Source organism: Tinamus guttatus, unplaced genomic scaffold (assembly GCF_059628265.1).
Source record: "Tinamus guttatus ecotype Peru unplaced genomic scaffold, ASM5962826v1 Tinamus_guttatus_pri_ptg000949l, whole genome shotgun sequence".
Lineage (NCBI taxonomy): Eukaryota > Metazoa > Chordata > Aves > Tinamiformes > Tinamidae > Tinamus > Tinamus guttatus.
In genome coordinates, this window is record NW_028289483.1 from 342,346 (window position 1) to 408,119 (window position 65,774).

General features: G+C 41.6%; 1 protein-coding gene across 1 annotated transcript; it reads right to left on the reverse strand.

The window, feature by feature from the left end:
* Positions 1 to 4,741: 4,741 nt before the first annotated feature.
* On the reverse strand, positions 4,742 to 33,311 carry LOC104566982 (serine palmitoyltransferase 1). The gene is given in 15 exon segments (XM_010213784.2): positions 4,742 to 4,868; positions 5,635 to 5,708; positions 6,493 to 6,610; positions 10,775 to 10,829; positions 12,142 to 12,238; positions 12,480 to 12,575; positions 13,864 to 13,971; positions 14,680 to 14,769; positions 16,662 to 16,791; positions 18,226 to 18,358; positions 20,390 to 20,462; positions 20,967 to 21,060; positions 22,377 to 22,471; positions 30,397 to 30,504; positions 33,249 to 33,311. Coding segments are annotated over 15 exon segments (1,428 nt in total). The 3' UTR covers positions 4,742 to 4,774.
* Between the last annotated feature and the right edge of the window lie 32,463 nt (positions 33,312 to 65,774).

Genomic DNA, 65,774 nt, shown 5'->3' on the forward strand with positions numbered 1-65,774 from the left:
CACAAGAAATGCTCTCCACATGCTTCCTTTTTGAGATACTGAAATAGCTTAGTACAGAAATGCTTTGTGGTAACTCTAAATATTTTCTCTATTTAAGCAGCATTTACAGCTCATGTACAGTTCTCAAGTTATCTTAAGATGCACAATACATTTGCAGTAGCAACTTCACAGATCAGTGAATGTCAACACTCCACAACCAACAATATTAAAATAAAGTCCAGATGGAGTGACAGAAAGGAGACAGTATATCATTCTGTGCAGTAACTGGAATCATATTTCAAAAGTGGAGAGTAGAGGGTAATATATATATATATATACATATATATAAGAGTTATTCAGCATTACCTCCACTTCATGCTTAATACTTTATTTTTGCATTTAATCTCCTACCCAAAAATAAAGATTTCTACAATAAAACAGAAATGTCATCAATATGTTTTCCTATAAAAATAATGAGTCTACACAAATAACAGTAATTCTTAAGCGTTCAAGGAGAACACATCCTCTATTTAAAAAAAACACACACACACATAAGGCAGACGTTTCTTTATGCAAAAAGATCTTTCAAGTATAAATTATTTCCAGTCTATCCAACTCCTTATATATTGCAAACAACCACATTCATCAGAACGATGTAAATAGATAGTCATTTCAGAATTAGAATGTATTGCTTCTCAAGACCTAAAACTAACCTTTAATAAATAATTAATAACATTTAATAACATAATAACATAAACTACCTATCTTGATGTTTTCACTAAGCTGCTACTTTGATCGCAATGTCAGGGATAAAATACATAGATTAGCTAAATTCAAATCAAGAATCTGGACTTTAAATAGAAATTTTGAAGTTCAGGATCAGGCCCTTATAGGTTTGATCCACCTCACTGTAAGGCTGAATAGTTTTCCAGTAATTTATCAAGATCCATGCCTGCTATCACATCAGATGAATTGTGTGAAAAATGTCTGGCTTCATATAAACCTAACTGCAAAGCAACTAAAATAGGCTTATTCATTTATTCATCAGCATAGAGCACTGAGATTTTAAGCACCCTAACAGGCTTCCAATTTGACTTCCTAATGTCAAAGGTTAACCAGAATTATCTACTGTCTCTCTAATCCCAGCCAACCTTTCTTCTCCCCCAGCCATTATTCCCTTCATCTGCCTTGTCAAATTGAGACATTTCTCAGAGTCAAAATGAAGTGGGCCAGATATGCTTGAACTAACATGGAATATCTCTCTACACCAGCTAGATCACCTGAGCTCCCTAATTTCTACCAGAGACCCTGCATATAGCCCATTAGTAAAAAAAAAAAAAAAAAAAACACATTATAAAAATATTTCAATTGCTAGTCACAACAAGGCTTTATACTTCATTACAATCTATGTTCTGATTTTCTAAACACTATAAACAACAATGGACAAAGGCAGTTTTACAAATGTTTTAGTGCTGGATATAAGTTTGCTAAAAGAACTGGAAATAATCTCTCTTAATGACATACTCAAACCATGTTTTAGTGCTGGATATAAGTTTGTTAAAAGAACTGGAGATACTCTCTCTTAATGACATACTGAAACTTTTGTCTTCCCAGAACCACTTAGCAATGGCTTTGAAACTCCCACAAGTTCCATTGTTTCCCGTCAATTTAGGTCTCATCACTTCATTTAGAAAAGGCAAAAGACCAAAATCACACACATCAAAAGTTTGCTTTAGCTCTCAATAGTGGCACCAAAATATTCTCCTGCTTTGGAGACAATTTGAAACCCCATAAGAGCACTGAATATAGATTTTGCAAACAGATTTTGCAATCTAATATTTCATTGTTAATTAGTGATTTGCTTACATTCATAGACATCTGTGGGCAGTGGTGTCCTCCAGGGGTCAGTACTGGGCCCAGGGCTGTTCAACTTCTTCATCGATGACTTGGACGAGGGCACAGAGGGCACCCTCAGCAAGTTTGCAGATGATACCAAACTGGGTGGAGTGGCCGACACTCCCGAGGGCTGTGCTGCCATTCAGAGGGCCCTGGACAGGTTGGAGAGTTGGGCAGAGAGGAACCTCATGAGGTTCAACAAGGACAAGTGCAGGGTCCTGCACCTGGGGAGGAATAACCCCAGGCACCAGGACAGATTAGGGGTTGACCTGCTGGAAAGCAGCTCCATGGAGAGGGATTTGGGAGCCCTGGTGGACAAGTTAGCCATGAAGCAGCAATGTGCCCTTGTGGCCAAGAAGGCCAATGGGATCCTGGCCTGCATCAGGAGGAGCGTTGCCAGCAGGTCGAGGGAGGTGATCCTTCCCCTCTCCTCAGCTCTGGTGAGGCCACATCTGGAGTATTGGGTGCAGTTCTGGGCTCCCCAGGACAAGAAGGACATTGAGCTTCTAGAGAGGGTCCAGCATCGAGCGACAACGATGATTAAAGGACTGGAGCATTTATTGTATGAGGAAAGACTGAGTGAGCTGGGCCTGTTTAGCCTGGAGAAGGGAAGACTGAGAGGGGATCTTATCAACACGTGCAAAGGTAGGGAGGATGGGGCCAAACTCTCCTCTGTGGTGGCCAGTGACAGGATAGGGGGTAATGGATACAAATTGAAACATAGGCAATTCCATCTCCATATGAGAAAGAGGTTCTTAACAGTGAGGGTGACAGAGCACTGGCACAGGCTGCCCAGAGAGGCTGTGGAGTCTCCTTCTCTGGAGGTCTTCTAAACCCGCCTAGATGTGACCTTGTGCCCCGTGCTCTAGGTGTCCCTGCTGGAGCAGGGGGGTTTTACTAGATGATCTCTCAAGGTCCCTTCCAACCTCAACCATTCTGTGATTTTCCTGAACTCCAAAACCATTTCCTATGCCATGTTAGGATCCAAGCATCTCATTTGTGCCTACTTATACATTAAAGGCTTGAATTTGCCTTTGACAATAAAATATTGTATTATCAAAACAAAAATGTTTCACTAACTCAAAGCAGTAAGTTTTCACTTCCTGCTCTGTCATAAACTTTGAGGGCCTTGATAAAGTTGATTGTTGTGCCCTTTAATACAAACCTGTAAAATGGAAAGATCAGCTTTCGTCCTCATGTTTTTGCTCTTAAAGTGTTGGTTTCTCACAGACTCTTACAATTAAGAGACTCATAAATGACAACATAACAGCAATACTCATTCACATTCAGGTAAAAGTTTCTTTACATTGTACAGAGAGTGATTTCAGAGTCACTATTTCCAATAGCAGCATCAGCAATCATCACACAAGTGCCAGAACTCAACTTTAGCTGGATTACTTGAATGCACACAGGTGAGAAGTTTGGAAAGCCAGTACAAACTTGGTCACTATGAAATGAAAGAAACAACACAGACTATAGGCAAGTGATGCTGAACATCCAACAAAATATAACTGGATTTTGTCACATTATTCAACCATATGATACATGAAGATTTGAATTAAACATGTTTTAAATAAAATGTTAAACAATGTTCTTTCTCAAAAATAGCACCGTAATCCTTGTAGCATCAACCAAAAAGGCACATAATTATAAAACAACCCAGAATACAGAACAGTCAGAACACAAAGTTTTTTAAACAAGTATTCAAAAACAAAAAACAAACAAACAAAAAAACCTGAATCCATAGTTATAGCTTCTATTTTATAAAAAGTTACAGTTTATTCTCATCCTCCCTTACCAGTTTTCTATGACTGGTGTAATGTTTCTGTCCATCTGTGCTTATCAAAAAACCTTACAATATAATTGGAAAATAAGTATTTGCAGGTTATGTGAGGATTTTAGGTGTATCTATTGAGTTGCATTTCAGTAGTATTTGTACCACCTAAAAATCTTAATATCTATCTGTGAGTGTTCCTCTCTAAGGTATAGCTTTTTAGAGATACAATTTAGCACACACATTTTAGGGCTCCAATGTTGTTTGCATAAGCTTATATGAAATGGCTTTTCAGAACTTTGGTTCATTCTTCATATTGTTTACACCTCCTCTTCAAGACTGGTGCAAAGGCTGAACATACTAAAATGCAACTGCACCAATTTCACAATTTACAGGTTTAAGTTTATGTATTTAAATTAGTAATAAGAAAAATCTCACCCATAATGTGTCAAATATGCATATATTTACATATGAAATGCAGTAAGCAAATAGTGCTTAATATGAATTTATCATTTATACAACAAAATTATCTGGCCAGGGATTCTGAAAAACTGGCTTCCAGAAATGGTTAACACATAAGAATTCAAGTTTCCACTGTGATTCAACAACAAACAAATTAATATAGCTGAAATAAAACTCCTAATGGGTTATTGTTTTCTTTTTAGCAGTATTAGGAACGAGCTATCTTCATTTTGAAGAAAAAAAAAAAATCATTTTAACTTATGTGAACTTCCCACATTCTGAGACTATTCAGAGAAAAATATGCATTTTAAATGTGTTTTTTTTTTTTTTTGGGGGGGGGGGGAATGAAAACATTCAAGGGTATGAGAAAATAAATTTAAGGCTTTTTAAGATGAAACTTATGAAAATGTGTGAAATGCTGATATTCCATTTTTCCATTTTAAGAAATGCTACTAAATGGCAGAGTTTAAAGTTGTAAATACACTATGTCATTTACCAGTTCCAAAATTCAGCATTCTTCCTATCACTGCATATGTGCCATTCTGGAACAATCTTGTTACTCAGTAAGGCCTGAGTGCCATCATTACTGAAGTGGAAGCCAAGACACTATAGAGCGTAAAACATGTCTCCTGATAATTTGAGGAAGGTATCCGAAATAGCAGTCTAATTTAGCACAGACCGTGCAGCTTCCTTAATGAGTGATGCAGCCTTGTCCAGTTCTTGTTCTGTTTGTTCCACCGTTATCACTACTCGAATACTAGAAAAAGAAAACCAGAAGTCACAATCACCATTACTCCTTGTTCTTATACTAACTTCAACACACATTAAATCTGTTACCTCCAGGGAAGGCATTGTGAATTGAAATTCAGTAAGAAACAAGATATATTGTGGGGAGACAGAAGAGCAGAGACAACCCAGCAGCCCCTTCTCAGTCCAGGGTTTGGATATTTTCAACAACCTTCCTAATCTTCTACAGGTGGCCTCTATTTCCTCACATCTCTATCTTCCACAGGTGACCCTTAACATCTCACCCTTTGTATTCCCATATCTTCTAAACCCAATTCAGAATACTGATGCAATTAACTCATCCTATATTTTCCCATATTGGTTGGCCTCAAAATCCTTTATCCATCAAGTAATCAGACCACTGTTTTCATCCCTGGCCACACCAATCCTACATATTCCCATAATATATGACTAAATAGAAACGGTTAGACTATTTTTTTCCCCCCCAAACACACAAGAAATGTATAATTTTATCTGGTCTCTTTCCTACCTGCAGAAATATACCCGGTAAACAGCCAAAGCCAGTATTATGTTGAATTCTAAGATTTGGGTAGTTTTGATACAGTTATTTCAGCATATTGGCACCCTATAACAATCACTGAAAATATTCTCAAAAAGCAGGGCTTTTTCCCACCAAATACACTATTCAATCTAGGCTACTTAACCTCAATGTTGTATGAAGGGAGAGAAAGAATCCTATCCAATAAAAGGCAATAATAAATCGACTTTCTACTAACCTAGGGGGAGGAAGACACTTTTCTTCTTTCTCCAGATAGCAGGCCTGAGTTAATGCAATACCATTATTCATGCACTACAGATAAAGAAAACACAGCAGTCACCAATCTGGGAACTTCAGGAAGCATATCCTTGTGATTACTGAAGACACTCAATAACATTTTAAGAATTTGGTGTCAGGATAACAATGTGCTCTTTCCCAAATGAAGGTTTTAAAGGCTGTGCAAAAAGTCTTTAATTAAATATTACATGATATTTAAAGGGGAATCAACTATATTCTTCATCTAGTGCAGTCTTGCTTACCTGCCACCTGAAATATGCATGAATCTTATCAACCTCCACCTCCTTCACATGAAAGGAGGAGAACCAGTGTGTACCAACAATGGAAAAAATACAAAGTACAAAATTTAATGAGATTCTTGACATGTCCATGGATTCAAACAAGCAAAAATACAGAAAAGTACATCTTAGATTGATCAAAGATACCAACAGAACTTTGCTCAAGGGATATCTTGTATTCCTGCAGACACCAGCAGTTTTCCAAGGAACTGGTTTAAATGCAAGTTTAACTTGAGATTTTAAGTACATAATAGGAAATATTCACTTTCTAAAGTACAAAGTTCAAATGCATATTTTTTTAGTCAAGTGTTACAAACATCTTCAGACAGAAATGGTTAGAAGATGGCATTTAATATAGCCCTACAGATAGCAAAGAAACTGGGTTTCAAAGACAGGCATTCCTGCAAGACATTCCAGCAAGTTACCCAAAGAAACAGAGTAGCTACTTTGCACATATACACTTGATCCATTATTCAAATTAAAAGACAACAATGTATTTTAAACACTATGGGGACACTTACATAGTCTACAACTCTTTTCAGTAACTTCACATCATTTTCTCGCAATCCACAGCTCTCTTCCAACTGTAAGTGTAATGCTGGAGAAAAAGATTCTCCCACTACCCTTAAGCCAGAAATCCTAAAATAAATAAGAAACGTTTAATATATTAACACTTTATTCAGGTAGGATAAAGTTCCAGACAGTAAATGCCTCCACTTTTCAGGCAAGGAGTGACAAGAGAGGGATATTCCATAAAAACTTTCCTAAGGCATTTACTAAATCTAGTTATAGTAAGCTTTTGTATTACAATAGCCAACTTTTTTTTTTTTTTTTCAAAACAGATCAAGGATTCAAAATAAAGCATTTTGAGAGAATCTTGTCAAAAATATAGGAGAATTATTAATACATTTTGCTACATTTAACTACATTTTGCTGATAAAAATGCAGCTAGCTAACTCAAGTCTTTGGAATCTGTATTAGGAAAAAAAAACAGTAATAATACATCTTTCTACCTACTTAAGTGATAAGAAGAAACAAGGTCTATAGCTGGCAATACATCTGATTAATTATTTCTGTAGAAAATCTTTAGAACATCTTCTAATACCGAGTCAAAAGCCCTTTCAAAAATCAGTTATATTAACAGAACAACTCCCATGTCCCTACATGCAGACAACAGTTAATAGGTTCTTAAGAATTCCATTGCTACAGTTCTGAAACATGGCCTGATTATACTCCACACCTTGTTTATCCCATTCACCAGGACCTGCTGAAAAAAAAAGGAGGCTCTGCAAAGAAGGATCTGGGGGGTACTGGAGAGCAACAAATAAACCATGAGGCAGCAATGTGCCCTCGGGGCCAAGAAGGCCAATGGGATCCTGGCTGCATTAGAAGGAGCATTGCTAGTAGGTGGGGGGAGGGGATCTTGCCCCTCTGCTCAGCTCTGGTGAGGCTGCACCTGGAGTATTGGGTGCAGTTCTGGGCTCCCCAGGACAAGAGGGACATGGAGCTTCTAGAGAGGGTCCAGTGTAGAGCAACAAAGATGATTAAGGGACTGGAGCATCTCTCCTATGGGGAAAGGAGGAGAGAGCTGGGCCTGTTCAGCCTAGAGAAGAGAAGACTGGGAGGGGATTTTATCAGTGTGTTTAAATATCTGACAATTTAAAGAGGTCAGGGCCAGACACTCTTCAGGGGCAGGACAAGAGGCAAAGGGAACAAACTGAAATAGGAAGTTGTCATGCTATCCCATTAAAGGAAACGGTAAAATAATCCACAGGGGCAACAACCAATGGGCTTTAGCTAGTTGATTTTATTCATCAGCACAAGATCTCTGTGATAACAACATCCACTATTAACTGGCATGACTGTTATAGGGAGAGGTTCATCAATTAGTAAACAGCAACTAGCACAACTAAATGGAGTGCACTGCTTGTCCCAGTAAAAGGTTATAGTGTTTCTTCACCTAAGTGTATAGGGGCCTCTCAGCCTTGCAAGGAGTTGACAACTGCTAGCATGTTTCTTCTCCCTGAATGTGCAGGGGACTCTCAACCTTATAAAAGGGGCTACCTTAACCCAGTGTCCCAGGTAAGGGAAGGGGAGGGATCCTTACAATCCAGCCGGAGGAGTTGGTCAGGCATCATTCCCAATCCCTGTTCAACTCGTCACTTCTAGACTCTGCCCTTTATGCCCTTAGGGAAGATGTACGTGACTGTGCTATGGTCATCCTTATGAGGGGACCTTTTCAGAACATTCAGGCCAGATCCATAAGAGCATCTGCTCTTTGCACCATCAGTGAGGTTTTTTTTTGTTTGTTTGTTTGTTTTTTTGAGTTCTTAACTTTTCTCAACCAAGGATATACAGTAAGTAATGAATTATTACTTATCAAAATATGGGGGGGCAGGGAAATAATCATGCACCCATTCTTACACACTAAATCTTAAATACAAAACCAAAGTCAAATCCTAAATACAGGTTTGTTACATTTTGGCTAAAAGAAAGATTTCTTTTATTTTTAATTTGTTCTTCTCATTTGTCCATTATGAGAAAAAAAAAAAAAAAACAAGAAAAGAGAAGTTGTGCATTTTTTCCACTTTCTTTGCACACAGTTCTCCTTTTATGTTCCCTTTTAAACTGACAGTTCCATTCTATCAAAGGGAGAGCACAACAAAAAATTGGAGTCAAACAGTAGCTGGGATTAGGTGAGGGAGAAAAGTGCGTTCAATGTAACAGCATTTAAAAATATATATATATATATACTTATTCTGAAAATTTTGCTTCCTGTTTTAATAATTGCGCCTATTTTCCAGCATGGTTGCTAATTAAAAACAAGACAAAATAAAAACCTACATCACACAGGATCATGCAAATATTAGTTCAAATCTTCTCTCCACTATTGCTTTACACACTTGCTGAAATAGTTTACCTGCTAAAAGGCTGCCCAATCATCTGGCATTATTAAATCCTACTAATCCTATTAAATCCTATTATCAAATCTCTTCCAATTTTACCAAGTAACTCCCTTTGCTATTTATGCAATTTGACCTTTCTATCATGACACTGCTCTCCATAAGGCAAAAATAGAAAAATCCTATTACAGGACAGGCATTTTGTCCACTTACTAGTTTGTAACTATATTCATCACTGAAAGAGTTTAACATGTTAGCCACATGTGATCCAGTACTGTTTATAGTGGATATTAATGAATAAAAGGTTGATCATTTCTCCTTAAATATGGTTTATTCATGTATGTTTAAATGTACGTTTGTTCCTGTATTTTTAAAATACATTTAAAAAATACATTTAAGTATATTACAACCTAAAAATGACAAGTACAGAAGAATATTACAATTACTCTCCCTTTTGCCTCAGTCATAAGATGCGCTTACTAGTAAAGAAGAGACACTAACATTTTTAATTGACTGTAAAATATTTCAGATTTAGGAGCATGTGTATTTTTCTGACCTGAAAGCTTACGTGTTTTCAAACTACAATTTAAAAAAACACAATCAAAAAAGACTATGATTATTTCATGGTGGAATTATTCCTAAGACTATTTTAAAATTTCTAACATAAAAATTGGGCTAAACAGTAAACTTCTGTTGAGATGCAGATGCTTATTTGAAATAAAAAGTAACTGAAACTCAATAACTGACCAATGCATTAAAAAAAATAATACTCATAGAATCATTATGGTTGGAAAAGACTTTCAAGATCAAGTCCAACCATAAGCCCTTCAACACCATGCCTGCTAAACCATGTCCCTAAGGGCCTCATCTACACGTTTCTTGAACACTGCCAGGGACGGTGACTCCACCACTTCCCTGGGCAGCCTGTTCTAATGCTTGACTACTCTTTCCATGTAGAAATTCTTCCTAATGTCTAACCTGAACCTCCCCTGGCGCAACTTGAGGTCATTTCCTCTTGTCCTATCCGTAGTTATTCTGGAGAAGAGACCAACTCCCGCCTCACTCCAGCCTCCTTTCAGGTAGTTGTAGAGAGCGATAAGGTCTCCCCTGAGCCTCCTCTTCTCCAGACTAAACCACCCCAGCTCCTTCAATTGCATTATCAATTTAGAGTGTGTGCGTGTGTTTAGTTTTTATGCAATAAAGGCATATATGTGCATACATGCAATGTAATATGTAACAGGAAACAGTTGAAGAAAATGAAGTGTAAAATACAGACTTTTTGTGTATCCAATCTGCAAATTAGTACTTGAATACTCAGAGAAATTTCTATCAGAAAAAAAAAAAAAAACCCACACAATTATTCAGTACAGCCACTTTTTAAAACAGAACACTTAGGAACTTTTAAAACAGTATTCTTATTTTTTCAGATAAACTTGAGCAGTTTCCTTTATGCCTTACTATTTATAAGTTGATCGCAAGTGCTTTTTTCATTTGAAAGAATATCAGCTAAGCTATGCCCATAACTATCATCAAATGAAATGCTTTTACTTATACATTTTTTTCACCATGATTATCAATACTTTGCACCATCAAAACCTCATTACACTCTCTAAAAGACTTAAATAGCTAGGAGCTTGTAAAAATCCGCACTAGAAATAAGGTATAATCTCAATTCAATATCTGTAAAGGGATTTAGATTTTTTTCCCTAAAAAAATCAGTCTAAGCATCAGTAGAATCAGAAACACTTTGGGGCAAAGAGAGTTCTTTAAAGTTGACCTTATCAACTAATGGACAGATTGACTATAGCACACACACAGACACACAAACAAACAAAAACCCTCCACACAGCAAAACCAAAAAAACCCCAAAACAAATCATCCTCAACAACAAACAGCTTACCCTTGTAAAGCTCTATGAATTCACTTGCATTTTTCCTGGAGAATTTGACAAATGTCTAGACAAAAGCAAACAAAAACCCTTACACCTTGTTACTCCTTTACATTTCTGTAAGGCTGAGAGTTTTTTTTTTTTTTAAAGCAAACAAACAAACAAAAGAACAAAAAAAGGGAGAATTAATGGATTAAAGCACTAAGTCTCTTCATTACTCTTCATAATGTTCCTCACTCCCATTTCTGTCATTAAATGGCAGGTTTTTCAAGATCTGACAAATGCATTATTTCCCTTTATCTTTTTCCACATGATCATGAACTAGTACAACTGGAGTAAAGGATGACACAAACCCTTGGTAAGGGGACTGAAATGACAGATACAAATTATTTGTGTGTGTATATATAAAGCCAAACATATTTCTGCTCCTTGATCTTCTCATCCACTCATTGATGACTCAAACAGGAAATTTTGACTCCTGGATCTACAAACCTTGGTTCTTGCCCTAAATAAAGGTCAACCTTTCACCATAGCTAACAATCCCCAAACCTATTCTCTATTTTTTTTGTTGATTTTGTTTAACTTTTGAGGACCAAGTAGGGACCACACAGGATCCTCCTACTTGGACTTTTATTGCCTTTTTTTTTCCCCCTTCTTTTGTGACATATTAAATACTACAGCTCTCTGCAGATGTCCTTCGGCCTATTTATGGCAATGAAAGAGGGAAGAAAAAAAAAATCAAACAAAAAAACCAAGACACAGCTATTTGGCCAGTTTTGTCCTCCTCATATCACTTGCCCTCCACCCCCCAAAAAAATCACTCAACTTCTAGGAACAAAGGCTTTCCAAATTCATCCAAATGTCCTATACTTAGTCCTCTGAAAACCCCAAGCGATTATGCTACAATCCTGCCCAAGATCCTTGCGTGGATGTCCACTTGGAGAACAACAACAATAAAAAAAACAGTGAAAGTGGAAATGAGAGTGTCCTTCAGTTCTGAAGAAATATTTCCCCAATCTTTTGTCTTTAACCTTCCATTCCTCCATTTGTCCTGAAGACATTTATTTTCAAGAAAAGAACAGCCAGTATGTGTGTAAAGTAGAATAATAACTTCTTGTGTGGAGCTCAGCGGATACCATCTCTGTCCCTTTTAGCCTTAAGTAACTCGTTTTTTATCTGGAAGTAGGATAGAGGTAAAAAGCATTGTTAAAAAGAAAAACATGGGAAACTATAAAAAGAAAAATAATCACGAACACAAAACTCATTAACGGAAGAGAACATATAAACAAAACAGGTAAGAAATCAAAGCGGGGAAAAATATGATTTGCTAGCTTGGGGTGAAGAAATAGTGAAGAATATGATTTTCCTAAAGTAAATACCTGGATTATCTTCCATAATATTCAGAGCCTCAATAGCAGCAGCAGCTAACAAAGGAGGCAGGGATGCAGAAAAGCAGTAGCCCTGACCGGACAGTCGCTGGGGGAAGAGAAAAAAAATTTTTTTTTTCAACAGTATAGAAAATGTTTTACAAGTAAATTTGTTTAAATTTAAAAGTAGGTCTCCTATCCATTTATAATGTTCTGCAGAACAAGGAAGTTTCTATATAGAATCAAATGTATAATTATTTATATTATAACATGGCTTGTAAATTGAGAAACCACTTCCATTTCTCAATAACTAATTCTGCCATGCCATATAAAAATAAGACCTGGCTTACCTGATGATCAATAACAAAAGATCTTCCACAGCAAAATCCTCCAATAGAAGCCAGTGAATTTTCCATGTTTGCGCTGATAAGATCTATATCATCTATCTGCCATTTAAATTAAGAAAGTTAATCAAGAAATGCCTTTAAATCAAGACTAAAATAAAATACATCCAAATGTTTCTTATTTCATATTATTATAAATACTAGAGCACCCAGAATTAAATTTCATATTCAAATGAAGATGCAATTTTAATAATTTCAAGCTATACAAAAAGGACTTTAAAAATTAAGATTTATGGATCTGTATATATCTTTGCACAAGCTCATTCTCTTTCAGGCATTGTAATGTACAGAACACAAAAAACAAACAAACAAAAAACATATATGGATATGGGCCACAACTCTTCAAAGCATTCAGTGTCATGGTATCCTTTACAAATGTAAGTAGTCCCATAACAGTCAATAAGTCATAATGTGACCAAAATTGAGCACAAGCCTAGTTAAATCAGAGTTTGGACCTCAGAGACATAATTGTCTCATTTTTTTTCCACTCAGCTGCCCCTCCCCTCCCCCACTCTAGATTGAATAGTTAAAGCAAAGAAAATATAGGGGTAGGAGTAGAAAATAGTGAGAAGATGGAATACCAAAATTTGATATGTAACTTTTAACTGAACTCTGACAATGCCCTTGAGAGGCATTAAATGATATTCCACATTGGGGAGACACTGGCTGTGAGAGGGTTTTTTTTTTTTTCCCTCTCTCTCTCTCCCTTACTCAGCTCAGATGGTTTCAGTAGCAAAGAACTGCAAGGATTCCAAAAATATATAGATCATTCCATGTTAATACTCCTCAGAAGACGACTATAAAAGGACTTCCTGGGAAAATATTTTGGCTGAATTTGCCAGTAAAGGAGTAGGACAACACCTTTGAAAGGAATAACAAAAGCTTTCTCCTATTTTTTCTCCTTGAGTCAAAGGCAACAGATCACAGCAGGCATTGGAAAGTAGCCCCTGAGAAGACTTTTCTGACTTACCCTTAACCTCCAAATATTTCTGTGCAAGCATACCGATTTTGGGGCATATGGAGCTGGAGAATAATCGTAATTTCACTGAGTATCAAAAAAAGTATAAAATTATGCACTGTAAGAATTTCTCTGTCTGCCTCTCTAAAGATATATATTCTAGAAAACAAAACTATTTCAGGTAAGCAGGAGAAATAGCGCCAAGTCCTGGACTCTTTACTGATAAGTGGACAGAGGGAAAAGTATGATAGAATCTTTATCACAGACTAATAAATATCAATGCCACAAGAAATGAGTAGCAGAATTTGCCTCTCTACAAGTCTCATTTACAGCAACAACAACAACAAAAAACAAAAGGAAAATGGCACTTACGTTTACGCCTAAGTGTTCAGTAATTCCTCGTCCATGTTCCCCAAGTACTCCAAAGGAAAGGCTCTCCTCCAAAAAAATTCTAACTTTGTATTTATACTTCAGTTTTATCTAAAACAATGGAAATAAGACAAACCCATCAGAATTTGGTAACAAAATGAGTGGAAGGAAGCAAGGTAAAGACAAGACAACTACAGTATCCTGAATATTGCAAAAATATCAGCTCTAGAGTTGAATTCTGTCATTAAGATATCGAAAAATCTTTCAAAACATTATCACAATTTAATGCTAAAGATAGAGTAAATTTCATAAATGCTAATGATCATGTACAAAAAAAAAGCTTTGGTTTCTCTTGTCTACTTATCAAACACTTTCAAGATACTATGTTTTCACAGCATTTCTTTCTTTATCTACAGTCTGTATAACAAGCCAATTTATGTTGAATAGTAAACGTGAGTTCCTTGGAGACACTGTTTATTACAGCAATATGAAGGTTTCTTTGATTTTTTTTTAAGATATAATCTGAGTTTAACAATTTAGTAACATACAGCTTTTGAAAATAGTGTAGATTTTACAGGTTGAAAACTGAGACATTAACTGGATATTTATTCCATTTATTCCCCAATATATTTTTACTTACTGATCAGGAATTTCAATAAAACGTCAAATGGGGTTCCCATTTCATGAATATTTGAGGAAGGAAGGAGATAAGAAAGGTTTGCTTATTTTTAATTTTGTAGGCTTAATTGCACAATACTACTGTTTTATTGTCATGGATGTTCATATACAGAGTTTAAAAAGCAAACTGAAACCACTTACCAATTCTGGAAGAGGACAGATATCTCCTGTATTCATATACAACCCTTCCACTACAATAAACCTTCGAGTTACACGGGCCTTGCGGCGATTCTTCAGAAAAAGATATGGTTTCAGTTGGTATCAATAGTTACTAACAAAGTTTTTACTTTTACTTTAGTCTAAATTTAGTATTTATCATTTATAATAGAAGTTGAAATGTGTCATTGGACTATTTTTCTTTATTTTTCTATTTGTTTTGTAACAAACTATAACCAATTAATTTGAACTTTATGGATAAAATACAAACAATACAATCGCAGAACAAAGACTGCAAATCTGGATCTCTATTATATTCAGAACAGTTATGTTCCCTTGTTAGAACATTTAGAAGGCCTTTCAACAACTGGTTTATGTGACAAGATTCTCAATGCAGCACACTACTCTTGGAAGCAGTTGTCTATAAGACATGATTCAAAAGTATACATAACTTTCAAGTCACAGTCTAGTCTCTGAACAATAAAAGCCATAAGAATATTCTGCCCTGGTTTCTGTTTAAACTATGGATGATTTGACTTTTGCTGTTCTAAAATGACACTTTAGTTCAAAAACTGTTAGCAATTGAAAAAAAAAAAAAAAACACACACAAGTTGTTCTATGGATTATACTACCCTCAGTCTTAATATTCATCACTTAGTTTCTTCAGCATTGCCCAGTTCTAATTTCTTATCATTTGATTATGCTAAACCTTATATGAAGTGAAACAATGTTCAAATTATGGTTCCCTTGTTACTTTAATACTCTAGATCAGAAAATAACGGTAGGATTTAAACTTCACCACTTTTTTCAGTCCTTGGCAAAAGATTTAGAGAACATTTGTTTTTCCTGAGCAGTAAGTACCAAAACTAGGCACAGCCCTAGCTCTAGTAGTAAGACCTACTCCTTCTTACTCAGGATGTCTCGATATGATTGTACACATACGGACTACATTAAGCTTGCTGGCCAACAATTTTATATTCACATTCGGCTAGTTACATTAAGAAACTTTAATCATGTATCTCAGCCAAAGCACTCTAACAAACTAAACACATTACAAAAACGTTGCCTCACTAGTCTGTCAACTAAATCTAAAATCTCCTGTAAAGATTGTTTGACAAGATGCATTTTCTATAAATGTATGCAGTCTAGCTCCTTTAAATTTGCTATTAATCAGATCCACTATTGATTTAGATTGATGTTAAACTGATCTGTTTACAATTATCCAAGTGTTAGCAGGATATCATCTTTCTTCCAATTGTCTGCAACTTCCCCAGCATTCTGTGACTGAGGAACATAATAGAACTAGCTCTTCAGTAGATTATTTTAAAATTCATATATGCAAATTATCTGGACTTGCTGATGCTGATTTTAGTAGCTGCTTTTGGGCACCCCCCTGTATTCCTGTCAGAGTATGAAGTCATCCAGTTGACCTTAAATACAATTTTTAAAAGAGAGAACATCTCAAGAGCTCAGTACAAGATAGATAATTGACTGAGAAGTGAAAGAAAAAAAAGAATCAAGTGAAAGAAAAAAAAGAATTCCTTCTATAAATCAAACTTAGGAATAGCATCACCACTTCTGTGTTGATTTTATTGTGTGGTGTTCAAATTGCTAATTAATGGGTACAATATGTTAGGTAAACACAGTTAATATGAACATCTAAAGGACAAAACCCATGCAAGAGTACCAAAGAAGTTCCATAATTCAATCATTTGCCCACAGTGATACCCCTGCCACCAAAGCCTCTGAGTTTACTTTCAGTGGTGACATTGACAAGCGCAAAAAAGGAAAAAGGTAGCTTATTTACATGAGCAACTATTTATGAAAACAAAATAACTGTCTATAAGGATGGCATCTATTCAATTAGAGAACCCAGTAAAAAAAGGGAAAAAAAAAAAAGGGGGAGAGAGTGAAAAGGTGATAGGGCACAAAATAACACAACATCTCAAATCTCAAAGGAACTGTACCTTTTGATCTTCAGTCTCCTGTTCTTTCAACAGTCGTTCCAGGTAAGCCATATCATTATGTTTAAATATCTTGACGCTACTATGAGATGCCTGTAATCCCTTCTGAATAGCAAAGCAGGCAGCTTCATCTCTGTAAATACATCAAGCCCTTTAAATTTACACTTGATTTTACATTTATTCAAAGAAGAATGCTGACTCATGATCTTTTTAGGACTGTCCTGCTTTTGAGTTGCTATCTATACTCAGGTGTAGTTAAAACCAGATCTATTAAAACCTCATAAATTTACATTTTAAAACATATTTCCAAAGCTTTTCAACTTTCCTATATACTATATCACTGAAATACTGCATTGAAAGCAAGCCTACGTGGTTCTTTGAAGTATGCACTGGTCCTTTTGCTTGTATGTGACAACTATTCATTTGAGTGAAACCCATGAACTGGATACAATTCCCTAGTCATCATCCCAAAAGCTCTCTTTCCTGGGTCTTGCTCTGGCCCTAGCAGAAAAGCACAAGGATGTGCCTATAATACTGTGAAGATCACTGTAAATGCTTCAAAACCTGATTTTTAAGATTCTTTGGAAATTCTTCTCCTACAGTTTAAAGGATAATTTGCTATTTTACATTTTAGAAAAATAGATCCCCCGGGGGGCAATTTCACAGCTGCATATATCCAATATCTTCTGCACACACTACATGCAGTAATTTCAACCAAGTTGACCAAAAGAGATGATCAAAGTTATGAAAAAACTTCTATAAAAGAAGTCTTCTAGGCTTTAAATCTTACACTTAGAGATAACCGAAAATAGTTTACAGTAGACAACTACAAAAGCTTCTGTGGTATATAGAAGATAGGCAAGCAACAACTGTTCACTGTCTCTTTTTATAAAAATCAAATGCATCAGTTGAAACTAGCAGATGTTACATTCAACACTAAGATATTTATTCATACAATGCTCAGTTAAACTGAGAAATTACATGTCACAGGAGCACTCTAGATATTGAAGATTTATACTGTTTAAAAAAAAATCCATGAAGGACTAAACGTTCCCTTGAGCTGAGAAATTTTTGAGCATTTTTACACTCTCTTTCTCCTGGTATTTTACTCTTCCCTAGACAAATTGCTACTGGCTACTCTCAGGGACCAGACACTGGGATTGCTGAATCCTTGGTTTGACCCAATATAGTTGTTATGTTAATTCAAAGCCAGCAGTAAATAAGAGAAAAGCATATTTGATTAGTTTTCTTAAGAAGAAAACTAATGTCAGACTTCCATACACCCTTGTATTATACACAAATCTTGTTTTTCAGCTGAGCACCCAAGTATATTTTTCCTTGAAAAAACAGTAACTGGTTTGTGTTTGGAAAAAGGAAATAATGACGAAAAAAAGAAAAAGACCAGGAAAAAAAAAAGGACCAGATGAAAAGACATTTGAGCTCTGAGTATTTTGCTATATAAACAGCATTATTTTCTAAATAGTTAAATTAATATGACTTACAGCAATCAAATATTTAGAGGAGGACTGTTAAATTTGTAATTTCCCAAGGCAAAAACAGTACTTACACAAACAAAATGTCTCCTCTTTTTGAATATGCAGGAATAGCACTGGCAATTGTAGCAAATCCATATGAGTATATAATAGCTTCCTCTGTCCTCATGAATTTTGCAAGTCGTTCTTCTAATTCTAAGTGCACATCTATTTGAGAGAAAAAAATAAAACAAACAGTTTAATTGCTTTCATAAAGACTAACTAGGGCTGCTTTAACAATCATCTAATGATTACTTATTTATAGTAACAGCATTACAACAAATAGCATACCAAGAAAACAGCTGTAGTCAATAGGAGACTGTATTGACTGTAGTCAATAGGAGGGGGGAGGGGGAGAAACAGAAAACGAACGAGCAAACAAACTGCACAACTTTAAAGCCTAGTAAATTTTGCCAAGAATGAGAATATTAAGTCTTCTGAAAGCAATCACTGCAGGTAAGAGTGAAATGTAGCATAAACAAAGCTGATACAACATCACATATCAGAGTACCAGAAAGGACACTTTGTTTAACTGGTAAATTTGAAATGCGTAAGGCAATATTAGTTAAGGTTCACTACTATCATAATAAAAACAGGATACCACCTAACTTGCCTATTCTTAATTGCAATAATTTGCTTGAATTATTTCAATCAGGTTACATTAGCCTACCTGAAAGGAGAGCTGCAATTAGTAACTACAGTATATTTGCAGAGGAAGATATGATTGAAACATCTTTCTGCATACTTATAAAACCTTAATATAGCTAGTAATGTCAGGAGTTGCAGAAAAGTGCCAGTTTAGAGTATAGCATTTGCTAACGTCCTAGTCAAGAGTAGGACTGCTGAGATCAAAGCCCACATTTCCTTTTATAAATCTTTTCTGCTAGACCACCCTTATCTTCACAGTTCAGATAAGTACTGAAATGATGGCTGCTAGGCAACCTACAAAAATCTATCAACATTTCAAGGTTAGCAAGGGATAAAAGCATGCAATGCAGCTTCCAGGGATACAGTAGAGTAAAAAGCAAAAAAAAAAATATAATATTCTTAACAGGGTCCCATTAAATCTAAGAAAACTCTTTAAATGGGCAGAGATATAAAGAATCAAGTCTCTACTCAGAATAAATTAGACCACAGTATCTACCTTCCCAAGAAGGGAATGCTAATGCTGCTATGAGATATCAGCCCCAAAGAGAGCCTGATTCTGAATGAGAGCTATTGACTATCTCTATTTTACTAGAGATAACCAACTTTTAATCACAATCTATTTCAAATAATTACTAAAAAGAAGCACCAAAGAAGAAGAATCAAGCTGGACTTAGAAGTAGGGCACATGAGTCCACAAGTCTCCTTGAGCTTTCCAGTTAAAAAAAAAAATCAGAATAAATGTAGCAATTATGTGATCATTTAATTTGATTAACTGAAAAAGTCCATGTTAGTCTTCTGAATTCAGGTCAAGCCTAGCTGCACGAAATCATTTCGAACATGCAGCAAATTCCATCACTTCTAGGAAGGATCAGGAAAGCTCACAAGCCAATGAATCAATGTTTTTTCACCAACAACTATGCAGCTATTCATTTATTACTCTTTAACCAAAGAGTAACCAATATTTCAAAATACCAACATGTATGAAGAAACATTTCTAGAGGATAATATTTAACAGCGTGCTTCTTAATAAGAACAAAAAAAACTCTCAGTAACACCCTCTCACACTATACAAACCTCTTAATTAAAACATTAAGGTCATAAATAAAGGAAAATTTAATTCTTTCTACAGAATCAGGGAAACTTAACGAATAAGCTTTATCACAGAACCCAAAGATCAGACTGCCCTCTTGTGGCCTACTTAAACATATTACTAACTTAGACTCACAAATTCATCATACTTGATTAGATGCTAATATGTTCATTTTCTCTACTGCGTCAGAAAAACTAAAGCAGACTATATTTAACTTTTTAATTTTGTAACTTTCCTCCAAGAGTAGTACTGAAAGGACAGAGTGAGAAAAGGCATAGAAATTGATAAAAACAATGCTATAAATGCTGCCAATCCTTACCATTACAGAAAAAAAAAATGTTAGAGGGTAATTGTTCTTCAGAGTGAGGGAAATAATTTGCGGCCAACACATAGAACTATTTTATCCAACTCACTATCCCAGTCTGAACATCTTTAAAGGTAAATTAAAAAAAGTTACTGACCAAAAGTACCATAGAATCCTCTAGGTCCACAAGTGCCAACACCATACTTCTCCAAAGATGCCTGGGCCGCATTCTTTAAGAACAACAACAAAAAACAAACAAACAAAAACCAACCAAAAAAAAAAAACCCACACAAAACATTTATTCCTAAAACAGATCAACTCTTCTATACAATTCATATAACTTTATGCCACTGTATATATACTAGTTCTTGCACTGTAACATAATCAGCTTCACAGAAAGTATAATTGTATATCGAATACTGTGAATTTATCTCACGGCACAGCTTTTTAGACTAGTGTTTAAGCATCATTCATTGTGTTCTAATGAAAATTCACAGTAGATACTAATCTAACATGATAATCAATAACTCCAAACAAGCCCATCATATAAAATTTTAGAGGAAAAAAAACCCAAAAAACTAATGTAAATAGCAAAAAAATGCAAGATTTATAATGTTCCTTGCTACTTAGAAGTAGAAAGGAATTCCTTACTTTCTGAAGCCATTGCTAAACTTTGAATTAACACACAAACTAAAAGAAGAATCATAGAATAGATAATAAGAGGAAACACTCACCTTAACCTTTTCATTATCCAAAAGTCCGAGGAAATTAAATGATGCAAAGTTTGTACACTCCTTGCCGTTAACGGTGATTTTATGAGCAGGAGAACTAAAAAGACTAGAGAGATCTATTGTTATGAGTGAAGAGTTGGTGTGAAGAGTTGGTGTTTTCATAAAGAGTCAAACAGTAGCTGAGCTTTGTTCATCAACAACAGAAGGCAAAAAGCAATTTTAAGATTCCCTTTTCCCACTTTTTCCCCTTTAACAGACAACTGATATATAAGTTCAGTATCAAGGCATAAATATACTACCAATCTCAGCAAAAGCCATATTCCTGGAGCTTAATAAAGAATCCTTAAATTTCTTCCTGAGTTTTGTCATTCTTGTTGAAAACTTATTTCATACAAAGTTGATTCATGAAGAGATGAATAAAGCTTCTCCCTTAAAAATGATGTCTATTTGGAAAAAGGAATACTTTTTTGCTTGATACTTCAATTATAAAAATGAATTTTAACAGCCACGACATCTTAACATTCTATTGCAATACGTTCCCTACACTGGAAGGAACACTTTAAGCATAAGAATTTAAGCATTTTCTAAATCAAGCTAAAAGGTTTCTTTGTTTTGATCTTAAGAAACAAACAAACAAACCAAACCTTCCTTTTACTCTAAGGTACTGCTATGTTTCAAAATCCTGAACAACAGAGGGAAAGAAGAAAAAAAAACCCCAACACTCCTCTTCATATAACATAAGTCAATTAAAACAGGCATCCTTTTTCAAAGCAGGCATTTCTTTGCTGTGACTATACTGTGACTCTTGGCTAAAACATTGCAGATGTTTTTATAAGCCTCAAAACACATCAGAAAGTAATGCTGACCCATGTTTTCCTCACAAAATCTATAATTTCCCTTACAAAACAACTTTGCCATCAAGCATCTCCATTTTTGATTGTCCAAACCTACTACCTTTAAAAAGGATTACATTTCATGATGTACCAAATGGCTAGCCACAAAAATCAGTTTCATCTGAAATGTTTAGTGATGATATGGTCCCCTTCACTCCACTCCTGCAAAAGTCAGTAAGCACTTTTGGACCTCTAAGCCTAACCTAATATTCAAACACAAGACAAATTAAAACCAAACAACATAAACCCCAAATAAACGCTAAGATAAAGCCCCCACACCAATATTTTAAAATTGTTGAATTAAAACATTTAAAATAAAAAGCATTATCTTAAGATTGTCTTGATAAGGTTGCACAAAGGAGACTATCTTCAGTGGCAAATTCAGGCCTGTTAGCTATAAAGGCAATTAATTCATGAAAGCTTTGGAGGATATTGAAATCATTACATAGTAACACACTTAAAAATATAGTCACCAAGTGTTTGAGCTGAAATAAAAACAATTTACTTCAGTTAGATTTACCCTGAAACAATGTTATAGTTGAGAGCTGGGTGATCTTTTGATACAGGAGGAACAAGTGACTCTGGCTGCCATTCTTCAAACAATTCTTCTTTTTCCTGAAGAGAAAAAAAAATATTGCTCAAAAAAATCCATTAGAAGAAAAAAATATATATATTCTAATCAATAGCTGCTAATAGATATATGAGAAACTATGCACACCAGTATATGACACCTTTCTGAGACATTTAAGATTGGTATTATATCAGCATGTTCAGCTGAGTCACTCTGCATTCTTCAAAGGAAATGAGATGTAAACAAAGGCAGCCCAACTATCTTTGCATTAAAGATTTTATGGTATGATAATCAAAAGAAGAGATACTAATTCAGTGTCCCTGCCAACTTTTAACCAGTACTATTTCATTCAATCTACTATGAAAATCCTCCTCTACAGTATATGTGAGCAATTGAATACAAATTGAATACTAATTGAATACAAACTGCCTCACTTCATATTCTAAAATGCTCAACAGTGCTATTGAAACATCTATGGTACTAAAATGCTAAGCAAAATAACACACATACAGGTAGGACATGGTGGAGAATGTAGACTACAAAATATTCAGAGAACAGCACAATTACTAATCCACATATCAAACTTCATCTTCAACATAATTCAGCAAATACCCCCATATATTCTCATGTACAGCTGCCCAGTAGTATCTTATTTATATCTTTCCACAACAGAGTTCAAAAAGACTTCTGAAAAATCAGAAGAGGATGTCACTATGCATCCTCAAACAGCCTTCAATCTACTCTATAGTAAGCATCCACATGCCTCAGAACCCAGATATACCGCGTAGCTCCCATCAACAGTTGTGTGTTCATTTTAGAGCAGTTTTTTTCTTTTTGCATTAGAAAAAAAAATGTAAGAGCTGTGAGAAGCTTTGATTCATTCTTTGAAATGTGTGTAGCACACAAACTAACAGCATAGGTAACAAGATGTGCCAATATCCCGATTCTCCCTCATATAAAACATAAAATACAATACACAGGAGAAGGTTAAGCTTGATTCATTGATATACTTGATTCATTTAGTTCTGCTGAGTTCACTGTATGATGATACTTTACAGTTTGCTCTTTTATTGTGTGTTTTTTTATTATTATTTATTTATTTTTAAAGACCAAATAACACTGAGTAAAAGTACTTCGGTGCACACACATCCAAGACAAATTATAGAATCATAGAATCATTTTGGTTGGAAAAGACCTTTAAAATGATCAAGTCCAACCATGCCTGTTAAACCCTGTCCCTAAGCACCTCATCTACACATTTCTTGAACACTTTTCTCCAGACTAAATAACCTCATCTCCCTCAGCCACTCCTCATAAGGTCTGTGCTCCAGCCCCATCACCAGCTTCATTGCCCTCCTTTGGACACTCTCCAGCACCTCGATGTCTTTCTTGCAGTGAGGGGCCCAAAACTGAACACAGTATTCGAGGTGCAACCTCACCAGGGCTGAGTACAGGGGGACGATCACTTTCCTGGTCCTGCTGGCTACGCTGTTCCTGACACCAGCCAGGAGGCCGTTGGCCTTCTTGGCCACCTGGGCACACTGCTGGCTCATGTTCAGCTGGCTGTCGACCAGCACTCCCAGATCCTTTTATGCCTTTGCTGAAAGGTTGCTTTGCTGACTCTGGTTTTCAAACAAGGCAATAATTATTTTCCTGAAGACAGCTCTTAGGTTAACACAAATGTTTGAAACAGTGTAATACATATATCTGTGTCAATATGCACACATGAATTTATTTTTATTTGCAGCCATTGCACTCCTCAAAACATAGGTCTGACATTTACAGAATCATTGCATAATATATCAACATACCATAAACTGGCACGAACAATGAACACACTAGTTAGAAATTTAAATATTAATACAGCTTGAAAGAGAGAAAAGAACTTTTACCTATGTAAGGAGCCTTGTCTCAAAACAGCTGAAAACCTTCATAAGAACAGCCTAACTGTTCTTCTCTGCAGAACATCCAATGCCTGAACATTATGTGTGCAAGGTCTCATGCACTCATGACCTACAACATTTCTAGGCTATTTATTAAACATTTTTCTCTGACAGGAACTCACCAATACCCTAATATTGCTGTAGTATAACTTCTCTCATACTATTGCCATAATGGAAATTCTGAAACCAATGAAAATAACGATTCCTCCCATACAGATGTAAGATGCTGCTCCTACAATTTTTGCCAAGAAGCTCATTATTATTTATTTTGGAGTAAAAGTCACGTCTGGCAGCCGCCTTCTTTCATACAAATGCTTAGTGGCTGGGAGTGTACATTGCATCATTCTGCAACAAGCCACCGCCTGTAACTCAATCCACTGTTTACTCACACTTTGCTACTTTTACAGAGATTCCATTTTGGATGAGAAGTCCACAAGAATTTATAAGTTGCATTCTGTCTGGCTATGGATTTACTATTACCTCCTGAAATCCTAAGCTATCAAAGTCTGACAGTCACAGAGAAGTACTCCATCTTTCTAGTTAATGATTTGGGAAATGTCGTTATTAAAAAATGACAGTCAACCAGTCTGAAAGTTGATTCCTGCTTGGAATTGATTTGGAAGCACTCTTGCTACACATTTGACTAAACCTAGAATCTACCTTTAAGGTGCGTTTCTTCACTATTTCAGAAGTATGACTCCTCAGTTTACTAGGTTGCACAAGATATCATCTACCTCTGCTTCCTCAGGACAGGCCAGTCCTAACAGATCATGTTTCATGGCTATGCAATAGTGCTATTCTTTGGTAATTTTGATTATATGGATCCAGCTCTGCTCAGCCCCACAATAATTCACAGAGGAACTCCATGTATCGTTACATGGTTGGCTGACACAAAGGTAGTCAGAACTCCACTAAGATCTGGCCCATCTCCAGTGCCTGCATCCAAAACAACCTAGTCATTTTTGCAGGTGTGGTAGAGATTGGACACCACAGCATGAATCAAACTAAAACAAGTTAGAGGACAGATCAATGCTCTCCTTGCTAAGCAGCTGACGTTACAACATGCAGCTCAACATGCACATATAAGCCTCTGTATAGGATCCCATATTATATAAAATAGACTAGTATCAACAATCAAGGAATTTTTAGTGAAAAATAAGTGGCTTCCACAGCCAAAATTAAAAAGCTTTTTTTTTTTTTTTTTTTTAAATCTCTTTCCTATAATTAAGGTAAGGGAACAAATCGCTCCATAATTCTGATGTATCATATATTAGACTCCTCATTTATTTCTTCAATTCTAGTAAACTTAGTCACACATTCTCTTCACTGCTATTTACGCTTACTTTCAATAAACAATGGTAGTAAACATTTCCTACCAAATACTGTTCTTCCTATCGAAAACATTACCACCTCACAGCTCTGAAGGTGGAAGCAAAGTGAACTAGACCAGCTTAAATCTAGCTTCATCAATTGTCAGCTAACTTATGCCATCAGACTAAAGAACATTCACTCTATCAAGACACAGATAACAAAAAGCTAGAGGTGATAACATTTTCAGCATCTTAAGTCAAATCATTTGCTGTAATGCATCTCTTTGCATACCACATTTATTTTTCTGTGCCTTGCAACTGTGAGCTAATATTCTATTCAGTATCTATTAACAGAGTTTTGATCACTTTGGTTTCTTGCTAGCATCCATATTCCTTTCCAATTCTCTGGCCCAGAAAAGGTTGCATATATCTCATCAGAATAGGATAGCAAAAATACATCTGCATGCCTCTATTCCTCAGAAAAAAACACTATCACTGTCCTGACAACCGACTTCATTCTTACTGTCCTGTTTCTGAAGGACAGTTATTAAATATGAACCATTTCCAAATGTTTAATTCCTTTCTCCCCCAATTCTGAGCCCCTGCTCCCATTAATCTGTAACAGACAAGCTGCCTTTGCAATCTCCCTTGAGAGAAAATTAATGGCTTCTTATTCATCTCAGTATTTTCACATTAAGACAGTATGTCCAACCATACTCCAAATATTTCCATTGGACCCTCTGACATTACACAGCATGCTGAATCACAGATCGTGCCTCAGGCAAACTAATCCTGGGAAATCTCCAGAATCTGCCAGTCTCGAGATAGCAATCATGGAGAAATTTCAGTCTTCATGCACTATTACATCCTTGAGACAACTGTATTGCAAAAGAAACACCCCCCTCCCCAACTAAACTACAAAACTCTCTGGAATTCACTTAACATTTTAAATTCTGAGTTATTATTCACAGATATTACATGCATACGCTGATTATTGCACTACCATTCAGAGGGACCTGGACAGGTTGGAGAGTTGGGCAGAGGAACCTCATGAGGTTCAACAAGGACAAGTGCAGGGTCCTGCACCTGGGGAGGAAGAACCCCAGGCACCAGGACAGAAAGCAGCTCCATGGAGAGGGATTTGGGAGTCCTGGTGAACAACAGGTTAACCATGAGTCAGCCACGTGCCCTTGTGGCCAAGAAGGCCAATGGGATCCTGGCTGCATCAGGAGGAGAATTGCCAGCAGGGGGAGGATCCTCCCCCTCTACTCAGCTCTGGTGAGGCCACACCTGGAGCACTGTGCAGTTCTGGGCTCCCCAGTACAAGAGGGACATTGAGCTTCTAGAGAGGGTCCAGCGTAGAGCGACAAAGATGATTAAGGGACTGGAGCATTTATCATATGAGGAAAGACTGGGCCTGTTTGGTCTGGAGAAGAGAAGGCTGAGAGGAGATTTGATCAACATGTTCAAGTACCTGGGGCCAGGGATGGGGCCAGGCTCTTCTCCATGGTGGCCAGTGACAGGACAAGGGGCAATGGGTACAAGTTGAAACTGGCAGTTCCATCTCCATGTGAGGAAGACTTCATCACTGTGAGGGTGACAGAGCCCTGGCACAGGCTGCCCAGAGAGGTTGTGGAATCTCCTTCTCTGGAGATCTTCCAAACCTGCCTGGATGCCACCCTCTGCCCCATGCTCTAGGTGTCCCTGCTGGAGCAGGGGGGTCAGACTAGATCAGGGGTCCTCAAACTTTTTAAACAGGGGGCCGGTTCACTGTCCCTCAGACACTGTCGGGGGACGGACTATAGCTTGGAAAAAAATGAACGAATTCCTATGCACACTGCACATATTTTATTTGTAGTAGTGCACAAAAAAACAGGAAAAAGAAGGCAATATTTAAAATGAAGAACAATTGTAATCAACAAAAACAAATAATATTTCAATGTGAACTATGGGCCTGCTTTTGGCTAATGAGATGGTCAATGTTAGGTTCCATATTTGTCACTGCTAGTTGTAGCAAGTGATGCAAGTGTTCATCAGTTAGTCTGGATCTGATTGGAGATTTCAGATGTTTCATTCGGGAAAAAAGTCTGCTCACAGACATAGGTGCTGCCAAAGATGGTTGCAATTTTGAGTGCATGGTTCCTGAGATGATAATATGTCTCTGAGGGGAGAGATGCATAGAAATTAATAAGGCTGCTTGATTTGAATGCATCTTTCAGCGAGTCACAAGTCTGTAGTTTGGCCAATTCCATTTGGTAAATCGGATCAACAGTTTCAATGTCAACAGAAAATGGGTTCCGGAAAAGCTGTATGTCCTGTTCATGGAGACGAAGCTCTTTAAATCTAATTTGAAACTCCTTTTGCAACATTTCTAGTACATCCATACATGTTTTGTTTGGGAATGCAACTGCTGGTTTTTCTGCAGACAGGTTTTGAGTTGTGGGGAGATGGCAGAAGTTTTCCTCCTTTACTTGGTTAATGAGCAGGTCTAATTTGACTTGAAATGCTTTCACATGTGAACACATATCACAGATGAGCTTCCCCTTTCCTTGAAGTTGGACATTGAAATTATTGAGTAGCTCTGTTACATCTGTCAGAAACGCAAGGTGCCATTTCCATTTTGCATCTTTGAGCTCTGGTACTTCCTTGTTTTTAGAAAGCATAAAATCATAAACCTGTGGAAGTAAGTCATAAAATCGTTTCAAAACTCTCCCTCGACTCAGCCAACGGACTTCTGTGTGGTACAGAATATCTTCATAGGCAACATTTAGCTCAGACAGAAATTCCTGAAACTGTCTGTGGTTTAGTGCATGAGCTCTAATGAAGTTAACACAAGAAACTACAATTTTCATGACAGAGTCCAGCTTCAGTGATTTACAACACAGTGCTTGTTGGTGGATGATGCAGTGTATGGCTATTGGATGTGAATGGTTGCGTTTGTCCATCTCTTTGTTAATGCGTGCAACCACTCCTTTCATGGACCCCACCATGCTAGGAGCACCATCAGTTGTCACACTGAATAGTTTCCCCCAGTCCAGCTCCAAATCATTCATAGTTTGGCAAACTTTCTCATAGATATCCTCTCCTGTAGTTGTTCCTTTGATGCTTTTCAGCGCAGCAAGCTCCTCTGTGACTTCGAAAGAATCATTTGTCCCACGAATGAAAATTAGAAGTTGTGCAGAATCACGAACATCATTGCTTTCGTCGAGTGCCAATGAGAAATAGCAAAGTTTTTTTGAGGAGTTTTGCAACTGCAGATTCAAATTTTCCCCCATTTCTTCAATCCTTCGTGTCATTGTAGGTCCTGAAAAACTCACTGTACTAAATAAATCCGCCTTCTCTGGACACATCTCTTTGGCAACAGAAAGAAGGCATTCTTTAAGAAATTCTCCCTCTATGAATGCTCTGCAAGGGCGCGCTATGAGCTTGGCAACTTGATAGCTTGCTCGAAGTGATGATATATTGAGCTGCTTTTGCTTCACAAAAGTATTTTGCTGAGTTGTCAATCCATGTTTCAGTCTTCATATTTTATCTTTTCTCACTTGTCCGACCAAAGAATCATATTTATCTTTATGTTGAGTTTCGTAGTGTCGACGCAAACTGTATTCCTTGAACACAGACACTGAATTCTGGCATATCAGACAAACGGCTCTTTCTTTGTACTCCGTGAAAAAATAATCAGAAGTCCACTTTTCTTGGAATACTCTGCACTCGGAGTCAATTTGTCTTTTTTTTTGACATGATGGTGTGCGCGCTTCCCACCGGTGCTGGCTTGCTGGTCCTGCCTGGGAGCTGGAGGGAGGGAGGGAGAGACGGGGGAGCCGCCCACCTCGCTGATGCCGCCGCCCCCCTCCTCAGCCCGGCCGCGCAGACCGGACAGGGTGGCCAGAAGGGACTGAAGGAGCTTTGCCGCGCCGGGACACTGGCGATTCGCCCGAGTTGGCTGGACCTCGCAGTCCAGGGGCTGCCGACTGAGCTTGCCCGGCAGAGGAGATGCCCGCGCCTCTCGCCTGACGCGCATCGCGGAGGAGGAGGAGGAGGAGGACGGGGCGGCGGCGGCGCGGTTTGTAGCCGAGAGGCGCCCCCTGGAGGAGACAGGTCGAGGACGAGGCGCTGGTTTCAGCCCAGTCCCGGCAGGTGCTTGGGGGCTGCGGAGGCCGGCGCGCGGATTAAGTGGCAGGAAGTAATCTGCGGCTGTTTGGTTCCCCCCCCAACCCCCGGCGGGAGGGGGCGGGGGGTTCTGTAAATACCGGCGGGCCGGATCGAGGACCCTGGGGGGCCGTATCTGGCCTGCGGGCCGTAGCTTGAGGACCTCTGGACTAGATGATCTCTAGAGGTCCCTTCCAACCTCAACCATTTTGGGATTCTGTGATTATTTTCCTACTGTTTACAATCCAATAGGTTTTCTTTTAAAAATGGAAAACATAGTTTTTTAAAAAACATATCCATAAAGTAAAACTGGTGCCAGGTTTTCATAGCTCAGCAGTTCTATGGTCATATCAGTTCTTTTATACTTAAAGTAAGAACTGTAGTGGAGAGTTTTAAGAGCAAGATCTCAAGTGTTCAAGTAACAAGCAGTTTCTTACTTCAAAGTAAGAAATCCTTTGAAAACTTCCTTAAAAAAAATGCAATGCAACAGTGTTTCAACTCATTGATGTTCAAAAACATTAACGGTTATAAACTGATGTTCTAAAGAAGAATATTTTTTCAATATACCTTAGGTGTTAGATCAGATAGTTCTTGAAGCTTATAGGTCTTTGAGAAAAGGAGCCTGATGATCCATAGTATGAGAATTCCTTCCAAAATTAGATGGTAAGCTGGGGCCTGGAAATAAAGCATAAAAATAAAACTATTCTATTTGAATAAATCTGATGTTTTACAACAGTTTTGCCACCACTAATTATACTTGTAGAAGGAACAAGGCTACATTGTACCAGCTGATACATATTTCTAAGTCACTAAAAATATAATTATATGAAAGCACACTCCTTTGTACTACTCCATGCAGCTATTGACTTGAGTTTGAACCAATTTATTGTATTGGTTAATAAACAACAATGGTACGGTAAGTAGTCTCAATTCTAAACATGCAATAAAATGAGTACTGAGATCTTAGGCACTGCAGATAAACCTTATAAAGTTGCAACAGTAACTGCAAAAGGAGAAAGTTTTCATAATAGCAAACTGAAGGTTTCTGAGAGCTTGAAAGTCTGTCTCACTAATGGCCATCAACTTCAAGCATAGATTTGTGCAACTACATAGTCCACTAGCAGATCACAGACAGCAAAAGCTACTATTGTTTACCAGGAGACCTCATCCTGCTCACAGAGCCCATTTTTTGCATTCTAACACTTAGTTAGACAGGTGCTTTGAGCTGGTATAACCCAGCATGGCCACCAAAAGCAGATTTGCCCCCATGTCACTTAGTCTCTTGGTTGGACACAAGAGGATTTACAAATGTATACAGTAAACCAGAACAGAGAAAGTCAAAGCTAGCTTCTTTGGACTAGGGAGGCAGGAAGGCCAGTTTCTTCTGACAGCAGAACCAGTTTAAAGCATACATGAAACTATGGCATCAGTATTTGACATGTAGTTTAAATGATTGGTTTAGTTATTCAACAAGGTTCCAGTCTACACTGTGGATGTCTATACCACTTTTAAAGGGCTGAAAGTGCACACACATTAGTATGATCCACATGGAAATGGAATGCATCACACACCCAGAAACAAAAGGAAATTGAATACCAAGTTTTAAAACTAGTAAAGAGTTTTACAGGATATCAGACTACACACAATAAAATTATCATATGCAGAGCACTTTTTAGTGCAGCAGAGAAATTAGGAATATATCGGTAATACAGGCTCCAGGATAACACAGGCAGACCTAGTAGAGAAGCAATAGAGGTCCTTGCAAACTACCTTCCCATGCTTCTCAGTACCTACAGTTATCCTGAATTCAGTGCGCTATGCTGATCTACTAGCCTTGGTAGCAAAGCGCTTCACTACTTATATTGCAAACCCTAGTAAAAATATCTTTAAAAGTTACCAATCATTGCCTTTAGAGTAACAGGCTATATTTTCCCCTTATTTTACAAAACAAATGGGACAATAAGATACTGAGAAGGCAACCTCAGTGATAGGAACAGATGTTGTCTGCACCACACTTAAAAAGCAGTATTTCCTTAAGGGTGAGATCCTGAGGTTGTCTCTTGGTAACTATTAGTCCAACACTCAACATTTAGTCCTGGCATTACAATCAGACACATGTAAAAATTAGCCAGCGATTGAATCCTGAAGAATCACATTACCTGTTAACATTTAATACAGAGTAAAATTGAGCTTTAAACTTCTATGAATAAACTATTGCAGGAATCCCTTGATTTTATTCCAAGGCTCTGCTGTTTCCTTTATGCCACCTTTTCAGAGGAAGGAGATCAGATAGATGACTCTCTCATTAGAAACACCCCTGCTGAGCTCCTGATCTGTAGATGTGGAAAACCATGTGCAACAGTGAGAAGAATATGCTACCTGATAGCACCACCTAGGAAAGATACAGAAGTGACAGTCTAACTAGAAGGTAGTTAAGCACTTGTTAATTTGCTCATCTTTAGTCACCTAAATCCAAACTACATCAATACCACAGACTGCATTTTTTTTCACGAGTCTGTTATTTTAAAGTACACAGCATATTCAATCTCTGCTGCTTTCAAGAGTCAATCCTGCTTTCGCAATGCTCGATTTACTTAAGAGGAAGTAGTCTGCTGACACATCAGTACAATCCATCATTAGGACATGCTTTTCATATCCTGAAACAAAGTCTGGATACAAATGTATCATGCTGATCTCCTCCAAAAGTACTCAGGCAGAAACACTTAAAGGATTTTCTTCTTTTGCAAATAAAGCTTATAAACTGCCAACCTTAACCTTGTACTAAAAAAACTGCAGTCTATCAAGTTCATCTTATCAGGCTTTAATGCCCAAGTATAAACTTCATATATAAGCTTATAAGCTGAAATATAGGAAATTATATATATAAGTGTATGCATTCATGTGTGCATACACACACTGCTACAGAGCAGCTTTACATAACAAAGAAAAGGACTCTATTTCAAAGGAAGTTCCCAATTTCAACGAAGGTAAGACACAACCTCAAGACAGACACGCTCTACACTTCAGGGCACCTTACCTCTGGGAGACACCTCTTTCCCCACGACCAAGCAAAGCTCACCAGTTAAGAGACCATGCACGGGTTCTGCTCTATCTCTGCACCATCTACTTCAGAAACAAGTGATCCCACCGACTAGCCGTCGAGACAGGCCGGTAGAAGGGCACCTTCACACGCATGGCCCAAGTTCGGACAGCCACGGGACACGTGTGAACCTGTCCTCAGCTCCGTGCTCCGCCACCAACAGTGCCTGCACCACAGCACTCCCCGCTCCACACACACACACCAGGAGTGAGTCTCTGCCGCCTCGTCCGCCTCGCACCGGTAGCCAGACAACTCACTCCCCGCCCCCTCAATCCCTCCCCCGAGACCAGAACCGAACTCGGAAACCGCTGAGCCGCACCTCGTAAAAGGCCTGCACCATTCCCACCAACACCCACTGCTGCCCCATGCCAACTACCACCATCACATCCGCCCATTTCCGCATCTGCGACACGCCCCAGCATCGCCGTCGTACGTCAAAGTGAGAGGTGGGGACGCGAACCAGACCCAGGGCGAACGCCCTCTCCCGTCCGGCAGGCGCCTGATGCCACTTAGGAGGCGCAAGGAAGGGTAGGAGCGAGGGGAAGCAGGAGGGCTGTGTGCTGCCGGTACCACAACCCTGGTGTTGTCCTAAAAGCGGCTTCGCTGCCCAGTGAGTAATGAGCCAACAATCCCACATGCAAGAGAGACATTTACTCCTTTATTTCAGAGTTGCACAAGGCCAGGTGCTCGGTGGTTTCCCACAAACTGAGCACACCCTCCCGAATTTCCAAAGTGTATTTACACACTCAGTAATCATCCCAAGTACATCCCTCTTACACTGATTGCTTAGTAATTTACATGCAATTATAATATTGCTTACTCATCATATCTACTATTACGCATGCTCAGGGGAAGGGTCTTCACCTGGGCAAGGGTCTTTTTGACCTATGAGCATGATTTTGAGTATTATAATGAAGGCAGTTCACTTAAGGATACGTGGACCTTGCGTTTTCCTGCCAAGTCTGGAATGGGTAAAAAACATTCTCATGTTAATGAGTAGCTGGTTGTCTCTGGTTAAAGAATGATAAATGTCTGCTCTACTGCTCATTTTCCTCCTGTCCTACCAAGATACAGGGGACATCTGTTCTACTTAGTTTTAAACAAGATGAATCATCCTAATCCTGCAACACTGGGTGGATAGCTACCTCCCCAGGGTGGGGCGGGTACCTGAGGTGAGCAAGGTGCCAGGTGTGGCTGTCCCTTAAGCCCTGCCCTTGCGGTGAAGCGGTGTGGCATCTGGGTAAGCCGTTAAAAAGCACGCAAAGTGCCCATGTGGGGAGGAGGGGTGGGGGTGGTCCTGTCCTGTCCTGTCCTGTCCTGCAGGCTGGGAGCAGCTCAGGCTGTGCTGTGAGGGGGTTCCTCAGCCACCGGCTGCCGCCACCACTCCTGTTGCTTAACCGGGCAGTGGGGTCACCATGGCAGGGGCCTGGGCTGTTCTGCAAGACCCTCACGCAGCTGAAGCATGCAGCCCCCAGATCTGCCCTGGCTGTAAGTTGCATGGCAGTGTCTCAGGGAGTGTGTCTAGCTTCAGGAGCAACTGCTAAGAACCAAGGGAGGAAGTAGGGAGCACAAAGGAGGAGAGTGAAGAGAGCCATGCTTTTCTCTCTCCCGCACCATGCCACGCCCGTTCCCCGTCCAGTTCCCGGCCCAGAGGAGGGGGGGGGGGGGGGGGGAATCACCTAAATCATTGGATTAGTTCAAGCAACAGCCCCGCTCCGAGCTGCATGTGAAATCTCAAAGGGAACCTCTCATATAACTTTTCTTAAGTTTTGTAATGGTGGCTTATAAATGTGTTTTTTTGTTTGCTTGTTCCCCCCCCCCCTTTTTTTTTTCTCTCATAGTGCTGGTATAATTATGAGCTTGGGAACAAACAATTTTCCAATTGTTTCTCCTCAATAGTTAACAAATTATGGTTATCTCCTCTAACAACTTAAAATCTCTCTTTTATTTGGAGTCCTTGATCAAGGAGTGAGGCTGGACTAGAAAGATGTATATTCTTTCAGTTTTCTAATAAATGAAATTAATTATCAACTGAACTTATATAAGAAGATAAACTTTAATGTATTTGTATGTTCTTTGGCATTTCTATTTCAAAAGCAGTATTCGCACAGACTCACAGAATGGTTGAGGTTGGAAGGGACGTCTAGAGATCATCTAGTTCAAGCCCCCTGCTCAAGCGGGGAGACCTAGAGCATGGGACACAGGATCGTGTCCAAGTGGGTTTCGAAGATCTCCAGAGAAGGAGACTCCACAACCTCTCTTGGCAACCTGTTCCAGTGCTCTGTCACCCTCACTGTCAAGAAATTTCTCCTTAAGTTCCTGTGGAACTTTTGGTGCTTTAGTTTGTGGCCGTTTCCTCTAGTTCTGTCGGCGGCCACCACTGAAAAGAGGCCAGCACCATCCTCCTCACTGCCTCCCTTGAGGTATTTATAGACACTGATCAGGTCCCCTCTCAACCTTCTCTTCTCCAGGCTGAACAGGCCCAGCTCCCTCAGCCTCTCCTCATACAGCAGATGCTCCAGGTGCCTGATCATCCTTGTAGCCCTGCGCTGGACTCCCTCCAGCAGCTCCACATCCCTCTTGTACTGTGGAGCCCAGAACTGGACACAGTACTGCAGGTGAGGCCTCACGAGGTCTGAGTAGAGGGGCAGAATCACCTCCCTCGACCTGCTGGAGACGCTCTTCTTAATGCACCCCAGGATCCCATTGGCTTTTTTGGCCACGAGGGCACACTGCTGCCTCATGGTCAACTTATTGTCCATCATGACACCCAGGTCCTTCTCTGCAGAGCTGCTCTCCAGAAGGTTGGTCCCCAGCCTGTATTGATGCATGGGGTTATTCCTCCCCAGGTACAGGACATTGCACTTGGCCTTGTTGAACTTCATGAGGTTTCTCACCACCCAGTTATCCAGTCTGTCCAGGTCCCTCTGGGTGGCAGCACAGCCCTCTGAGGTATCAGCTAGTTCTCCCAGTTCCGTATCATCAGCAAACTTGCTGAGGGAGCACTCTGTGCCTTCATCCAGGTCACTGATTAATAAATTGAACAGGACTGGACCGAGGACTGACCCCTGGGGGACACTCGGCAGAGAGCTTCCGCCAGGAAGACTGTGGCGACCCAGACTGAACCGCCACAGAAAGACGCAGCGGTCCAGGCTTCTGGCTGCGGGGAATGCCTGGGCCTCTCCATGTTACCGGGGAGTGGCGAAAGCACAGCCTGCCTTAGGTGTGAGCAGGTGGATGACCTGCTCAGCCTGGTGGCGGAGCTAAAGGAGGAGGTAGAACGACTGAGGGCCATCAGGGAATGCGAAAGGGAAATAGACTGGTGGAGCTGCATCCTGCAGTCTTCCCAGGAAAGCTACCCTGAGAACTCCCCAATTCAGTCAGAAAGTCCAGTGCCCTCTTGCCCTAGGGTAGAGGGGGTGGACTTAACAGTTTCCAGGGACGACCAACAATGGAAACGGGTCCCCACTCGAGGTGGCAGAAGATCCCCTCCACAGCCCACCTCACCTCCACCGGTGACCACGTTCAACAGGTACGAGGCCCTGGAACATGTGAATCAGATAGAGGAGGCCTTGAACCAAGGCCTGTCTAAGGGCATCTCTACAGAGGGGCAGTCTAATCCAAGCAGCAAGGCTGCTCCCCCTAAAGTGAAAAGGAGCACCCGGAAGAAGCGGCGGGTGATCGTCGTGGGTGACTCCACGCTGCAGGGCACGGAGGCACCGATATGTAGACCGGACCCCTCATCCAGAGAGGTCTGCTGCTTGCCTGGGGCCAAAATAAAGGATATCACAGAAAGGCTCCCAAGAATAGTTCAGGAGTCGGACTATTATCCTCTACTATTGATTCATGTGGGTGCTAATGATGCCATGGGGAAAATGAGGGACGTCAAGCAAGACTTCAGAGCCCTAGGGATGGCCATCAAAGGTACAGGTGCCCAGGTGGTGTTCTCCTCCATTCTGCCAACGAGGGGAATGGACTCAAGGAGGAGAAGGCGAATATGGCAGCTTAACAACTGGCTGCGCCGCTGGACCTGGCAACAGGGTTTCGGCTTCTACGACCATGGGTCTCTGTTTGATGACCAACAGCTAGTGGGGAACGATGGTACTCATCTTAGCAAGAGGGGCACACGTCTCTTTGCAAAAAGGCTGGCCAACCTGGTTAGGAGGGCTTTAAACTAGGCAAGAAGGGGGAAGGGGAGTGGCACACTGACGCGGCAAGCAGTACCGCACAGCCCAGGTCAGATGGCGTCCAGCGGGAGTATGGTAGTGGGGAAGTGAGGGTAGGAAATGATCACAGAGGGTCCTCTTTCACCCCTCCTGGGAAACCTGTGGCCTCTGTTGCTTCCCTGAAATGCCTGTATACCAATGCGCGAAGCATGGGGAATAAGCAGGATGAACTGGAGATCTGTGTGCGGTCCCAGCGTCATGATCTCATCGGAATCACAGAGACGTGGTGGGATAGCTCGCACGACTGGAGCGCTGCCATGGAAGGCTATGTGCTCTTTAGGAAGGACAGGCTGGGAAGGCGAGGTGGTGGAGTTGCTCTTTATGTGAGAGAGCAACTGGAATGCATGGAGCTCAATCTGGGAGTCGAGGATGAGCGAGTTGAGAGCTTGTGGGTAAGGATTAGAGGGCAGGCTAATGTGGGAGACACTGTGGTGGGTGTCTGCTACTGGCCACCTGACCAGGACGAGGAGGTTGATGAGGCCTTCTATAGGCAGCTGGATGTTGCCTCACGGTCACAGGCCCTGGTTCTCATGGGGGACTTCAACTACCCCGACATCAACTGGGAGGACAACACAGCCAGGCATAAGCAGTCCTGGAGGTTCCTGCAGAGCGTCGACGATAACTTTTTGACGCAGGTTGTGGAGGAGCCGACGAGGAGAGGTGGGCTACTGGACCTCGTGCTATCAAATAGGGAGGGCCTAGTAGGAGATGTTAAGGTGGGGGGTAGCCTCGGCTGCAGTGACCATGAGTTGGTGGAGTTCAGGATCCAACGAGGAGGAGGCAGGGCTGTAAGTAGCCTTGCGACGATGGACTTCAGGAGGGCCAACTTTAGCCTCTTCAGAGACCTCCTCGGTAGAATCCCATGGGCTAGTGCTCTAGAAGGCAGGGGGGCCCAAGAGAGCTGGTTAGTTTTCAAGCGGCACTTCCTCCACGTCCAGCAACAGTGCATCCCTGTGTGTAGGAAGGGAGGCAGAGGGGGCAGGCGACCTGCGTGGATGAGCCGGGAGCTTGTGGCAATGCTCAAGCAGAAGGCAGCGGTATACAGAATGTGGAAAAAAGGACAGGCCCCCTGGGAGAAATACAGGAACATAGTCAGGGAATGCAGAGATGCGACAAGGAAAGCTAAGGCACGTCTGGAAGGCAAGCTGGCAAGGGACGTTAAAAATAACAAAAAAAAATTCTTCAAATACATTAACAGCAAAAGGAAGATCAGGGAGAACGTGGGTCCGCTGGAGGACGGGATGGGCACCTTGGTTACAAATAACACAGAAAAAGCAGAGTTGCTCAATGCCTTCTTTGCTTCGGTGTTTACCAAGGGCAGCCCTTTAGAGCCCCAGGCCCTAGAGGCAAGAGAAGAAGCGGGTGGAGAGGAAGACTTGCCCTGGGTAGAGGAAGATTGGGTCAGAGAGCACCTAAGGAACCTCGATACCCACAAATCCATGGGCCCTGATGGGATGCACCCCAGAGTGCTGCGGGAGCTGGCAGATGCCATAGCTAAGCCGCTCTCCATCATCTTTGAAAGATCCTGGAGAACGGGGGAGGTGCCGGAAGACTGGAAGAAGGCCAATGTCACGCCAGTCTTCAAAAAAGGCAAGAAGGAGGACCCAGGCAACTACAGGCCAGTCAGCCTCACCTCCATCCCCGGAAAAGTGATGGAACGGCTCATACTGGCTGTTGTCTCCAGGCACATGGAGGACAAGAAGGTGCTCAAGAGTAGTCAGCATGGATTCACCAAGGGAAAATCTTGCTTGACTAACCTGATAGCCTTCTATGATGAAATGACCGGCTGGATAGACGAGGGGAGAGCGGTGGATGTCGTCTATCTCGACTTCACCAAGGCTTTTGACACCGTCCCTCACAACATCCTCCTGGGCAAGCTCCGGAAGTGTGGGATAGATGAGTGCACAGTGAGATGGATTAGGAACTGGCTGGATGGCAGGGCCCAGAGAGTGGTGATCAGCGGTGCAGAGTCTAGTTGGAGGCCTGTGGCTAGTGGGGTCCCCCAGGGGTCAGTCCTTGGTCCAGTCCCGTTCAATTTATTCATCAATGACCTGGATGAAGGCACAGAGTGCTCCCTCAGCAAGTTTGCTGATGATACAAAACTGGGAGGAGTAGCCGATACCCCAGAGGGCTGTGCTGCCATCCAGAGGGACCTGGACAGACTGGACAACTGGGCGGTGAAAAACCTCATGCAATTCAACAAGGCCAAGTGCAAGGTCCTGCACCTGGGGAGGAATAACCCCAGACACCAGTACAGGCTGGGGACCGAGCTTGTGGAGAGCAGCTCTGCGGAGAAAGACCTGGGTGTCATGGTGGACGACAAGTTGACCATGAGGCAGCAGTGTGCCCTCGTGGCCAAAAAGGCCAATGGGATCCTGGGCTGCATTAAGAAGAGCGTCTCCAGCAGGTCGAGGGAGGTGATCCTGCCCCTCTACTCAGCCCTGGTGAGGCCGCATCTGGAGTACTGTGTCCAGTTCTGGGCTCCACAGTACAAGAGGGATGTGGAGCTGCTGGAGAGAGTCCAGCGCAGGGCTACAAGGATGATCAGGGGCCTGGAACATCTGCCCTATCAGGAGAGGCTGAGGGAGCTGGGCCTGTTCAGCCTGGAGAAGAGAAGGCTGAGAGGGGATCTAATCAGTGTATATAAATACCTCAAGGGAGGGAGTGCAGAGGACGGTCATGGTCTCTTTTCAGTGGTGGCCACTGATAGGACTAGAGGAAATGGCCGGAAACTGAAACATCAAAAATTCCATAGGAACTTAAGGAAAAATTTCTTAACAGTGAGGGTGACAGAGCACTGGAACAGGCTGCCCAGAGAGGTTGTGGAGTCTCCTTCTCTGGAGATCTTCAAAACCCGCTTGGATGCAGTCCTGCGCCACGTGCTTTAGGTGTCCCTGCGTATGCAGGGGGGTTGGACTAGATGACCTCTAGAGGTCCCTTCCAACCCTAAGCATTCTATGATTCTATGATTCTATGATTCTATGACACGGCTAACTACAGGCCTCCAATTAGACTCTGCACCGCTGATCACCATCCTCTGGGCTCTGCCATGCAGCCAGTTCTCAATCCACCTCACCGTCCGCTCATCTAACACACACTTCCAGAGCTTGCCCAAGAGGATGCTGTGAGGCATGATGTCAAAAGCCTTGCCGAAGTTGAGATAGAGGACATCTACTGCTCTCCCGTCCTGTACCCAGCCAGTCATTCCATCATAGAAGGCTATCAGGTTAGTCAAGCATGATTTCACAGAATCACAGAATGCTTAGGGTTGGAAGGGGCCTCTGGAGATCATCTAGTCCAACCCCCCTGCTCCAGCACGGACACCTGGAGCACATGGCACAAGGTCACATACAGATGGGTTTTGAAGATCTCCGGAGAAGGAAACTCCACAACCTCTCTGGGCAGCCTGTGCCAGGATTCTGTCACCCTCACAGGAAAGAAGTTCTTCCTCACATGGAGGTGGAACTGCCTGTGTTTCAACTTACACCCATTACCCCTTGTCCTGTCACCGGCCACCACGGAGAAGAGCCTAGCCCCATCTTCCCTACAATCACCCCTCAGGTACTTGAATATGTTGATCAAATCTCCTCTCAGCCTTCCTTTTTCCAGACTAAACAGGCCCAGCTTGCTTAGTCTTTCCTCATATGACAAATGCTCCAGTCCCTTAATCATCTTCGTGGCTCTCCGCTGGACACTCTCTGGAAGCTCGATGTCTTTCTTGTACTGGGGAGCCCTTTTTTCCATTCAGAATATCATAGTTCCGTTTCTTTAAATGCAGTCGGGCTAAACAATAAAGGTCTTTTTGGTCCATCAGGGCCAGTTTGGAACAGGTTACATTAAGTAGCATGTTCAGCAAAACCCCATGCAGCTATAAAAGGGTCGTGGGGATGTAGTGGTCCCAGTGACTGAAATGTTTTTAATTCTTCAGTCAGAGTTTTGACTGCCTCTTTATGTTCTAGTTCCCACTTCCAAGGTTTGAGTGAATATAATGGATTGGCAATAATAGAAAATCCACGTACATGCTTTCTCCAGTATCCTAAAGTTCGCATCAATTATAATTCTTTCCTTGATTGGAGCATTTGCAGCTCTTCAATTTTTCTTAAGAAAACTGGAAGAATCACTGCACTGTCAGCTATCCACCAAGTACCCAAGAATTTTATTTCTTTGCTTGGTCCCTGGCATTTTGCAGGTGGTACCTCTATATTAGCTTCAAGTAGGATTTGCCATACTGCTGCCGCTACTTTCCCAACCTTTTCGGGAGAATCACCCCAAATGAGGAGGTCATCTATGTATTGGTACAATTTCACATCCTGAGGAAGTGAGCCTATCTGCAAAAGTTCAGCCAGTGCAGCATGTGCAATAGTAGGTGAATGTTTATACGCTTGTGGGAGTCGATTGGAAGAGAAAGAGGAAAGGTCCCAAGAGCACCATCAGATTGCATGTTTAAAATACTAGTTCTCTAAGATTAGAGAAAGAAAAATGACGGCTTTAAAAAAATCTACCTTCTCTCCATAATTCACAGAATGGTTGAGGTTGGAAGGGACCTTGAGAGATCATCTAGTCCAACCCCCTGCTCCAGCAGGGACACCTAGAGCACGGGGCACAGGGTCACATCCAGGCAGGTTTGGAAGACCTCCAGAGAAGGAGACTCCACAACCTCTCTGGGCAGCCTGTTCCAGGGCTCTGTCACCCTCACAGGAAAGAACCTCTTTCTCATATGGAGATGGAACTGCCTATGTTGCAATATGTACCCATTACCCCTTGTCCTGTAACTGGCCACCACCGAGAAGAGTTTGGCCCCATCCTCCCTACATTCTCCCCTCAGGTATTTGCACATGTTGAGAAAATCCCCTCTCAGTCTTCCCTTCTCCAGGCTAAACAGGCCCAGCTCGCTCAGTCCTTCCTCATACAATAAAAGCTCCAGTCCCTTAATCATCTTTGTCACTCTACAATGGACCCTCTCTAGAAGTTCCACCTCCCTCTTGTGCTGGGGAGCCCAGAACTGCTCCCAATACTCCAGGTGTGGCCTCATCAGAGCTGAGTAGAGGGGGAGGATCCCCTCCCTCCACCTGCTGGCAGCACTCCTGATGCAGCCAGGATCCCATTGGCCTTCTTGGCCATGAGGGCACATTGCTGACTCATGGTTAACTCGTTGTCCACCAGGACTCCAAAATCCCTCTCCATGGAGCTGCTTTCCAGCAGGTCAACCCCTAATCTGTCCTGGTGCCTGGGGTTCTTCCTCCCCAGGTGCAGGACCCTGCACTTGTCCTTGTTGAACCTCATGAGGTTCCTCTCTGCCCAACTCTCCAACCTGTCCAGGTCCCTCTGAATGGCAGCACAGCCCTCGGGAGTGTCAGCCACTCCACCCGGTTTGGTGTCATCTGCAAACTTGCTGAGGGTGCCCTCTGTGCCCTCATTCAAGTCATTGATGAAGAAGTTGAAGAGCACCGGACCCAGTACTGACCCCTGGGGAACACCACTGGCCACAGGCCTCCAGCCAGACTCGGCCCCATTTATCACCACCCTCTGGGCTCTGCCATCCAGCCACTCCTCAATCCACTTCACAGTCCACTCATCCAGTCCACACTTCCTAAGCTTTCCCATGAGGATGTTATGTGTCAAAAGCCTTGCTGAAGTTGAGGTAGACAACATCCACAGCTCTCCCATTGTCCATCCAGCCGGTCACCTCATCATAGAAGGCTATCAGGTTTGTCAGACAAGACTTCCCCTTAGTGAATCCATGCTGACTCCTCCTGATCACCTTCTTTTCCTTGACATATCTAGAGATGGTCTCTAGGATGAGCTGCTCCTGCTTCCAGGGACAGAGGTGAGGTTGACCAGCCTGTAGTTTTCCGACTCCTCCCTCTTGCCTTTTTTGAAGACTGGAGTTGGCTTTCTTCCAGTCCTCCGGTACCTCCCCCACCCTCCATGACCTCTCAAAGATGATGGAGAGAGGCTGAGCAATGACCCCTGCCAGTTCCTTCAGCACTCTTGGGTGCATCCCATCTGGGCTCATAGATTTATGAGTGTCCAGTTTGCCTAAATAATCCCTAGCCCAATCCTCCTCAACCAGCGGAAAGTCCTCCTCTCTCTTGGTTCTCTCTCTTGTCTCCAGGCTCAGTACATGGGGACTGGCCTTAGCAGTAAAGACAGAAGCAAAGAAGGTATTTAGTAACTCTGCCTTCTCTGCATCCTCTGCCACCAAGGCACCCTCCCCATTCAGCAGTGGACTAACATTTTCCCTAGTCTTCCTCTTGCTGATGATGTATTTGTAGAAGCCCTTCCTGCTGCCCCTGCCATCTCTCGCTAACTGTAATTCCAAACGGGCCTTGGCCTTCCTCATTGCATCCCTCATAAGGACCAGGGCTTGGGATTGTGAGGCTTATTGCAGCTGCCTGTAGAAGGCCTCATCCACTTCCTCTTCCTGGTCAGGAGGCCTGTAGTAAACTCCCACGACAGTGGCACCCCTGTTGTCCTGCCCTTTAATCTTCACCCACAGGCTCTCAACCTGCACTGCGTCCTCCCCGATGCTGAGCTCCATACGTTCCAGTTGCTTTCTCACATAAAGAGCAACTCCGCCACCTCGCCTTCCTGGCCTGTCCTTCCTGAAAAGCCTCAAGCCATCCATGGCCACGTTCCAGTCATTATAGCAGTCCCACCATGTCTCAGTAATTGCAATGAGATCATGGCCCTGCAATTGCACATGCATCTCCAATTCCCCTTGTTTATTCCCCATGCTGTGTGCATTTACATAGAGGCATTTGAGTTTGGCACCCAATGTGCCTCTCTTTCTAGCTGGGGCAGCTGGAACTTGGCCATGTGGTCCTTCAGGAGTTCTCTTGTTTTCCCATCTCGCCTCTTCAGGCTTAAGGCACCCTTCACAGGCTATGGAGTTAGGCAGCTGTGAGTGGCATGGCAGGCCATCACCTACCCCATAACCCGTTTCCCCGATGATACCCCCCTCCCCCCTTGAATCTAGTTTAAAGCCCTCTCGATGAGCCCTGCTAGCTCATGTTCCAGGGCTCTCTTCCCTCTTTGAGAAAGATGGATCCCATCAGATTCCATCATGCCTGCCACTCTGTAAGGCTTCCTGTTGCCGAAGAAAGCAAAGTTGTGGCAATGACACCAGCCACCGAGCCACGTGTTAATGGACCATGTCCTCCTATTACTTTCTATATTGCTGCCATCACTGGGAAGAATGGAAGAGAATATGACCTGCGCTCCTGAGTTCCTAACTGTCTGCCCCAGTTCCCTAAAGTCCCTTTTGATCGCCCTCAGGCTGCGCATTGCTGCTTCTTCTCCTCCCACATGTAGGACCATCAATGGATAATAGTCAGGCTGGGAAGTATCTGCGTGACATCCTTAAACCGGGCCCCAGGAAGGCAGCAGACCTCTCTTAGGGGAGGGTCACGCCTACATATCTGACCCTCCATGCCCTGAATTGAGGAATCACCCACGACTATATCCCGCCTTTTCTCCCTCATATCTGTGGTGACAATACGTGGAGTTTGTCTTTCTGACTGTGTTCCTATTTTTGGAGGAGAGGGATTCTCACCTTCCCTATCTACTGAGTGCCCTTCCTCCTCCAGGGCCTTGTATCTATTGGCCAGGGGTACCGAATTGGGTAAGATGGGAGGTGTTTTGTTTTTTTCCCACTACGAGCCTGGACTTTGATCCATCCATTATGGGGTTGTTTTCTTCCCTCTTGCGTTAGCTGGGGGATGGAGCCTGTGGTCGATCGCTGTGGTGTGCTTCTCAGTACCTGTCCCTGTTTCTCCCTGACTTACAAATACTTCTTAGCCTTTCCACCTCCTCTCATAGCTCCACTGCCATGTTGAGCAGATCTTTCACCTGCTTGCACCTCACACAGCTGCTCTCCATGCTGTCCAAAGGAAGTGTCAGTCTATGGCACTCCTTGCAGCCTGACACCTGGACAGCCTCATGCTTTACCAGTCGATCAGTCTGGGTGCCCGTCTCCTTCTCAGTAGCGGCCCTCTGACAAGTAATTGTCATAGTAGATGCGCCGGGGAGGCCCCTGCTGCACACCCTGCCTGCGCGAACTGCCGTTCCACGCCCTGGCTGGTGCACCACACTCCCGGTCGATAGCGTTCCCTGGGGGCGGCTTTTGTAAGCGCGGGGCTTGGGTCGTCTACCCTGCTGACTCCGCCCTCGCTGCGTCAGCGCCGCCTGAGGCTAGGGGGGCCTCGCTCACCCTACTCTGAGGCTTGCTCTTCACTACGCGGCTTCTGGCCGCCGATTTAGCTCCTCTCGGAAGGGTCTCACGGCGCGAGCGTCCGCTCCAGAGTCGTTACCTACGAGGAAACGTAGGTAGAGGACGGGAAAAGCAGCCTCTCCTTTTAAAGGGCCCCGCCTCACAGCGGATCAGTGCGCACTCTGCAAGAAAAAGGGACACTGGAAAAATGAAAGTTCACAAGCAGAAATGTTGGACCCTGCTCTAAAGGCAGTCAAATGATGACATCATTGGTTGAAGATTACTGATGGGGACCGGGCGATTCAACCCCAGGTGAAGCTCTGGTTACATTAAGATTGGAGAATGAGAAAATAGAATTTTTGGTAGATACAGGAACTACCTATTCTGTACTTAATACTTGTAAAGGAAATTTTAGCTCTGATACTGTAAGCATGTGGCACAGGGAACAAGGAAATATGGCCTTTTCTTAAACCTCTAAAATTCAAGTTAGGGAAACAATGGATGACTCACCAATTTCTATACATGCCCAACTATCCTAAGCCTTTGATTGGTAGGGACTTATTAAGCAAATTAGAGGCAAATATAATCTTTAAAGATGGGAATGTGCGGTTATTGATACCTGAATCAAAAGCCATGGAGGCAAGTGCTTTTGTGTTACAGGACAAGCAGGAGAAAAATATCCTGATCGAAGTAGAGGATGCAGTGACCTCCCTGGTATGGGCAGAAGAAATTCCTGGTCAGTCCGACCTGGAGGACCTGGTCAAGGTTACACTAAAACCAGGAACTAAGCCAGTAAGAATAAGACAATATCCCCTCAAATTAGAAGCAAGGAAGGGTCTAGAAAGTACAGTAAGTAAGTTTCTGGAGTATGGGTTGTTAATAGAATGCGAATCAGAATATAATACACCGATATTACCAGTGAGGAAACCTAATGGGCAGTATAGATTAGTCCAAGATCTAAAGGCAATAAATCAAATTGTACAAGATATCCACCCAGTAGTGGCTGACCCATATACCTTACTAGCAAATTTAAAGGAGAACCATGGATGGTTCACTGTGCTCGATCTAAAGGATTCCTTCTTCTGCATACCCCTTGATAGAAACAGTCAGGCAAGATTTGCTTTCGAGTGGGAGAGCCCCACTACTGGACGTAAAATGCAACTTACTTGGGCAGTGCTGCCTCAAGGGTTTAAGAACAGCCCAACAATATTTGGCAATCAATTGGCAAAAGAGCTGGAGTTGTGGAAAAAGGAAAACCCAGAAGGAACAATATTGCAGTATGTAGATGACATTTTGTTAGCAGCTGAAACTTGGGAAGAATGTCTACAAATGACCATAAGCCTGTTAAATTTCTTGGTGTGAAATGTTGCAGTTTGAAAGCCGTAGTGGTAGTGGTGGTGGGGGAGGGAAGGAGATATCAAATCAGTATCGGATTCACGAACAGTCTGTCAACTGTAGGTCCGATCGCCTCCCCCCAAACAAGTAGTCGAGTTCACAAACAGTATGATTTATTCAAATGCAACATTTACAAAGCAGGTGTTGGATGTCAGTACAGGAAATTCTCTACTACAGCGTGGGGTTTTTAGCTAGCTCTGATGTACAAATGTGCAATCATCACTCACCCCAGAAGATGGGAGAGGGCTCTCAGTCTCGGGTCTCCTCAAGCGGCGTTCCAGTCCAAGGGGAGGAAAGGGGGATCAGCCCATCAACTGACTCAAGAGTTACGATGGATTCTTCCCTCCTCCTTTTCATCCTTTGTTCACCTTTTATACTTTTCTTTACATTCAGGTGGAGCTTGAGTAACTGGAGTCATACTTAATATTGTTATTGATTGGTGAAAAAGTTTCTCGCTTTCATTTAAAGGTACAATCAATCGAAAATCTAGAGTGCATGCTCAGTGAGGATTGGTCGTACCTCGGAGGCGGGTAACTTTTGAGATGGAGGTGTTTTGACATTATAATGAGCTTATAATGAGCAAAGTTCAAGCAAAGTTCTTCCGAAAGGAGTGATTTGCCACCTTTGCTGGCTCAGCACCCGCCATGTTATCGTATATCTCCTATTAGACAGCCACTGTGTGGCTTATCAGCATCCCAGCACAGGGAGTGCAACAGAGTTTGGCCATGGTGTCTTCACTCCACTCCATCCTCTGTTACTCCCCTTTGCAGCTGCGAGGAGGGCAGATTGTGTTGCCTAGGGAACCATGGAGGAGCAGAGTCCGTGCACACCAGCCATCCTGGAAGTGGCAACTGTGTTATCACCGCAAGCAAGGTTTGTAATGCCAAACCTTCTGTTAGGCCCTAGTTTTCCTCTCAGTTCCTGCTTTCAAACAATTCTTCGACACTTGGAACAAGGAGGATATTGTGCATCGAGAAGTAAAGCTCAGATAGGAAAGGAGACTGTGATTTATTTAGGTCTCGAGATTTCACGAGGACAACAGAGACTGGGAAATAACAGGAAAGAGGCAATCTGCCAAACTCCAGAACCAAGAACTGCATGAGAGTTGAGGGCGTTCCTGGATATGGCCAGCTGGTGTAGACTGTGGATTGTTAACTATGGATTGATGGTAAGGCCCCTTTATGAAACCTTAAAGGAGTTGAAATAGAACCACCTGTTGTGGACCCCTGAATGCCAAGCAGCCTTTAAAAACTTGAAAAGGGCCCTGATGTCGGCACCAGCACTTGGATTACCTGATTTATCAAAGCCCTTTGAGCTGTTTGTACACGAACGGCAACACATGGCCATGGAAGTGCTAACTTGGAAATTGGGGGCATGGAGGAGGGCTGTGGGATACTTCTCCAAACAGCTGGACAATGTGAGTAAGGGACGGCCAGGATGTTTGCGGCCAGTAGCTGCAACCGTCCTTTTGATTCAGGAAGCTAGAAAGTTGGCGATTGGATAGAAGATCACAGTCTATGTGCCCCGTATGGTCATATCTGTTCTGGAATGAAAAGGGAGGACATTGGTTGTCTCCCAGCCGTATGCTGAAATATCAGGTTGTCCTATTAGAACAGGATGATTTGGAGCTTAAAGCTACCACAGCAATTAACCCAGCAATGTTTATGAATTCCAAATTAGGGCACTCTGAACCTCTATATCATGATTGCCTGCAGACTATTGAACATGTGTATTCAAGCAGACAGGATCTAAGGGATGAGCCATTAACTAATCCTGATTTGGAGTTGTTCACAGATGGCAGCAGTCTTGTACGAGGTGGAAGACGGATTGCTGGATACGCAGTAGTTACCACTACCCAAGTGTTAAAGGCAGAGCCCCTCCCTGCCAATACATCAGCACAAAAGGAAGAGTTGGTGGCATTGAGCCAGACTCTCAGAATAGCCGAAGACCAAAAGGTAAATATATGGACTGATTCCAAATATGCGTTTGGAGTGGTCCACGCTCACGGAGCCATCTGGAAAGAGAGAGGGCTGTTATCTTCTCAAGGATCACCCATCAAGTATAAGGAAGAAATCCTTCAGCTTCTACAGGACATAAGATGACCAAGAGAGGTGGCCATAATGCATTGTAAAGCACATCAATTTGGCCAGACAGCAGTACACGTGGGAAACAGGTTGGCTGATAAAGCCGCAAAGGAGGCTGCTGAACAAGGCATCCTGGCTCTGGTACCGGCCAAAAGGATTGAGCTCCCAGAGGTAAGGCCTAAGTATAGTGAGGTGGATAAGAAATTAGCAGCTACACTAAATGCAACATTGACTAATGAAGGATGGTTAGTGACCCCAACGAAACAAATTATTGTCCCTCAGCCAATAATGACTGAGATTGTGGAAAGGAAACACAAAGAAACTCATTGGGGAAGTGAGGCTATGATTTCTAGTTTAGTAAATTCAGTTGTCAGTGTGGGAATGACAGCAATTGTAAAATCTGTGAGTGCAAAGTGCCCCCTATGCCTCAGAAATAACCCAATGAATAGAAAGAGGCCTCCCCCAGGAATTATTAAACAGGGTAATTCCCCTGGGGACTAGTGGCAGATATTGATTTTTTAGAGCTGCCAAGACAAAGTGGTTACAGGTATCTCTTGGTGATAATTGACACCTTTTCAGGATGGCCAGAAGCCTTTCCTTGTCGCACCAACAAGGCACGAGAGGTAATCAAGGTGTTATTGAAAGAAATCATACTCAGGTTTGGTGTTCCAATAGGGATATCCTCTGACCGAGGTCCTCATTTTGTTACTGATATAGTACAACAGCTTGGAAAGGTTCTTGGGATTAAATGGGATCTACATACTCCTAGGAGACCTCAGTCAAGTGGGAAGGTGGAGAGGATGAATCAAACTCTTAAACTACAAATTAGTAAAATATGTCAGGAAACTTCATTGAAGTGGCCACAAGCTTTACCATTAGCCCTCTTGAGAATCAGGATCCAACCTAATGCAAGAAATAAACTTAGTCCATATGAATTACTATATGGGAAGCCTTATCAGGCACGAGAACTCCCTGGAGAAATGCATGTAAAGGTTATTACAGACTTGCAGTTGTACTCAATCTCTTTAGGAAAGATTTTGGCAACTCTTCGGTGGCACATCGTCCTGACAGGACCCCTTGCTCTCGATACTCCAGTGCATTCTTATCAACCAGATCAACCAGGAGATTTCGTCTACGTGAAAGCCTGGAGCTCAGAACCACCGAAGGAGAAGTGGAAAGGACCTTTCCAAGTACTCTTGACAGCCCACGCTGCAGTAAAGGTAGAGGGTATTGAACCGTGGGTTCATTACACAAGATTAAAAGCTGCCCCAGGATACCAGTGCAAATGTACTGAGGACTCCTTGTGTATGATATTGCGAAGGGTTAAAAACTGAAAATCTAGGGAAGCTATGAGATCTTCAGAAAGGGAAACTGATAGATCAGATTCAAAAATAGATCAGATTCAAAAGGTGGTCCGACAGGCCCAAGCCCTTAGAAAGGATATGGAAACAACATGGTTAAATAAGCTTTTAGGGGAAATAGGAGCTATTTCTCTCAATGGATGGTTGTCGTCTTTGCTACAGACTATTTTGATTTTAGTAATTCTAATAATTATAACTTGTGTTATAGTTTGGTGTTGTCCATCAATTATGGTGTGCTGTTCTTGCTGGTGTTGCAGGAGGAACCGAAGGTATTACCGGAATTATGCAGTCTAAGTGCAGTCTAAGTGAGACTCCCAAAGAGACCTTACTTTGGAAGTCTCAAAGGGGGGAACTGTTATGAGAAACCCCTGAAGAGAATGCATCCAAGGACATATTTTCGCTGTTGTTGCTGGAAAATACAGACAAAACAGCAGATGTTCCTGGGACATCATGAGAGAATATGGACAAAACAGCAAAGACCGGTTGAAGATGAAGATAAGGACCACCGTATCTTCAAGGAACTGTCTGGAACTGGGCAGTAGGACCAAAACAGGGCCTCTGAGCCAGAATGGGGCTGTATATGGAAGTGAGTTCCGGGACATCATTGAGTGGACATGGAAAGACAACCACCGAGAGGTCTCAAAAGACCACCAGAGACCACCAAAGGGACAGAGGGCGCATGCACATGAGGGTGGGGTATATTGTAATTAGTTCCAGGAAATAGAATGAATATGTATGATCATTCCTAGAGTTTAATGCGTATGTAGATAAGAGAGTAATAAAAATTTTAACAAGTACACCTTAGGGCATGCACGATAGGTGGAGCTATCCCCCGTGCACCCAGCGCTGCAATAAAGTGAATGCCTGCTTCTTAATATTACATTGGTGTTAAGAGGTTTATTCCCATTTTTCGGTGACACTACCACTGGTGAAGAAGCAATAGAAGAAGGTGAAGGCAGTGCACAAGTAGGAGAGTTAAGAGCAGTAGTTTTAGCTGCACAAAATGGATCAAGGGTTATATATGTAGACTCCTATCCTGTATGGGCTGATGCCACACAATGGCTTTGTCAATGGGAAGCTCTTAATTGGGAAGTAAATAGAACCTCAGTCTGGAGAAAACAGGATTGGCAGCTACTGCCAGATATAGCGAGAAAAACACCATTTAAAATGGGATAGGTAAAAGCTCCTGCTAAGGATAATCAACCAACCACAAAGTAGAAACAAAAGGTAGATGAGTTGATTAAAATTAGGAAAATCACCTTAGATCTAGAATGGTATTGCTTGGGAGAATGGTTACATCAAAAGTTAGGTCACACAGGTAAGGAAACGCTTTACTTTGCTGCACAAAGTAGGGGCTGGCCCACTATTCTCACAGAATGTCCCCAGTGCAGATTAAGGTTGCAAGCGGGTCATCCTGCTAAAGCTTCACCTCTACATATCAATGAGGGGAAACCTTTGTGGTCTACATGGCAAATTGATTATATCGGACCATTCAAATCCTCTGCAGGATATCGATACATCCTCACAGGATTGGAAGTGGTCTCCGGCCTGCTTATGGCAACTAAGTGTAGAAAAGCCAATACGCGGAGTACGGTGCAAGGACTATTGTCTTGGTTCTCACATCTACCTACTCCTGATATTATCCAAAGTGATAATGGCTCACATTTGTCATGTAAAAAAGTGCAAGATTGGGCACAGCAAGAAGGAATTCAGTGGGTATTCCACACCCCATACTATCCCCAATCAAATGGGATGATAGAAAGAGCTAATGCCTTGTTGAAAAAGAGCCTCAATGCACACAAGGCTCAATGGGATACCCGACTTCCCAAAGTGCTCCAACAATTAAATAATCTTTATGGGCCTACTGGAAGCCCTGTAAGCAGAGCATTCTTTGTGAAAACTGAGCTTAGTGCTCAACCTACAGGTAAAAGAATGTCCAACAACATTACAGTCAGGACAGCCTGTGATGGTCAATTTATCATCCATCGGTACTGTGCCTATGACTAACTAAACCTCATGGCCCACTTGCCTGGGAAGCTACTGATAACAGCGGTGCAAAACATAGAATTAGTGCACGATGGATTTTTCCTTCTTTTTTAAAATGGGGTAACCTGTTCATCCTCACTCCACCGAAGCAAGTTTCTATTTTCTCTTGCAGTGGCGTGCAGGATGGCAGATGGAACTCCTGTATTCGTGTTGCTATTCCAAATGCTGGCAATGCTACCCCTTCTGACCTGTGATCGAAGAACCCCAGAGTGGCCATAGTCACATGCTCGTGTTAAGTATACTGGAAGTATGGGAATTAATTCTAATGCCTGCCCCCATTGGAATGAACCTTACATTGGTGAAAAAACTGCTACAACACGATGACTTGTATCAACTACTGAAACACATCCAGGACAATGGACAAAGGACCCTAATTGCCATTCATCATGATACAGAAGAAATACACCGTGTTCTGGAAAGAGTGAAGAAGGATGGAGAACACCATTGGTGGGAAACCCTTCTCGGATGGTCACCAACAGCAACAGGAATTTTTAATCTCATGCTTTATCCAATTGTGATTTTACTAGCATTAGTGTTATTAGCTCTATTACTTATAATCGTATTCTATATAAAGGTTTGATGCATGACAAAGGAAATAACCCAAATTCAGTCACTCAAAACATATAAATTAGTACATAATAGCAATACTTTATGTTGAAAATGTTTACTTGCCATGGACCTGTAAGTGCAAAAATTATTAATACACTATTTATGGCACAGAGGCAAGAGGTGACCATACCACCACTGTGATGATAAGATGAATTGACTATAGGCACGGGGTGGAGTGTGACGGATGTGCTCCTTCCCCAACTCAACCTGACTTCTCACAGGTAGCCCTGTTCAGGTGTTAACCACATTATCTGATGCTGGTGGTTGCCTCCCTGATTTCTTCCCCACTTGGACATTAACCATTAATAACAGTCCTGATGGCTTCATCCTGACTGGGAGATAAGGCTAATTGTGTGTACACCAGCCAAAAGTCCTCTGAAATGAAAGAATGACTATAAGTCAACCATCTTATGCCATAAATATGGGAACAGCCCAAGACCCCAGTGAGCTCTCCTTGCATTGCAGCAGGCTGCACGCCAGGATCTCCCCTTGAGCAGGGATGCCTCTCAAGGATACTCCTTGGGGTTGAGAGATCCTTGCCAGATCCTAACAGATTTGTTGTAAATGACTATTGCACGCTCTCTCTCTCTTTTTGAACTTGTAAACTTTACTGATGTAACTGTGCACAAAATCCTTTAGTCATAAACCTTTGACCGGGTCTGGGACTAGGACTGGATCCAGCCGCACCCAGACTCCTCTCAGAAGGAGTTTGGACAGCAAGGGGGTCCAATCTGAACCTCATGACCCTACGGGAGGGTGTCCTTAATAATTCTGTGTATTATCTTGAACCTCCATGCAGTAACTAATAAGTGACCTTGCCATAGAACCTCATGAAACCATTGTCATTATCAATAAAACCTATTACTATTTCTTTCCCACGAGTGAAGTGCATTGTGTCACTCACCCCCACCACCACTCGTTACGTGACACACATATGAGCAGATTACCTTCCTATTTCAGAAGTGTACTTTAATACAAACAACCACCTTGGAATACAAGTTCTGTTATCTAATTCCTAATTCTCATCTCTCTTCTCTGAGAAATCTTATTTCATTGGAAAAAATCTCCAAGAGCTATTTCCAAGGAAGAGTCATAGAAGCAATGCGGTTTTCCTTTAGATTAGTTTAATTACACCAGATACCATCTACAATATCATCGGCTTTTTGCCTATATTTACTACAGCACTACAGGCTGGATCATGGAACGAAAATAACTAGATTAATGACAGTTTGAAGCTTGGCCTTACACACCTCTCCTAGAGAAAAACTTATGACAAGGGTTATTTACCTAACACTGCAAGAGTTAGAGGAAGATTTATACAGAAGAGACTTCAGAAGTGTATCAAACACATTATTAGCTTTGGACACTAAGGTCTTGTGTTTTGAACCTACAGTTAAATGGAAAGGAACAGCAGAAGAACTGTGGAGATGTAAGAATGCCCTGGCTTCCAGTTATGCTTAAATGGCCAGATACTTCTACTCTGATCTGCCTTTGCTTTTTTCTTCCTCCGCAGTCTCCAGAACTGTGAACAAAAATCAGGCTCCAAGTTTTACTCCAGAATAACTTAACTGCCCCTTTTCAGGCTGCTCTTATTTTGGAGCCAACATTATACCCTTCATGCTTGCACATGGCAGTGATTTTCTTAATTCTACAAGACTGCTAATAGGATTTATAGATACTAGTTAGTGCAGATACCAAAGTTAAAGCTACCAAAAAAAAAAGAAAGAAAGAAAAAAAGAAAAACAGTGTTACACTTCTCTCATTTTAAGAGGTAGATGTTTCTAACCTTCTAGCTCATCATTTCCCACTCTTAAAGGTGTATGTGGCAAAACCTGGAGAGAGTTTATCTTAACAGACGAGGTATTCAGGATTACTCATTTTAAACATGAGAATGCAATGCATATAATGATAATGACAAGGATGATGGGGAATAATCAGGATAGTAAGTGCCCCACCCATGTGATCATAGTCCCTTTAGCATCTCTGTGCTAAAGGGACACTGGGTTTCATTCCATTGTGGAGAAGTCAAAAGGGGCTGTTGCGATCCTCACATCCTTGAGCTATCATGACACTTGGCTCAATACTTTCTGGGTATCCTGAATTGTGGAAGAGGCATTTTCTATAGTGGCACAACATTCTCCCAGCATTTTATTAAGGATTCCACACACTCCTTGTTCCTTTAGTAACAGTATGTCCAGTGCCAACCTGTTCTGTAGCATCAGACCAGCAGCCCTGGTGAGGCTGCACCTCAAATACTGTGCTCAGTTTTGGGCCCCTCACTACAAGAAAGACATCGAGGTGCTGGAGAGTGTCCAAAGGAGGGCAATGAAGCTGGTGAAGAGGCTGAAGCACAGACCTTATGAGGAGCGGCTGAGGGTGCTGGGGTTATTTAGTCTGGAGAAGAGGAGGCTCAGGGGAGACCTTATCGCTCTCTACAACTACCTGAAAGGAGGCTGGAGTGAGGTGGGGGTCGATCTCTTCTCCAGAATAACTGCCCAGAATAGGACAGGAGGAAATGGCCTCAAGTTGCACCAGGGGAAGTTCAGGTTAGACATTAGGAACAATTTCTACATGGAAAGAGTAGTCAAGCATTGGAACAGGCTGGTCAGGGAAGTGATGGAGACACCATCCCTGGCAGTGTTCAAGAAACGTGTAGATGAGGCCCTTAGGGACATGGTTTAGCATGGATGGTGTTGAGAGGCTTACGGTTGGACTCCATGATCTTGAAGGTCTTTTCCAACCATAATGATTCTATGATCAGCTTTGCAGTTTGTTGTGGTTGTTGATCTGATGCTTCAAATGCACGTGCAATCCAATTGCCTACAGTGGAGACCCAATACATTAATGCCTCAATCTGGATGTTGTACGAGATAAATAATTTAGGCCAGGCAAGAGAAGCTTCCAAATATATCCCAAATTTATGGGCAGTGCCTTCCTTTGCCTCATGATGAAAGCGACGGTTAGGTTGGGGAAAGGTGTAACTGCCATATCTTGTAGGACACATAGTTGGGACAGTGTAGGTACAGAGCAGTCCTTGGTGTTCCAATGGTGATAAGTGCAAATGCCTTATATTATCAGAGCAAACCCACAAAATATGGTATGGAGCTGGGTAGAAATCGGAGTGACAGGATTTACCGGTTTGGGCTATGCCATAATTAGTTAGGTTAGTCAGAGGGCTGCTAATATTGATGGCAAGTATATGTGAGAAGGGCTCTAAAGACAAGTACCCCTTACAGATGCACAATTCCTGAAGGAACTGGCGCAATGCCAGTACCACCCAGACTTCTGAGGGAAAATCATTCCATGACTGATTAGTACATTTGAAAATCTTTTGGCAAGTGAGATGTTGGTTAATGGATCTTTTAGACAGGGAGTCAGTGTCCCAGCAAATTGGGGTATCATAGTGCCAAATGAGTTTGTACTCGTACTCATTTGTGGGAAACTGAGAAACCGTGAGAAACTGTGGGAAGCTGTGGGAACGGTGAAAGTTAGGAGTGAGAAACTATGAAAGTTAGGAATAACAGATTAGCAGATAGAGAAACCCAAAACACAGGCCGGGCGCACCGATCTCTGGTTGGTTACCTGTTGTCCGTTAGCAGGATTAGACCCAGATAGCAATAGAGTCAAGGAATTGGCTGGAGGCAGGGGGAGGGGGCGCGTGGACAGTGTATGTTCACATACTCGGAGAATATATAAGTTTGGTCTGATGCTCAATAAAATGGCTTCTGGCTTCTGGTCCTAAACCTTAAGCCCCTGCTCCTTCGATGATTTCCCACACTCATTGGTTAGTTGCGATCTAATATTCTCGCCAAAGGGGGAACGACTGTGTTGAGCTGTGGAATTCCAAAGGGACCATGCATGTAGTTCGGAGAACTACAATTTGGGTTTACACACCATAATTACTATGAGAAATAACAATGAAGAGAAAAATGGACGTTGTACATCCAAGATCTACGTAACCTTCCCAATTCCCCCACACAGCGGAGTTCACCATATTCAATGTAAACATGCTAGAGAGAATTCAGTCCAGCAGCACAGACATAGCACTTTGCCATTGTAAGAATCACTGTAAGAGAGAAAAAAAAACTTGTCTCCATGGAGTGAGGCTGAACAAGTTACCCCATTTGGAAAGAAGGAAAGAAGGAAAGAGACCTCGTCATCGTGCACTGATTTTGTACTACTGTTACCAGTAGTTTCCCAGATTCATAAGCTTAATGGAATCAAAATTGACTTTCCTGTTTAAGGGATGCTCAGGAGGGATAGGTAACTTCGTTTGAATTTAAAAGTCAGGGATTAACCCCCGGGAACTAATTTGATTTTAATGGGTTTTCCCGTTTATGTCAGTGGCCTCCCAGGCATATGGACCTTTAGGTTTGGACAATATTAATGATACCATGCCTATTTGTGGAAGTTTAACCATTATAGGTTGTCCTGTTTTTACCAAAATTGGGTTAATTGGAGAAGGTTTATTTCCTTGGTGACCTTCCTCTTTGTGCTTGGAACTTAGGCAAAAAGCTTGTATTTTTGGGCTTTTATTTTTGGTTGCAAGGCTGACCCTTCCAGTGGGCTGGCTCCACTGATGTCCTCATGCAAAAGTAATGTAAGAACTTAAACAGAGAGAGTGTGCTGGAAAACCAAACCAGGCCAGACACCAAAACCCCAGGCAAGAAGACATCATGGTTGTCTGATAGCTACACGTCTCATTTGTCTTGTTTTGTTTTGTTTTCATAGAATCATAGAATGCTTAAGGTTGGAAGGGACCTCTAGAGGTCATCTAGTCCAACCCCCCTGCACACGCAGGGTCACCTAGAGCACGTGGCGCAGGACTGCGTCCAAGCGGGTTTGGAAGATCTCCAGAGAAGGAGACTCCACAACCTCTCTGGGCAGCCTGTTGCAGCGCTCCGTCACCCTCACTGTTAAGAAATTTTTCCTTATGCTCCTGTGGAACTTTTGATGCTACAGTTTGTGGCCATTACCTCTAGTTCTGTCGGTGGCCACCATTGAAAAGAGGCCAGCACCATCCTCCTCACTGCCTCCCTTGAGGTACTTGTAGACCCTGATCAGGTCCCCTCTCAGCCATCTCTTCTCCAGGCTGAACAGGCCCAGCTCTCTCAGTCTTTCCTCATTTGTTTGTTTGTTTTTGTTTTTCTTTTCTCTGATGCCCTTTCCCTTGTGTCTCCATGCAGGCAAGCTCTATTCAGAACCAAATGCAGTCCAAGGGGGGCTATGGAGGCAGCATGCCTGCAAATGTTCAGATGCAGCTTATAGATACAAAGGCAGGATAACCTTGGGGAAACCTTTCCAGTAAGTGTGGCTCGCTTGCTTTTTAGGCACTGGCATAATAGTAAGGAAGAAGGTGCTGCCGCATGTTGGAATAAGCTCCCTATCAATAGCTGCATCCTTACGATGCACTATTTCAAAATGTGTTTCTGGGTAGAAGGTTTGGTATCAAAGCATTCAAAATTCAGTTTAACACGTTTTCTGTGTTGCAGGTTTATGTGAGTTCCTGTGTCCCCTCTTTGCCTTGGTGACTGCTTTCTGTGTTCATGACAAGAGAGAAGTGATGGCTCGTTATTCATCTGATGTGATTACTCCAGTGAAAAGTTTCTGTTCTGCTCTGATGATGGCATTTCTCAGATTGGTCCTACCGTGCCTTTCAGTGGCATGCTCACATTGGCCTCTACCAGCCCTACAGACGTAGAGCTGTTTAAGATCGTTGTGTTGGGTTTTTTTGGTTGTTTGGTTTTTTGGTTGTTTTTGTTTTCACATTAACTGTAGCTTCCCTCACCCTTCTCACAAATACGAATGCACAGCATTCAGGTGCTCTTTATTCTCTGCTCAAGTAAGTTAGAATTGATTAAGTTTCCATTAATATTTTTAATCTCTCATTGTTCATATACATTGTTCATATACAGGCACCAAGTCATGCTTGTCTCCGAAAGAGGGCTTGTAACTTAGCTGCTTCAGAGTTATGTCTTTTTTTTTTTTTTCAGTTTTTACCCAACTGGTCTTGAAATAATAAAGAGCGAGCTTGCATTCATAAGGCATTTGTTGTAAATATTCAAAATATTTATTTTGAAAGAGCTGACCTCGAGACTGTACACCAGTGTAGTATCTAAGTGTTATGGAAGCGCTTTAGTCTATTAAAAAAAACATGTTTGGCTGCTGCTTTTTCCTTTTACAGGTGTTTTTGTTGTTTTGTTTTTGTTTTTGTTTTTTTCTATTGATTTTAGGTGTAGGGTCATTTCCAGTAGCAGCATGTCAAACTGCTTGCAGTATTAGCTGAAGTTTAGTAGACCTCTCTAGGTAGTTGGCAGCTTCTGTGTGCTAAATATTTTGGGGCTGTGGAAGTTGCTAAGAGCAGCATACTAATCTGGCAGAACAGATGCCAGCAAAAATAACATGCAGGGTTACTTTTTACTAAGTCAGTAAAAAGCCTTTTGCTCAGGTTTTGAAGCATGTTTCTCTTTCACACATTGTGAAAATTGTATTTTAATATTGCACTGTTTCCAGATGATCTCTGTAAATGGTCTTTTTTTTTTTTTTTTCTCCCTTCCTTCTTGTTTTGTTGGTGGTTTGAAACAAGTCAATTGTTTGAATCCTGATTGAGTTTTAATGGTGAGGGGGAGAGAGGGAGGGAGGGAATCATCCTAACGGATAAGGCACCACTAAGCTTACTCAGATTCATTTTTATATGTGCACACACATGTTTATAGATTGCTGTCATAAATGGTTTGTTCTTCTCTTCCCATCCTTTCCCTGACTTCACATTGCAACAGCTATCAGATTGATTTTTAAACACGTACAAACCTGCCTACTGTCATCTCCCAGTTCACAACCAGTAGGCAAAATGCAATGACCATGGAAGTAGTTGGCCTTCCCTAAGGTCCAGTGGCAGGTGTCATTTACCCAGTTGACTAGTTGTGGTTAGGTTAGGTAGTCTTCACAAATAAAGTTATTGATTCGTGACTACACAAGGTCAGGATGCTCAGTTGTCTGGGGTGCGTAAACACATGATAGCACAGTGATTTTTGTTGTTGTTGTTGTTGTTAAGGGCTCAGCATTTCCAATGCCACCTTATCAATGAGTCTTAAATCTGCTATGCTTTTGAAATGATTTTAACTTTGTCATCAGCAACTACGGCTGAAATTTGCTTGCTGAAGCTATATTGCCTTTGTCAAAATTTCTTCAGCTCAATATCCAGAAAAAAAGAAATTTGACGTTTTTATAACAAACAGGCATACTTTTTTGCACATTGTGTTTATTCTTGAATAAAGTCAGTTCGGTATTGGCTTGTAGATATTAAAAGGAAAGTATTGACTTTGATTCAATACATTTTTTCTTTCAGTTGGTGGCTTACCCTTTTTCTAAGTTACACTATGGAAAAACATTTGCATCCTACAGCCAAACTGGTGGGGGAAATTCTGTAACCTATTGTAAGTATTGTAAGTAACCTATTAGTGTGAGAAGAAAAAGTAATTTGCAGGCTTCAGTGTTTTTTCATGCCACTCGACTCTTTTGTTGCCAAGTCAATTAAACCTTAATTTTATAAGCAGTTTTGTTTAATTGATTTAGTGTGTTTACCAGGGGCCTCTGCAAGGATCTTAGAGAGAAAGTTTCTTAATATGAAACAAATCCTAAACCTCTCATGCAGGTTTTCCCCCTTATGGGTTTCCTTCTTGTTTGCTCTTGATGGTGATGCAGGTTATTTTATTGTGGTGATCTGTAGAAGACCTATTAAATACAGTATCACAGTAATACATACATCCCCATTAAATCTACCTGTAAGGCACAGTATAATCTACTCTGCATTTTGCTTAATTCATTGCTACTTATGTTTGACACTCCAAGTTAATTCCTCAAGAACCAATTTACTACTTTAAACTCATGCTAAATTTTTTAAAGAAGGATACTGAATTATCTGTCATATTGATAAACTATTGAAGTTGCCAGTTAAAGAAAAAAAGATAGTTGTACAACGAAAGAAAGAAAAATCAAGACAAAACCATGAGATGAGGATCAACTGCAAAACTCTTTTTAATAGTTAAGATTATCAAAGATTTATAAAGTGTACCCTGGTGAAAGAGCCAATCGAGTAACAGTGATTTAGCCAGAATTCACTACTGTGAATACAGAGCATTCACTACTGAAATAAAGGCAGCTCTCATTTCTAAATGTTTTCACAAATCCAAGAAAGAAAAGTCAAAAAAGAAATAATGCACCCACAAAGCAGCAGGCTTACTAAAGTATTTAAGATGCCTAGAAAAGGAGATACTTTAACCATTTATTAAAATAATTTGGTTGGTCTCTTCAAGGGAAGCTCACGCTTAGTCTTTAGCCTGTTTAGCTGCCTCAAGCAGTAGTACAAGTTAATTTCTGTTGCATCTTTTTAAAATAAGATGCTGAACATAGTCTTGGTCCCAAGTGGCATACATCACGACGTAATTATCCTGACTTGAGTACCCTATTTCTTTGGAGTCTAACTTTTAAGTTTTTACTATTTTATGTGCATAGATTTGAATAGCGCTCCCTCCTAATTAATTGAAACTTTTCTTTTTGTGTGCGTGTGTGTCCCTAAACTTCAGGGGCATTTTGTGTCTGTTAGTGCCTTACTGTGAATCCTGATCTTCATCTTCCTTGAAGAGTAGCTCTGTTACATTGCCTGTTTACCTGCCTGTCCGGGTCTGAAGCCATGCGCAGTGAGCTATTTGGAAATTAAGTGATTCTGAGTATGGCTGAATGATGGTATTTCCAAGCAGGAAGTAAGAGTAAGACTGAATGGAAACTTACCTTTTTTTTCTATGGGTAATGGTCTGTATATTGAAATAACAATAGCTGAATTTTGGTTAAATAAATAAACAATAAACTAACATAACTACAGACCATCCCAAACTTGAGTAAATTCCACTCTAAATGGAAGCCATGTTTCTTGACTCATTGCTATGAATGTATAGCTATGCAGTGTATGGCTGCATTCATTGAAAATCAACCAAAGATGTGACCCACGAAAACATGGTGGAATGTCTTTGCTCTTGACAGATGTTTTATGCGTTATTGACATATATTAAAACAGTGTCTTGGTGAGCATATTTAAAAAAAAAACTGTGATGGGGAAGAATTGCATGTGATCTTGTACTATTTCAGAAGAAGAAAACCCATTCACTTTCACGGTATTCACTTTTTCATCATTTGTGTAATGCAAAGCGCTCAGCGATTCCATATACACATGATCACCTAACTATTGTCAGCTATACAGATGCTCGAATGCATTATTTAAAGATATGCACTATTCGATAAATAACTTGATGAATATGTAATTGTATTTAGCATCCCTAATATGCAAGTATAATGTAGACCTGGCTGTAGGTTTATGTACAGTGACAATTACTTTCACTTTCAGCATTAAGCTTTCTGAAAAAAAACACATTCAAAATGGTAACTGCACTGTACCAGCAGTAGCTATGCTTAGCGCAGCAGTGTAGTTACCAGATTGAATGTTTTTTCTCTGGAATGAATGCACGCTGGCCCCATGATTTTCTTTCTTCTGCCGCTGCTGCTAATTGCGCCCATCACTGCTAAGCAAGATGTGACTTTCTGCCTTCAGACAAATTGAGAGAAATTACGAATTCAGGCTTCAGACAAGTTCCTAAATGAGCCCAGATGATCTTAGTGTGGGTAGAGTTGGCAATAAATAGCTGAACACCAAACGTGCTTACTTAAACATGGTGCAGAAATCTATGAACACGTTATGAAGAACTGAGCTGTCACACAAAGGGCAAAGTTCAGTTGTCATAACACAGTTATTCGGGCATTTTGTGGGGTTTTTCATGGCAAAGTTGAATAATGTGCAGCCCAATTATTTTTTTCCCAAAATCTGCTGTTCTGTTTTTAGAGAGTAAGATTTTAAGAGTCTATTAACAGAAAAGTAGAACGTTATGCTTGGCATGTTAGTTCTTTTAAATGAAGTGGATGCTTTACCTTTGGGTCTTGGCAATAGTAAGAAGACACTCTTTGCAAGCCACAACACACACAGAACAATATTGGAGATCTGGTAGGTCACATTGAAGCCACCTGGCTCTGATTTTTCTACTGCTTCAAGAAGCTAAAGATAGAATTAAAAGCTTATGATAGGTTTTATCAGAGTAACAGTGACTTTAAGGGGAGGAGGTGTTTCAGCATGAAACAGAGAGCTGCCCACTATATCAATCATCTACCTTGTTTTTCCTCAAAACACTAAGCAATAAGAAAGCTTAATGTACAGACATCTGCATTCAGTGAGTGCTGGTTTTCCACCAGCGTTGTGCATGTCAGAGCCATGGACAACTGCTTCTTAAGAACATGATTGGTTTCTCCCATGATATGTGTAATGAGCATCAGAGATAATGTGTGGATGGGTAGGGGGTGTCATGTGCTGTTTCCCTTCACACTCATAAAGGAGAAAAATATTTCAGAAAGTGGAATCCACAACCACATTTGAGCCAGCAATGCTATGGGTTTGGGAGGACGGGAGAGGGGGGAAGAGGGACACCTTGGATTGGTGGCCAACCACCCACCCCACCTTGGCCAATTCCCCTCAATGCTCTGAGGGAGCTGTTGGAAACGGCCACAAAATCAGAGTCCAGTGCAGCATGGCTTGTTCATTTTTCACTGTTTTAGGTAGTAGATGCTATTTACTCTCTCTTTTTGCAAGCTGCAGCCAACAGTGAGGTATGAGCAGCCCAGGGGAAAAGGACTCTGTGGTGAGGAGAGCTAGGAAATTGTGGGAATCATCGAAAGGAGCAGGGGCTTAAGGTTTAGGACCAGAAGCCAGAAGCCATTTTATTGAGCATCAGACCAAACTTATATATTCTCCAAGTATGTGAGCATGCACTGTCCACGCGCTGTCCATGCGCCCCCTGCCTCCAGCCAATTCCTTGACTCTATTGCTATCTGGGTCCAATCCTGCTACCGGCCAGCAGGTAACCAACCAGAGATCGGTGCGCCCGGCCTGTGTTTTGGGTTTCTCTATCTGCTAATCTGTTATTCCTAACTTTCACATTTTCTCACTCCTAACTTTCACCGTTCCCACAGCTTCCCACAGTTTCTCACGGTTTCTCAGTTTCCCACAGGAAATGAAGCTCTGCTCAACAGCTTTGAAGACTATGAGATAGATACAAGCTATTTTTTCTTATTGTGAAGCTAGATAGGGTGGTGTTCAAGCACAGTGGGTTACATGCTTCCAAGGGTGGATGTAAGAAAAAAAAAAAAAAAAAACACACACACACACACACAGAAATTGCAACTGCTTCATACCGCTTAAAAAAAATATTCAGCAGTCCATTTCCACACTCATTTGCTGGGGCTGCACGACATGGGGATGATATTTTTGGTATGGGACAAAGTCCCTGTGTTTCATTTTACTGGCTAGAGCCACCCGCTTTTATCTGTTTATGTCTCTCAGCCAGGGTACAGATGCTCCTGCTCTCAAAGCCTGCTAAAGCGCATCCAGTGCTGTTCTAGGATAGGGATTAAATAACCGGGCCATGATCTGGTTCAGAGTTCCCTCACTCCTCTGAATCATAACCAGAGCAGTGGAAATATGTGATGAAAGAAAACACTGCTGCTAATGCAACAGTTTTGTAAAACCTAGAATTTCAGAGCTGCATCAAAATGACTGTTTTTGCAAAATTTAAGCAAGTTTTCTGGCTTTTAAAACACACTAGCATGCCCAAACATGCAGAGCAAACTGAAGCTGTGCTGACCTACATAAATATTGCCCTTGCCTTATCCCAGCAGATCCTTCTCCCAGCCACCCGAGGTGTTGGTTGTCCCCAAGATCTGTGCTATATGGAGAGTAATTGTGTCTTCTCTAAAAATTAGGGTCTAATGGTATCTGGGCCACAAGGCACTTCTCAATTTCTGCCTGTGCCACACACCCACCTCCCGCATAGTAGCACTCCAAATATTCATCCACAGCAAGGCAGAGGCTGGCCCAGCACTGATAGAATGTTTCTTCCCAGCCTCAAAGACAAAGCCACCTGACACAAGACACTTGTGGCTCCTTTTGTCAGCTCAGAAAACCCTTCTGTAGCCATATTTTCTAAGCAAGGACTTTGCTTTTCTAAGAAAAGGCAGGTTTCTGCACAAAGAAAAGGCCGGTTAAGAAATAACCATGAGGAAGACTCTCCCTCCTTGAGGACCCCATTAAGGAGAGTCACTGCAGGCCCTCGGATAATGACAGGTCAAACAGAGATGTTTATTTCTCAATACAATAGTTTGTGCTGTCACTGCTTTTGGAAAAAACATGATCAAATATGTTCAGCTGCTCACTTGGAGAGCTTTGACGTGGAGGAAAGCTATCCATACTCATGAAGAGAAATACTTTTCCATGGGCCTGACATGCCTTCTAAATTTATGTTTCTCTGTAAGTAGAAAATTTATACAGTGCTGTCCACCAAGCTATGCCATATGGTCTATAAAAGCCCCACAGTATGAGCAATCTTGATATGTGCATCACAAGATGTTTAAAAGCTGTGATAAACATTTGGATAATTGGGCAGTGGGTACTGGTCACACTAGACAGGCAATTGCACTAGATTGCTCACTGTGCCAAGGTAAAGCCAGTTTCACATCAAACCAGACTATTTTCCAAGTCCAAATCCTACAATTAAATCTTTTGATCATAAATGAACCCGTGAATGAGAAAGGTCTTTCCTCATCAGGCCAAGTGATCCCAAATCAGAGGGCTGCAAACAGGTTTTGAAGGATTTTACAAAGTTAAGGATACATTTGCACAGCCCACAATTTCACTGTCTTGCTTTTTCCTTTGAGTGGCTTTGCCCTGATTTCTGTTAAACCACATCATCTGCATTTCTGTTCCTATGCTGCCTATTACTTAGATGGCTTCTGAAAAATATTTCTTAAGACTTTAGC